We start from the raw sequence: 72089 nt of genomic DNA, 5'->3' as shown, positions 1-72089 counted from the left end.
CCAGATCCCTCCCCACCTCGCCTCCCACCTCGGCTCCCCTCCCGTCGGCCCCCTGCCTCCCGCCGGTGGCCCCCCTGCCGCCTCTCTCCCTGCTCACCCGAGCCCCATCTTGCCGGTCTCCTTTTTCCTCGTACTCCCAGGAACCGAGGCCCCCCCTGGCCACCCCACTTCGACCGACCTCCCCATCTCCGAGGGGCCCATCTCCTGCGGCCCTCACCTCTCCGGTGGCCGCCCCTCCCCGCCGGCGCATCGGCCGGGATCCCCACCGACCGCGGCGGCCCCGTCATCGGGCCCCTCCCGCCAGTTCTTCTCTGATCCACCGCGACCCCGCGCCGGCCGGAGCCCCCGTCGGCGGCTCCATCCCGGGGCCCTCCTCACCGGGGCCCCTCTCGGCGAACCTCCGGCCGGCTCCTCCTCGCCGGCACGCCCGTCTTCACCGGAACCGTGTCACCGTCGTCACCTTCACCTTCGTGCGAACTCCGGCTTCATCGGGCCGTCTCGTCACCGTCGGTGAGCCCCTCCTCGGGCTCCTCCCACCATGTCGTTCTCCTCGCCGCCCCGGTTCCGTTCCGGCAAACGAGGCCTCGATCCGTCGACGGTAGACTCCGGTAGGAAGGATTGAACTTTTGGTTCTTCTAGGTGGAGTTAGCAAAGAACCTCTCTGTTTATTTGTTAACAGAGAGAGGGAGATGAGAGTTTTGAGAGAAAATTAATAAAAAGAAATGTTGTATTCCGTATGTATGTATGTATGTATGTATGTATTTGATACCCGTATTTATGTATGTATTGCGTATATAGATATTGGAGGAATACGATATTTGCATGTTTATATCTATGGAAAAAAAATCGAGTATATGGCCTATGTCACTTACCGGTGGGGCCATACCTCCACACCCACTTACAAGGAGGCCCCACACTCGCTTTGAAGAAAATGGTGTTGGAATTATGCCCTAGAGGCAATAATAAATGTATAGTTATTATTATAATTCCTGTATCAAGATAATAGTTTATTATCCATGCTATAATTGTATTGAATGAAGACTCATTTACATGTGTGGATACATAGACAAAACACCGTCCCTAGCATGCCTCTAGTTGGCTAGCCAGTTGATCGATGATAATCAGTGTCTTCTGATTATGAACAAGGTGTTGTTGCTTGATAACTGTGTCACGTCATTAGGAGAATCACGTGATGGACTAGACCCAAACTAATAGACGTAGCATGTTGATCGTGTCATTTTGTTGCTACTGTTTTCTGCGTGTCAAGTATTTATTCCTATGACCATGAGATCATATAACTCACTGACACCGGAGGAATGCTTTGTGTGTATCAAACGTCGCAACGTAACTGGGTGACTATAAAGATGCTCTACAGGTATCTCCGAAGGTGTTAGTTGAGTTAGTATGGATCAAGACTGGGATTTGTCACTCCGTGTGACGGAGAGGTATCTCGGGGCCCACTCGGTAATACAACATCACACACAAGCCTTGCAAGCAATGTAACTTAGTGTAAGTTACGGGATCTTGTATTACGGAACGAGTAAAGAGACTTGCCGGTAAACGAGATTGAAATAGGTATGCGGATACTGACGATCGAATCTCGGGCAAGTAACATATCGAAGGACAAAGGGAATGACATACGGGATTATACGAATCCTTGGCACTGAGGTTCAAACGATAAGATCTTCGTAGAATATGTAGGATCCAATATGGGCATCCAGGTCCCGCTATTGGATATTGACCGAGGAGTCTCTCGGGTCATGTCTGCATAATTCTCGAACCCGCAGGGTCTGCACACTTAAGGTTCGACGTTGTTTTATGCGTATTTGAGTTATATGGTTGGTTACCGAATGTTTTTCGGAGTCCCGGATGAGATCACGGACGTCACGAGGGTTTCCGGAATGGTCCGGAAACGAAGATTGATATATAGGATGACCTCATTTAATTACCGGAAGGTTTTCGGAGTTACCGGGAATGTACCGGGAATGACGAATGGGTTCCGGGAGTTCACCGGAGGGGGGCAACCCACTCCGGGGAAGCCCATAGGCATTTGGGGGGGTCACACCAGCCCTTAGTGGGCTGGTGGGACAGCCCACCAATCCCCTATGCGCCAAGAAAGTAAAAATCAAAGGAAAAAAAAGGGAGAAGTGGGAAGGGGGAAGGACTCCCTCCCACCAAACCAAGTAGGACTCGGTTTGGGGGGGGGGAGAGTCCTCCCCCCTGGCTCGGCCGACCCCTTGGGGATCCCTTGGACCCCAAGGCAAGGTCCCCCTCCCTCCTCCTATATATATGGGGCTTTTAGGGCAGATTTGAGACGACTTTCTCACGGCTGCCCGACCACATACCTCCATAGTTTTTCCTCTAGATCGTGTTTCTGCGGAGCTCGGGCGGAGCCCTGCTGAGACGAGATCATCACCAACCTCCGGAGCGCCGTCACGCTGCCGGAGAACTCTTCTACCTCTCCGTCTCTCTTGCTGGATCAAGAAGGCCGAGATCATCGTCGAGCTGTACGTGTGCTGAACGCGGAGGTGCCGTCCGTTCGGTACTAGATCGTGGGACTGATCGCGGGATTGTTCGCGGGGCGGATAGAGGGACGTGAGGACGTTCCACTACATCAACCGCGTTCTCTAACGCTTCTGCTGTACGATCTACAAGGGTACGTAGATCACTCATCCCCTCTCGTAGATGGACATCACCATGATAGGTGTTCGTGCGCGTAGGAAAATTTTTGTTTCCCATGCGACGTTCCCCAACAGTGGCATCATGAGCGAGGTTCATGCGTAGATGTCTTCTCGAGTAGAACACAAAAGGTTTTGTGGGTGGTGATGTGCGTTTTGCTGCCCTCCTTAGTCTTTTCTTGATTCCGCGGTATTGTTGGATTGAAGCGGCTTGGACCGACATTACTCGTACGCTTACGAGAGACTGGTTTCATCGTTACGAGTAACCCCCTTTGCTCAAAGATGACTGGCAAGTGACGGTTTCTCCAACTTTAGTTGAATCGGATTTGACCGAGGAGGTCCTTGGATGAGGTTAAATAGCAACTCATATATCTCCGTTGTGGTGTTTGCGTAAGTAAGATGCGATCCTACTAGATACCCTTGGTCACCACGTAAAACATGCAACAACAAAATTAGAGGACGTCTAACTTGTTTTTGCAGGGTATGATTGTGATGTGATATGGCCAATGATGTGATGTGATATATTGGATGTATGAGATGATCATGTTGTAATAGAAATATCGACTTGCACGTCGATGGTACGGCAACCGGCAGGAGCCATAGGGTTGTCTTTATACTAACATATGTGCTTGCAGATGCGTTTACTATTTTGCTAGGATGTAGCTTTAGTAGTAATAGCATAAGTAGCACGACAACCCCGATGGCAACACGTTGATGGATGATCATGGTGTGGCGTCGGTGACAAGAAGATCGTGCCGGTGCTTTGGTGATGGAGATCAAGAAGCACGTGATGATGGCCATATCATGTCACTTATGAATTGCATGTGATGTTAATCCTTTTATGCACCTTATTTTGCTTAGAACGACGGTAGCATTATGAGGTGATCTCTCACTAAAATTTCAAGACGAAATTGTGTTCTCCCCGACTGTGCACCGTTGCTACAGTTCGTCGTTTCGAGACACCACGTGATGATCGGGTGTGATAGACTCAACGTTCACATACAACGGGTGCAAAACAGTTGCGCACGCGGAACACTCGGGTTAAGCTTGACGAGCCTAGCATGTGCAGACATGGCCTCGGAACACATGAGACCGAAAGGTCGATCATGAATCATATAGATGATATGATTAGCATAGGGATGCTTACCACTGAAACTACTCCCGACTCACGTGATGATCGGACTCGGGATAGTGTAGGTGGATCATGAACCACTCAAATGACTAGAGAGATGTACTTTTTGAGTGGGAGTTTAGCATGTAATTTGATTAAGTTGAACTCTAATTATCTTGAACATAGTCTAAGTCCACTTTGAATATTTTTGTGTTGTAGATCATGGCTCACGCAAGTGTCATCCTCAATTTTAATACGTTCCTAGAGAAAGCTAAGTTGAAAGATGATGGAAGCAACTTTGTAGACTGGGCTCGTAATCTTAAGCTAATCTTACAAGATGGAAAGAAGGATTATGTCCTTAATGCTGCGCTAGGAGATGAACCACCCGCTACGGCTGATCAGGATGTTAAGAACGCTTGGTTAGCACGTAAGGAGGACTACTCAATAGTTCAATGTGCAGTCTTGTATGGCTTAGAACCGGGACTTCAACGTCGCTTTGAGCGTCATGGAGCATTTGAGATGTTCCAGGAGTTGAAGTTCATCTTTCAGAAGAACGCCCGGATCGAGAGGTATGAGACCTCTGATAAATTCTATGCTTGCAAGATGGAGGAAAACTCGTCTGTCAGTGAACATGTGCTCAAAATGTCTGGGTACTCAAACCGTCTAGCTGAACTGGGGATTGAACTCCCGCAAGAAGCTATCACTGACAGAATCCTTCAATCACTGCCGCCAAGCTATAAAGGCTTTGTGTTGAACTACAACATGCAAGGGATGAACAAGTCTCCCGGCGAGTTGTTTGCGATGCTGAAAGTCGCAGAGTCTGAACTCCGTAAAGAACATCAAGTGTTGATGGTGAGCAAGACCACTAGTTTCAAGAGAAACGGCAAAGGCAAGAAGGGCAATTCGAAGAAGAGCGGCAAGCCTGTTGCCAATCCGCCGAAGAAACCCAAGACTGGACCTAAGCCTGAAACAGAGTGCTTCTATTGCAAGGGTATGGGTCACTGGAAGCGCAATTGCCCCAAGTATCTGGCAGATAAGAAGGCGGGCAAAGAAAAATCAGGTATATTTGATATACATGTTATTGATGTGTACTTAACCAGCTCTCGTAGTAGTGCCTGGGTATTCGATACCGGTTCTGTTGCTCACATTTGCAACTCGAAGCAGGAACTGCGGAATAGACGAAGGCTGGCGAAAGACGAAGTGACGATGCGCGTAGGAAACGGTTCCAAGGTTGATGCAATCGCCGTCGGCACAGTGTCACTTCAACTACCATCGGGATTAGTGATGAACTTAAATCATTGTTATTTAGTGCCTGCGTTGAGCATGAACATTATATCTGGATCTTGTTTATTGCGAGACGGTTACTCTTTTAAGTCTGATAATAATGGTTGTTCTATTTCTATGAGTAACATCTTTTATGGTCATGCACCGAATGTGAGAGGATTGTTCATGTTGAATCTTGATAGAGATACGCATATACATAACATTGAGACCAAAAGAGTTAGAGTAAACAATGATAGCGCCATATTTTCGTGGCACTGCCGCTTGGGTCATATTGGTGTAAAGCGCATGAAGAAACTCCATGCTGATGGACTTTTGGAGTCACTTGACTTTGATTCACTTGACACGTGCGAACCATGCCTCATGGGCAAGATGACTAAGACTCCGTTCTCCGGAACAATGGAGCGTGCAAGTGACTTGTTGGAAATCATACATACCGATGTGTGTGGTCCAATGAGCGTGGAGGCACGCGGCGGATATCGTTATTTTCTCACCTTCACTGACGATCTAAGTAGATATGGTTATGTCTACTTGATGAAGCACAAGTCTGAACCATTTGAAAAGTTCAAGCAATTTCAGAGTGAAGTGGAAAATCATCGTAACAAGAAGATCAAGTTCCTACGGTCTGATCGTGGGGGTGAGTATCTAAGTTTCGAGTTTGGTACTCACTTAAGACAATGTGGAATTGTTTCGCAGTTAACACCGCCTGGAACACCACAGCGTAATGGTGTGTCCGAACGTCGTAATCGTACTTTATTAGAAATGGTGCGATCTATGATGTCTCTTACTGATTTGCCGTTATCGTTTTGGGGTTATGCATTAGAAACAGCTGCATTCACTTTAAATAGGGCACCATCGAAATCCGTTGAGACGACACCATACGAACTGTGGTATGGCAAAAGGCCAAAGTTGTCGTTTCTTAAAGTTTGGGGATGTGATGCTTATGTCAAAAAGCTTCAGCCTGAAAAGCTGGAACCCAAAGCGGAAAAGTGCGTCTTCATAGGTTACCCAAAAGAGACAGTTGGGTACACCTTCTATCTCAAATCCAAGGGCAAAGTGTTTGTTGCTAAGAACGGAACTTTTCTCGAGAAGGAGTTTCTCTCGAGAGAATTGAGTGGGAGGAAGATAGAACTTGACGAGGTTGTCGAACCTCTCATCCCTCTGGATGGTGGCGCAGGGCAAGAGGAAACCTCTGTCATTGCGACGCCGGTTGAGGAGGAAGTTAATGATGATGATCATGAAACTCCAGTTCAAGTTTCTATTGAACCACGCAGGTCGACGAGATCACGCGCTGCTCCAGAGTGGTACGGTAATCCCGTCTTATCAATCATGTTGTTAGACAACAATGAACCTGCAAATTATGAAGAAGCAATGGTGGGCCCAGATTCCAACAAATGGCTAGAAGCCATGAAATCCGAGATAGGATCCATGTATGAGAACAAAGTGTGGACTTTGGAGATGCTGCCTGAGGGCCGCAAGGCTATTCAGAACAAATGGATCTTTAAGAAGAAGACGGACGCTGACGGTAATGTGACCGTTTATAAAGCTCGACTTGTGGCAAAGGGTTTTTCACAAGTTCCAGGAATTGACTACGATGAGACTTTCTCTCCCGTAGCGATGCTTAAGTCCGTCAGAATCATGTTAGCAATAGCTGCATTTTTCGATTATGAAATTTGGCAGATGGATGTCAAAACGGCGTTCCTTAACGGTTTCCTTAAGGAAGAGTTATATATGATGCAACCCGAAGGTTTTGTCGATCCTAAAAATGCTGACAAGGTGTGCAAGCTCCAGCGATCCATTTATGGACTGGTGCAAGCATCTCGGAGTTGGAACAAACGCTTTGATGAGGTGATCAAAGCATTTGGGTTTATACAAGTGGTTGGAGAATCTTGTATTTACAAGAAAGTGAGTGGGAGCTCTGTGGCGTTTCTAATATTATATGTGGATGACATATTACTGATTGGAAACAACGTAGAGCTTTTGGAGAGCATAAAAGGTTACTTGAATAAAAGTTTCTCTATGAAGGACCTGGGAGAAGCTGCTTACATTCTAGGCATTAAAATCTATAGGGATAGATCAAAACGCCTGATAGGACTTTCACAAAGCACATACCTTGATAAAGTTTTGAAGAGGTTCAAAATGGAACAGTCCAAGAAAGGGTTCTTGCCAGTGTTACAAGGTACGAGATTGAGTAAGACTCAGTGCCCAGCAATTGATGAAGATAGAGAGCATATGCGCTTCGTCCCCTATGCTTCAGCCATAGGCTCTATCATGTATGCAATGTTGTGCACTAGACCGGATGTTAGCCTGGCCATAAGTATGGCAGGTAGGTTCGAGAGTAATCCAGGAGTGGATCACTGGACGGCGGTCAAGAATATCCTGAAGTACCTGAAAAGGACTAAGGAGATGTTTCTCGTGTATGCAGGTGACGAAGAGCTCGCCATAAAAGGTTACGTCGATGCAAGCTTTGACACAGATCCGGACGACTCTAAGTCGCAAACCGGATACATATTTATTCTTAATGGGGGTGCAGTAAGCTGGTGCAGTTCCAAGCAAAGCGTCGTAGCAGATTCTACATGTGAAGCGGAGTACATGGCTGCCTCGGAGGCGGCTAAGGAGGGTGTCTGGATGAAGCAGTTCATGACGGATCTTGGAGTGGTGCCAAGTGCACTGGATCCAATAACCTTGTTCTGTGACAACACTGGTGCCATTGCCTTAGCAAAGGAACCAAGGTTTCACAAGAAGACCAGACACATCAAACGACGCTTCAACCTCATCCGCGACTACGTCGAGGAGGAGGACGTAAATATATGCAAAGTGCACACAGATCTAAATGTAGCAGACCCGCTGACTAAACCTCTTCCACGGCCAAAACATGATCGACACCAGAACTGTATGGGTGTTAGATTTATTACAATGTAATTCACATGGTGATGTGAGGGCTAGATTATTGACTCTAGTGCAAGTGGGAGACTGTTGGAATTATGCCCTAGAGGCAATAATAAATGTATAGTTATTATTATAATTCCTGTATCAAGATAATAGTTTATTATCCATGCAATAATTGTATTGAATGAAGACTCATTTACATGTGTGGATACATAGACAAAACACCGTCCCTAGCATGCCTCTAGTTGGCTAGCCAGTTGATCGATGATAATCAGTGTCTTCTGATTATGAACAAGGTATTGTTGCTTGATAACTGGGTCACGTCATTAGGAGAATCACGTGATGGACTAGACCCAAACTAATAGACGTAGCATGTTGATCGTGTCATTTTGTTGCTACTGTTTTCTGCGTGTCAAGTATTTATTCCTATGACCATGAGATCATATAACTCACTGACACCGGAGGAATGCTTTGTGTGTATCAAACGTCGCAACGTAACTGGGTGACTATAAAGATGCTCTACAGGTATCTCCGAAGGTGTTAGTTGAGTTAGTATGGATCAAGACTGGGATTTGTCACTCCGTGTGACGGAGAGGTATCTCGGGGCCCACTCGGTAATACAACATCACACACAAGCCTTGCAAGCAATGTAACTTAGTGTAAGTTACGGGATCTTGTATTACGGAACGAGTAAAGAGACTTGCCGGTAAACGAGATTGAAATAGGTATGCGGATACTGACGATCGAATCTCGGGCAAGTAACATATCGAAGGACAAAGGGAATGACATACGGGATTATACGAATCCTTGGCACTGAGGTTCAAACGATAAGATCTTCGTAGAATATGTAGGATCCAATATGGGCATCCAGGTCCCGCTATTGGATATTGACCGAGGAGTCTCTCGGGTCATGTCTGCATAGTTCTCGAACCCGCAGGGTCTGCACACTTAAGGTTCGACGTTGTTTTATGTGTATTTGAGTTATATGGTTGGTTACCGAATGTTGTTCGGAGTCCCGGATGAGATCACGGACGTCACGAGGGTTTCCGGAATGGTCCGGAAACGAAGATTGATATATAGGATGACCTCATTTGATTACCGGAAGGTTTTCGGAGTTACCGGGAATGTACCGGGAATGACGAATGGGTTCCGGGAGTTCACCGGAGGGGGGCAACCCACTCCGGGGAAGCCCATAGGCATTTGGGGGGGTCACACCAGCCCTTAGTGGGCTGGTGGGACAGCCCACCAATCCCCTATGCGCCAAGAAAGGAAAAATCAAAGGAAAAAAAAAGGGAGAAGTGGGAAGGGGGAAGGACTCCCTCCCACCAAACCAAGTAGGACTCGGTTTGGGGGGGGAGAGTCCTCCCCCCTGGCTCGGCCGACCCCTTGGGGATCCCTTGGACCCCAAGGCAAGGTCCCCCTCCCTCCTCCTATATATATGGGGCTTTTAGGGCAGATTTGAGACGACTTTCTCACGGCTGCCCGACCACATACCTCCATAGTTTTTCCTCTAGATCGTGTTTCTGCGGAGCTCGGGCGGAGCCCTGCTGAGACGAGATCATCACCAACCTCCGGAGCGCCGTCACGCTGCCGGAGAACTCTTCTACCTCTCCGTCTCTCTTGCTGGATCAAGAAGGCCGAGATCATCGTCGAGCTGTACGTGTGCTGAACGCGGAGGTGCCGTCCGTTCGGTACTAGATCGTGGGACTGATCGCGGGATTGTTCGCGGGGCGGATAGAGGGACGTGAGGACGTTCCACTACATCAACCGCGTTCTCTAACGCTTCTGCTGTACGATCTACAAGGGTACGTAGATCACTCATCCCCTCTCGTAGATGGACATCACCATGATAGGTCTTCGTGCGCGTAGGAAATTTTTTGTTTCCCATGCGACGTTCCCCAACAAATGGAAATTAAAATATAAAAAATAAAAATAATGTTTTTATTAAATAAATAAATAAATAGATATATTAGTTAAATTAATTAATTAGAATAATTAGAGTATGACACGTGGGTCCCCCACTAAATTAATCTGATTAATTAATAATTAATCTTAATAAAAACTTGTGCCTATGACGTTCGGGACCCACTGGTCAGTTGACCAGTCAAATGTTGATGTCAGCATGACATCGCGATGATGTCATAATGGGATTTTATTAAAATAGCTAAATCTGTTTTTAATTCCTAAATAATTAATAAAACTATGAAAATTAATATTAAATAATCCGTTAGTCAGATCAAAATAATTTCAACGTGAAAGTTGATCAGCAAAGCGAGACGAACCCGGATACACGGTCCGTTCGTCTGTCACGCGTCACTAGCATAGCAAACATTTCCTTCGCTTCCAGTATAACCGGTAGTAGCCCGAGACGCAGAAAATATCGTCAGATATTCTTCCGACCCGTCTATGACGGATGTTGCTGCGTTAGCTCATGTCTAGCCTGCATCTTTCCATGTCATGCTTTGTGTTGCATCGGTGCTATTATTTATTGTTTCTTCCCCCTCTTCTTACCGGTAGACCCCGAGACTGACGCTGCTGCCGGGTTCATCTACGACCCTGCCGATCAGTCCTTTGCCGCAGAGCAGCAAGGCAAGCAAACCTCCCTTGATCATTCCTATATCGCCTATGTCTTTCTTCCTACTGCTTGCATTAGTATTTTGCTACTGTTGTAGTTAGATCCTATATCTGATGCATAGCCTATTTTTGATGAACTGCTACTTTCAGTCCTGTACTTTAAATATGCTTAGTATAGGTGGAGCAGTCATCCCCTCTGACCCCGTAGTTCAGTTGCCCCGCTTGTTTTCTAATCTCGATCTCTGATCGACGAGCCAGACCCGACACAGCACATTCCCCCCCTTCGTTGTACGACGCTACAGAGATACTATCGGGTACCGAGGGTGACACCTCGCTAAGTACTCCTGATGATATCTCTGTAGGATAGCTAGTCGGTCATGGTTATCGAGGGTGATTCCTCTTTCACCATTCCCAATGACGTCTCTGTCGTGCCACCCCGCGAGTGTGGGACCCCCGAGGGTGATTCCTCTAAGCCCACCTTGACGGGTACATCGTTCGGAATCCAACGAGGGTGATACCTCGGATTCCCCTGATGTTACAACCACACAGTTACTCGACCATGTTACTGGGATCATTGGTGATTAGTTGTAAGACGGGTGGATTCCCGTGAGACTGTGTTGATGGCCTAATTAAAATGCTAATGGATTTGGGTATTTGATCTGGGTTGGTCGGAGACCTTTTCGCACTAACCGGCTACGCGGGAAGAATTATGGGTACTCGGCGTCGCGGTATCAGCCGAAGCTTTTCAGATGCCAGCAATGTAGCGGCGCGCGCCCGAGTGGTCCCGAGATGCATCGCGCTTGTGATTAAGGGATGCTAGGACTGACGTCGGCCGCCCACGCCACGTGCAGGAGCGTGAAGGGGAACTGGGCCCACGAACCATTTGTGCTTAGGATTTAGACCGGCGGGCTGGCCTCTCTGATTATTCTTAGGTGGGGCTGCGACGTGTCGATATTCTGAGGCCGGGCAGGACCCAGAAAAGTATGTCCGCCAGAGTGTTATCGAGCGTGACGGGACATGTGGTGCACCCCTGCAGGGATGAAAATTAACTATTCGGATAGCCGTGTCCACAGTTACAGGACGACTTGGAGTTGTGCCCCGATCTTTTACAACTACAATTGTTACTTAACTGGAATTAGTTTGCCTCGGGATTGCTTCCTCGCAGGGAGTCGAGGGAGGATCTTTAGGCGTGACCTCACTTTAATATTGCTGCAACAATATGACTATTAATGTGTTACCCCTGTTCTACTCTCGTCTATTGCTGCAAGACCCCTGAAGCTGCTAGTATTCGATAGGACTAGGTCTTCTCTCTCTATTCTCGCATTGCTGCAGTCAGTCCACATATACACCCCCCTTCTTTGATACTGATGCATAATTAGAATAGTTCTGATGTAAGACTTGCGAGTACTTTGGATGAGTACTCACCGCTGCTTTGCTCCCCCCTTGTCCCCTTGATCCGTTTGCTATGACCAGATGATGGAGCCCAGGAGATGGAGGTCCCCGCCGCCGATGACTGCTACCCCGACGGTGCCTACTACTACGTGGAGGCCGCTGATGATCAAGAGTAGTCAGGAGGTTCCCAGGCAGGAGGCCTCGCCTCGTTCGATCGTTGTATCTTTTGTGCTAGCCTTCTCTAAGGCACCCCATGTTTTATGTCTGTACTCAGATATTTGTTGCTTCTGCTGACTCGTGTGTTTATCGAGTTTTCGTATTCTAGCCCTCGAGGCCCCTGGCTTGTAATATGAAGCTGATGTTATTTTCATTTGTGTCTAGAGTTGTGTTGTGATATCTTCCCGTGAGTCCTTGGGTTTGGTCGTACGCATTTGCGTGTATGTTTAGCGTACGATTAAGCCGAGGGCGTCACAAGAACAGCTTATAAAAATCCTATGGGTATGTCTCCTTATAAAATGGTTTATGGGAAAGCATGTCATTTACTCTTTAGTTGGAACAAAAAGCTTATTGGGAAATTAAAGAACTCAACTATGATTTCAAACTTGCTGGTGAAAGAGGTTATTTGATATTAGCTCATTAGCTGGATGGAGAACCCAAGCTTATGAAAATGCCAAATTATTCAAAGAAAAAGTTAAAAGATGGCATGACAAAAGAATCCAAAAGCGATATTTCAAAGTTGGTGAATATGTTCTATTGTACAATTCTCGTCTTATATTTTTTACAATAAAACTTCTCTCCAAATGGGAAGGACCATATATCATCGAAGAAGTTTATCGGTCTGGAGCTATTAAGATCAACAACCTCGAAGGCACTAATTCGAAGGTGATCAATGGACAAAGAATAAAGCACTATATTTCAGGTACGCCAATTAATGTTGAAACAAATATTATCCAAACCATGACACCAGAGTAACACATTAAGGACACCTTCTAGAACACTCCAGAACCCTTAAAACAAAGAGGTATGTGATACGGCAAGTAAACGGACTCAGAAAAATCTGCAAAAATATTTTTCGGTGGTTTTGGAATATTAGAAAAAAAATAGGAAATTGAGAGACACACGGGAAGGCAACTCAGGTGCCCACTAGACATGAGGGCGTGTCAGACCCCCTAGCGCCCCGTGATGTCTAGTGGGCCCCTCACGCACCTTCCTGGCTCTGTTTTCTTGTGGGACATGTATTTCCTTGTAAACAAATTCTATATATCTCTCTCGATGATTTTAGCCCCGTACCACGGAGAAATCCTCTATTCTTGTTTCATGCTGTTTTTCTCACAAATTTAGATCACCATGGCCTCATCAAGCTCCTCCAAGGACAAGTTCTTCGAGAGGGTCATCAACCCCTAGTTGCCGGAGGTGATGAAGGACCCTGAAACCATCGAGATGCGTGATGGGGTGCTTCACATCCGAGATGTTCAAGGTCCCAAGAAGATGGGGACCGTGGAAGCTAGGCTTGAGGTTGTGGAACAGGAGATCTTCATGTGCCAAGGCATGGTGGAGCGTGGACTTTGTGCCAACCACTCCATGATCACAGAATTCACCCGTGATCTAAAGGTGGATGGGAGGCCCTTGGAGGATATCGTCTTCACACTCAACTAGCAAATCAATTTTCTGCAAGGCCAAACCTTCGATCTTAAAAACAAAATCTTTGAGTATGAATCAAGGTTTAAAGGTATGTGCTTAGCTACTAGTTGTAGGACTCTAGAGACTCGTGCCTCTTCTTATAATGGTGAGCCACTACCATGGAAGCCGTAGGATAAGTTTGCTGCTACCTCATCATGTACACCACTACCTCCATCTTCACCAGCCAAGAAGGACACTTGAGTACACGGGTATGAGCACTCCCCTTGACTTGTGCCAAGCTTGGGGGAGGTGCCCCAGTATCGTATCACCATCACTCTTGTTTTCTTTACCCATCTTAGTTTGACCTTTAGTTATTTCGTGATCTAGTCAAATAAAATGTTAGTTCAATCCTTTTTAGTGCTAGTTTCGTGATCTATCTATCTATGTAATCGAATGAGAGTTATATAATAAAGTTTAGTTTGAGTTTTGCTTCTTTACTTTCTTGCTGCAATCAAAATAAAGGAAAATTATGAAAAAGATCACATGCTAATCTTATAGTAAGTAGTTACATCACATAAGGAAGAGTATAAGTGGTCAAATTTGTCAAAGGTTGACAAACATAACATTGGTCGGGGATGCAACACATGAAAGAGTTAATAAGGGAAGGGAGGATTTTCTTGCAAATACACAATCATTGACATATTTTATGATTGTGGGCCCCCATTAATTATAATATGCCATAACTGTTTACATTGGACAAGGAAGAAAACGTAATGATTTGTGCGTGTTCACATTCACATAGAAGTTATATTGTTATAGATCCTCTAACATGTGGTCCTTGCCCAATATCTTTGATAACCAAAACTTCACACTACGTAGAGATAATACTTGTGCATCCAAAATCTTAAACCCAAATCCATGTTTCAAGAGTCTAACATACCTACCTATGGATAGAGTAAGATCCTCCAAGTAAGTCGTCATCGGTGCACAAAGCAATAAAAATTGTTCTTAAACATGTTTGATCATTTAGTGTAAGGGAAATTAAGTGTTGTACAAACTTGTGATGGCAATAATAAAAGCAACGGTTTGCATAACAAAGGTTTCCATCATAAGGGGCAATATAACGTAACGTTCCTTTGCATTAAGAGATTTGGCATACAACCAAAAAGCATATGACAACCTCTGCTTCCCTCTACGAAGGGCCTATCTTTTACCTTTATGTATTTACTTTTATGAAAGAGTCAAAGTATTCTCCTCTACTCCCCTTTATCTTCTCTTCAGCAAGCATCATGTGGTGGGGAAATATCTAGATAAATATATCCAGCTCAATGTGGGTGGTCATGAGTTATTATTTTTGACATCACCCTTGAGGTGAATATGTTGGGAGGGAACACTATAAGCCCCTATCTTTCTATATATGCGGTGAGTGTTAGCAATCATAGAAGACTAAATTATGGTTGAGTATGTAGACTTGCTTAAAAGATCTGCTATGTGACCATTCCTGAAAGTATGATGAATTGTGTTGCAAAATTGACTGAAAACATAGTTTGTTAGTTTTCAATAAAGTTTATGCTTCATACTACGATGCTGTGATGAATTGCTACTTTTTTTATAAGAAGCCTTTATGATAAAAATGTTGTGATGAAGTATTTTATAAAGTTCTATTTGTTGTTATAATAATGAGATTGATGCTGCTATGTCCGTATTTTGTTTTTATCGACACCTCTCTCTCAAAGCATGTGGTCATGATTTTTGTTATCGGCTTTCGCTTGAGGACAAGTGAGGTCTAAGCTTGGGGAGTTGATACGTCCATTTTGCATGATGTTTTGTTACTGTTATTTATATTATTTTTATGCATTTTTCCACTTGGTGGAGTAATTCTAATGCCTTTTCTCTCATAATATGCAAGGTTTACATCAAGAGGGAGAATGTCGGCAGATGGAATTCTAGACCTAAAAAAGCTAGGTCAGAGATACCTATTCTGCACATCTCCAAATGGGTTGAAACTTTACAGAGATTTGTTTTGGAATAAATAAAAATACTGGAGCAAAGAAGTACCAAAGGGGGTACCAGGCGCCCACTAGACACCAGGTCGCGCCAGACCCCCCTCACGCGGCCTGATGTCTAGTGGCCCCCTGGCCTACCTCTCGTGACCATCTTCTAGTATAAATTCCCTTTTAACCTAAATTTTTTTAAGAGGACTTTCAGGACGAAGCGCCACCATCTCTAGGCCGAACCTAAGCAGGAGCAGTTTTGCCCTTCGACACAATGATTCCGCGAGAGGAACTTCCCTCCCAGAGGGCAAAATCAAGGCCATCGTCATGACCAACAACCCTCTCATCTTGGGAAGGCCAATCTTCATCAACATCTTCATCACCACCATTTCATATCAAAACCCTAGTTCATCTCTTGTGCTCAGTCTTGTACCGGAACCTCGGATTGGTACCTGGGGTCTGACTAGTAGTGTTGATTACATCTTGTTTTTGATGCTTTATGGTTTATTGGGTGGAAGATCATATGTTCAGAGCCAATATTCTATTTAATACCTCTCTGATCATGAGCATGTTTATCACTTGTGAGTAGTTACTTTTGTTCTTGAGTCCACGGGAGAAGTCATTTTGCAAGTAGTCATGTGAAGTTGATATTCGTTCGATATTTCGATGATGTGAATGTTGTGATTCCCTTAGTGGTGTTAGGTGAACGTCGCCTACATAACACTTCACCATATTTGGGCCAAAGAGAATGAATTTTGGAGTAGTAATTAGATGGTGGGTTGCGAGAGTGACGGAAACTGAAACCCCAGTTTATGCGCTACTCCATAAGGGGCTGATTTGGATCCCTATGTTTAATGTTATGGCTAGAATTTATTCTTAATACTTTTCTCGTAGTTGCGGATGCTTGCGGGAGGGTTAATAATAAGTGGGAGGCTTGTTCAAGTAAGATAAACACCCAAGCACCGATCCACCCACATATCAAATTATCAAAGTACCGAACACGAATTAACCCAACATGATGAAAGTGACTAGATGAAATTCCCGTGTGCCCTCAGGGACACTTTACCTATTATAAGAGATTGTTCCAGCCTGTCCTTTACCACAAAAGGATTGGACTACCTTGATGCACCTATTGTTACTATTGCTACTTTAGTGCTTGCAGAAATTACGTTCCTGAAAACCGCTTGTCATTTCCTTCTGCTCCTTGTTGAGTTCGACAGTCTTAACTATCGAAAGAACTATGATTGATCCCTTATACTTATGGGTCATCATAGAGTGTCGTAATAGAGCTCTGGATGGGATCACCATGGAACAGAGACTTGCGGTGGTGTAATAATTGTGTGTGGACATATTTAGGGTTTCTTAATATTATTGAATTTATAAGGCATAGAACGAGGCAAGACGAGCCATAGGGAGTCGACTAGGCATCACGGCACCCCGACCCCCTGGTCGGGCCCTGTTTCCTCGTGGGATCCGCGCGTGGCTCCACGTCTCCTCCCAAAGCTTCCAGGTCAATTGGACTTCGTTTGGTACTGAAAACCTGAAAAACCAAAAACACGTAGAAAACAACAAATAGCACTAGGCACTGGGTTAATTGGCTGGTGCTAAAAAATAACATAAACTGGTATGTTATTACCCAAAAAGTATCTTAGGATGATAATATAACAGCAAGGAACAATAAAAATTATTCCTAGAAAACAATAAAAATTTGTTGTAGAAAACAACAAATAGCACTAGGCACTGGGTTAATTGGCTGGTGCTAAAAAATAACATAAACTGGTATGTTATTACCCAAAAAGTATCTTAGGATGATAATATAACAGCAAGGAACAATAAAAATTATATATGTTGGAGGCGTATCACACCGACTAGGGCAAAATGTGGCAACTTTAGGCTTTTCGGTGAGACCGATATATGAATCTCGGAGGGTCCGATTTTGGCTGTCCTAGGCACTTATCAAACATGATGGCACCTAGTTGCAAAACTTAAAAAATTCTGATTTTAGCAAATGTCTATCCACGGAGTTTGTCATTGTTTTTCAGTCAGACTGAAACCAAACTTGGTGTTACCGAGAGGGTGGGATTTGGCATAGGATATGTCTTGGGTAAAACTCAATATGGCCAATTTGGAAATACTAGCACAAATGCCCATGCGTTGCAACGGGGGACATTGTAACCCATCCCATGCATCCACGTATTGTCCTATCGTTCTTCTTCTCTCCCCGGAATCCCCATTAACATTAATTCATATTTAAATTTTTCCTACTTTGAAATATAATGTCCAGAAAGTAAAAAGTTTACCATGTCTGGCGCTCTTTTGTTGACACGTTGTTGCCGCCAGCAGTAGGAGCACACATCCCACGCCACACATGGCCACTTTTCTAGACATCATTATTGGGCCTCGTTGGGATCATGATTACGACACAGAGAGCAATGGGAGAGATGGTAAAATGGAGCCCCCCAACTGGCGTGCGGGACGAAATAGGACGCGAGCAAGATGCACCGTTGTTACATTCTCTCTACTCTTCATCCCTCCTTTTCTTCTCCATGTCTCACCAACAACGTCGGCTACATCTTGAGTTAAGGATATCTTAATTGTCAGCAAGTCCAGGTGAGCTCCAAATATCTTCTTCCCTAAGAAATAACTATTCTAATATTTCACTCATTTTTAATTATTGCATTTGATGACGTAGTAGACATGAACATTAAACCATTACAGTAATAACAAATGACATCAAATAATTATATGGGTGCTCATTTAGATTTTTCTTTTGAGGATATGTTAATTATCAGTAAGTCCCGATGAGCTCAACTTTTTTTGAGAGTATGTTATTTATGCGACAAGTAATTTCGAAAGGTAGTATTTATTTTCTATATTTCACTTATTTTAGTTATTATATGTGATGATATAGTAGGCATGAATATTAAACTACGACTGTAACAACAAACAACAACATGTAATTATATCGGTGCTCATTTATAATATTTGTTTGCAATCGGTGCTAGGCTGCTAGCAGCTAGTAACACGCATAACAACATCTAGCAGTTTCTTTTTTCTAAAAAAAATCCAGCAGCTTCTCGTTGATTAATTCACTAAAAGAAAGCAACCCACAGCAAAAAGAATCCCCACCAAGAACTTCCCACTGCGTGTTCCTTATCCAATCCTCCCAGCAGCGCTGCTCTTTTTCCTCTCTACCATCCATCCGGCCATCCACGAGCTCCTTCCATGAAACTGCACGAGCGCCCGAGCCGCCTGCATCGAGCGAGCAGCAACAGCAAGCCGCGACGCCCCTGCCCTATGCTCCCTTCTCCTTCTTCTCCCTCCTTCCTATTTCTTCTCTCTCTCCTTAACTCCTCTCTTCTCGTTGACACAGGACCTCAAGCTGCCATGGATGTTGTACCAAGCTCAAGTCCAACAGTGAACCCCTAGGAGCGCCGCCCTCCTCAACCCCGTCTAGATCCAGGCCGTCCCTATAGGATCCACATCGCCCCGCCACAACTTATCTGCTCTTTGCGCAAGCCACCTCTGGCCACCGGAGCGAGCGTGTGTGGCCGGCGAAACGACCTCCCCAACGTCGCCCTGCCTAATTGTGGCCCCACGCCCGACCGCTGTGACATCCTCGACTTTTGCTACAGTAATGATTGTAATTAAGCGACACTGATCCCGCGCTAATGATGCCACGTCATCGGAAGTGATATCAATGATCTCGTGTTGGTTGAAACCGAATCAAATTCGAAGCTTTAAGAATAAAGTCAGACGAGAGAAGATTTTCGTGTTGTTGAAATGAAAACGTCGGGGAGTTATCAAAAAATTCCCTAACGGATTATAATATTGAATCGGGCACTTTAGGGATTATCGGTAAACACTATATATTTAAATGTGGATATTGAATAAGATGAATAAAGGAAATATAGTAAATGAAAATAATTAAATAAAAGAAAGAATTAAAAGTATGTGTAATAAATTGTAAAAGAAAGTATAAAAAAAGCTATTTGAAAAGAAAAATAAAATAGTAAAATAAATAATAAAAAAAGAAATACTAAAACAAAAAAAAAGAAAAAGAAAAAGGGACCCCCACCCCCTGGCCCAGCTGGGCCAAGAGGCCCAACCGGCCAGGCCCCCGCGCCCCCTCCCTCAAACCCTAGTGCCCCTGGCGAGGGAGCCCTGCCTCGCTCCCTCCCCTCCCACCGAGCGCCGCCAGCCTCCCCCTCGTGGGGGGGGGGGGGGGGGCGGGGCACCCCCACCGACACACCCCGCCACCAACCGCCCCTCGTGGGGGCCCCTCCCCACCTCTCGTGCCCACTCCCTCCCGTAGACCCCATCTCCCTCCCCCACGACTCTCCTCCCGTCGCCCCTCCCCCTCAGATCCACCCCTCCCTGGCCGGCGAGCCGCTCCCCCACCAGCCGCTCCCCCACCAGCCCTCCTCCTTCCCGCCGGCGAGTCCCCCCCCCCCCCACGGCCTCATCCTCCCGCCGGCGAGCCCCCCCTCGGCCTCCACCCCGCCGGCAGGGGCCCCGGCCACCTCGGCCCTCCACCTCGCCGGCCTACAACCCCGCCCCCGTCGACCTTCCTCCCGCTCGGTCCAGGAGGGACCGGGCAGGGAGACTTCTTCGCCTCGCCGGATCCGGCCGGCTCCCCCTTGTCGGCACGACCTCTCCGGTGACCGGCATCATCCTCACCGCCTCCGGGAACGCCTCCATGCCGTCTCCTCCGCCCCTTCCCGCGAACTCCGGCTTCATCGACCCCTCCCGTCAACGTCGGTGAGCCCCTCCTCGGGCTCCTCCCACCATGTCGTTCTCCTCGCCGTCCCGGTTCCGTTCCGGCAAACGAGGCTTCGATCCGTCGATGGTAGACTCCGGTAGGAAGGATTGAACATTTGGTTCTTCTATGTTGAGTTAGCAGAGAGTTGTTTCTCTGTTGTCTGTTGACAGAGAGGGAGATGAGAGTTTTGAGAGAAAACAAAAAAAAACAAATGTTGTATTCCGTATGTATGTATGTATGTATTTGATACACGTATTTACGTATGTATTTGCGTATATAGGCATGTGGAGAAATACGACATTTGTATGGTTATGTATTTGTGATTAAAAATGTGTTTTTGGCCTAGGGTCACTTACCGGTGGGGCCAACGCACCCGCTGTCTATGACAGGGAGGCCCCACGCGATAGTTAATATAAAAATAAAAATAATGTTTTTATTAAATAAATAAATAAATAGATATAATAGTTAATTTAATTAATTAGAATAATTAGAGTATGACACGTGGGTCCCCCACTAAATTAATTTGATAAATCAATATTTAATCGATATTAAAACTTGTGCCTATGACGTTCGGGACCCGCTGGTCAGTTGACGAGTCAAATGTTGATGTCAGCATGACATCGCGATGATGTCATAATGGGATTTTATTAAAATAGCTAAATCTGTTTTTAATTCCTAAATAATTAATAAAACTTTGAAAAATAATATAAAATAATCCGTAAGTCAGATAGAATTATTTTCGACATGAAAGTTGATCAGTAGAACGAGACGAACCCGGATACACGGTCCATTCGTCTGTCACGCGCCCCTAGCATAGCAAACATGGAACTGTTCCATCGTTTCCAGTATAACCGGTAGTAGCCCGAGACTCGGAAAATATCGTCAGATATTCTTCCGACCCGTCTATGACGGATGTTGCTGCGTTAGCTCATGTCTAGCCTGCATCTTGCCATGTCATGCTTTGTGTTGCATCGGTGCTATTATTTATTGTTTCTTCCCCCTCTTCTTACCGGTAGACCCCGAGACTGACGCTGCCGCTCGGTACATCTACGACCCTGCCGATCAGTCCTTTGCCGCAGAGCAGCAAGGCAAGCAAATTCCCCTTGATCATTCCTATATCGCCTATGTCTTTCTTTCTACTGCTTGCATTAGTATTTTGCTACTGTTGTAGTTAGCTCCTATATCTGATGCATAGCCTGTTTTTGATGAACTGCTACTTTCAGTCCTGTACCTTTAATCTGCTTAGTATAGGTGGAGCAGTCATCCCCTCTGACCCCGTAGATCAGTTGCCCCGCTTGTTTTCAAATCTCGATCTCTGATCGACGAGCCAGACCCGACACAGCACATTCACCCCCCTTCGTTGTACGGCGCTACATAGATACTATCGGGTACCGAGGGTGACACCTCGCTAAGTACTCCTGATGATATCTCTGTAGTATAGCTAGTCGGTCGTGGTTATCGAGGGTGATTCCTCTTTCACCATTCCCGATGACGTCTCTGTCGTGCCACCCTGCGAGTGTGGGACCCCCGAGGGTGATTCCTCTAAGCCCACCTTGACGGGTACATCGTTCGGAATCCAACGAGGGTGATACCTCGGGTTCCCCCTGATGTTACAACCACACAGTTACTCGACCATGTTACTGGGATCATTGGTGATTAGTTGTAAGACGGGTGGATTCCCGTGAGACTGTGTTGATGGCCTAATTAAAATGCTAATGGATTTGGGTATTTGATCTGGGTTGGTCGGAGACCTTTTCGCACTAACCGGCTACGCGGGAAGAATTATGGGTACTCGGCGTCGCGGTATCAGCCGAAGCTTTTCAGATGCCAGCAATGTAGCGGCGCGCGCCCGAGTGGTCCCGAGATGCATCGCGCTTGTGATTAAGGGATGTTAGGACTGACGTCGGCCGCCCACGCCACGTGCAGGAGCGTGAAGGGGAACTGGGCCCACGAACCATTTGTGCTTAGGATTTAGACCGGCGGCCTGGCCTCTCTGATTAGTCTTAGGTGGGGCTGCGACGTGTCGATATTCCGAGGCCGGGCAGGACCCAGAAAAGTATGTCTGGCCAGAGTGTTATCGAGCGTGACGGGACATGTGGTGCACCCCTGCAGGGATGAAAATTAACTATTCGGATAGCCGTGTCCACGGTTATAGGACGACTTGGAGTTGTGCCCCGATCTTTTACAACTACAATTATTACTTAACTGGAATTAGTTTGCCTCGGGATTGCTTCCTCGCAGGGAGTCGAGGGAGGATCTTTAGGCGTGACCTCACTTTAATATTGCTGCAACAATATGACTATTAATGTTACCCCCTGTTCTACTCTCGTCTATTGCTGCAAGACCATGAAGATGCTAGTCTTCGATAGGACTAGGCCTTCTCTCTATTCTCGCATTGCTGCAGTCAGTCCACATATAACCCCCTTCTTAGATACTGATGCATAATTAGAATAGTTCTGATGTAAGACTTGCGAGTACTTTGGATGAGTACTCACCGCTGCTTTGCTCCCCCCTTGTCCCCTTGATCCGTTTGCTGCGACCAGATGATGGAGCCCAGGAGATGGAGGTCCCCGCCGCCGACGACTGCTACCCCGACGGTGCCTACTACTACGTGGAGGCCGCTGATGATCAGGAGTAGTTAGGAGGTTCCCAGGCAGGAGGCCTCGCCTCGTTCGATCGTTGTATCTTTTGTGCTAGCCTTCTCTAAGGCACCCCATGTTGTTTTATGTCTGTACTCAGATATTTGTTGCTTCCGCTGACTCGTGTGTTTATCGAGCTTTCGTATTCTAGCCCTCGAGGCCCCTGGCTTGTAATATGAAGCTGATGTTTTTTTATTTGTGTCTAGAGTTGTGTTGTGATATCTTCCCATGAGTCCTTGGGTTTGATCGTATGCATTTGCGTGTATGATTAGCGTACGATTAAATCGAGGGCGTCACAACCGCCGCTGGAAGGATCTCCTCCGCCGCCAACTTCTCCGCTCTTCGCGCAACCCCCCCTCTGGCCACCGGAGCGAGCGTGTGTGGATAAGGCGCTGAGAGCAAAAAGGGATGCTTCTATAAAGTGAAACGTTATTTCTTTAAAAAAAGGACCGCGGGTTGATTTCCCCAAACCAGAAGGGTTTTTGTGTAAAACGGCCGCGACGGAAATTCCGACAGAATCAATAGTCTCTTTATTATTAGGTAAAGATTGGTGGCACGGAATTTGACTTTGTGGTTTAGACATAATATTTGTGCGAGAATTTCATGAGTAATTTTGGTGGCTAATCTCTAAGCACATGAGCAACCAGATCATTATAGACACGTCATCCCCTTTTAGTAGTATTGGCTTTCCTATGGAGCTAAATGTGATTTCTCGCAAAATGTAAATTTTAGAGTCTTGAAGCTTGTTGCCAATAAATGTTACTTGCATCTAGGGATTCTCCTCTAAATCCTTAGCCAATCCATCATTGAACATTTCCTGGAATGTACTAGATAGAATTATTAGTCAAATGACATATATGTTATTATTAATTACCAAAACCACCTAGGTAGAAGTTGTGCTTTCAATCTCCCCCTTTTTGGTAATTAATGACAACATATAGATCAAAGCTTCAGCATAAAGTATAATCAATGAATAGCATCGTCACTTTGAGAAGTGTGTGATAAGCAAGAGCTCTCCCTAAATTTGTGCATTATTTTAAGTTTGTGTTTGAATGCAAATGCAAAATCGAGCATACATCCAAAAGATATGAATGAATTATAGAGCACATAACACCAAAAAAATGAGTGAATGATCATCACATAGATATCTCAAAGATAGGAAATAGTAGCATCAAACATTGAGCGTATGATCAATCACAATACGGTTTAAGACATCCAAAAGATAAATCAAATGTTTTCAAAATGAAATAAGAAGAGCAACAAAAAGCAACACGCACACTCTCGAAGCCCTAATGATCTATACACTTCTACCCCTTTGGCAACAGGTTACCAAAAAGTTCAAAGATATAGAGCTAAGCGTCACTCTGGGCATGTTCTCCTCTGGTACCTGTTGAAGAAGTCGATAAGAGAGCATCGGCAAAGGCTTCAGCTGATGTCCTGTGAGGTGGTGGTGTAGACACCAGTAGTGTAGGAGCTAATGGAGCTCGTGTTGGAGCTCATGAAGAAGGTCTTATCTTTGGAACTAACATGGCAATAGATCTAGCTTGAGTTATGAACTGAGTGGAAGTCTTGAGAGGAAGGCCATCATCATCGTCACTACTAGATTTGGGAGCAGGCACTACATCAACCTCCTGCTTCAACTGGTTGACCATAGTAGTCACCTGAGTTACCTTGATATCCAGGTCATGAAATTTCTTCTGCACAATCCTCTCTAGGCTCTTATGATTCAGCAAAATGTCTTTGATGTTCTTCTACATCCCGTGGATGGTGCTGATAAGAAATGTCATTTGATCACCTTTGGATCTCATCGCTAGAGCATTAGTGGCTCTGGCTGCCTCAGCCTCAAACTCAGCTTGTGTAGTAGGTGAAGTGGGATGATTTGGATCCATCACCACAACATTATCTTCATGTTTTGGCTTGAGTGACAGGTGTGGACGATCAAGTACATACACGTTCTTCCCAACCTTGGAGTTGATCAACATATGAATATAGGGAGCGTATCCACAAGACCTCTTTTGGTCACCAGTTATCCTTCTGATTGTTTCAACAATCAAGTCCATCACCCTAATCCTGGTGTGAGTGTCTACATGATGCATCATGTTCATGGAGTACCCCCTATCATCTTGTTATCACCTGATTCGGGGATCAAGGTGTATCTCATACTTGTGTTAGTCGTGGATAGTCCTGCTTGCAAGAAGTAGACTGATCCTAGCTTGTGGGACTTCAAGTACTCCTTGGGTACTGGGTTATACATGTTGACCATGGAGTTGTGGTTCATCTTGGCCTTAGTATAAACATCCAGTTCTCCGTCCTGCACCTTTGGGGCTCCTAAGATGGTAGCCCACTCTTCAACTGTGGATTGATATCTGCTGCCTTCTGTCATCCATACAATTCTACCATCTAGATAGAAGTGAGTTGTAGAGTAGAATTGCATGATCATCTCATCGTTCCATGCTGTCATTTCTCTGCCAAAAAAGTTTTCAATGTATATGGCCCTGAAATTTTCTCCCACATGAGGGAATTAGTCTGTATGCTCCTTGATGTAGTTCCAATCTACATACCTCATGTCATTGACAACATGACTCTTGTCTAACAAGATAGTCTGATAGAAGTCTTGCTGCTCCTTTGTGTGGAAGCGATTATCAACTGCAGTTCTCCTCCTGATAGCATATGGATCAGCTGCTCTTCACTTCCTGAGCCATTGATCCTTCCTCTCCTTCATGTTTTTAGCTATAGGGTGTTCATCATTATGCTCTGGCAGATGTGGTCTCAGCTTCCTCAGCACAACACTTTCTTCATCCTTTGCAGCAACATCTCTTGAAGCAGAAGCCCTATTCTTCTCAGCTGCAGGTATATCTCTAGTAGTCCTCTTTGTCTTTGAGGCTACATGCTTCTTGGCCTTCGGAGCAGATGGCTTGGCCTTGGATGCTCGCTTCTTGGCATAGCATCCTTCATTAATTTCCTCTGCTTGGAAGGACGTGGGTTAGCAGGTCACTACTAGAAAAACGGTTTTTAACGACGGTATATGTGGTTGTTAAAGATCATATTGTGGTTCTTAAAGATCATTAACGACCACAATCTGTTGGTCGTTGTAGGCTCCGTCGTTAAAAGTATAACGACCACATATCTTATGTGGTCGTTATAGTTTTAACGACAGATTGATGTGTGGTCATCAATACCAATGTCATAACGACCATAATTATAGTATTAACGACTACTTTTGTCATTGCTAATAATATTATCATACTCGCCAAAGTATCATTACCGAACAATCTCTTCACATTTGGTATCCTTCATAATCATTTATATTTATTATAACTTTCCATTCCACGATCACTTCATGTAACATCCAACATTTCAATATTTACATCCACATTAATATAGAAACAAGAGAATCAAAATTAGAAGGATCATAGACTTTTACAATTTACCAATATCATTTCGGAAATCTGAGTCAAAAGCACTCGTCATATGACCAACATACTTGATCATATCTATCTACAAAAATACACAACTAAAAAAGGTAATATTTATTAATCTTCCATCGGTGGACACCATCGTTGCTTGAATGGATATTACTCTTCATCGACGATTACAATGCCTCCCGAGGCTTCTATATATTACGGTGGACAATCAATCCTACAAAATGTTGAGTAGTTTATAAAAGTCGGTCTCTGTAAACAAATTGGCACAAAGTACAATAGCATATAAATCAAGTGTTTGAGAACAACTTACTTGATAATGTTGGCTTTCTTCAGAACTATCACTTAGAGATCTACGAGACACAAGATGATTAATTTATGTCAACTTCTTGCACCACACAATTGAATTTTTCTTCAAGTACTTGTTTCGCTTGCTGAGAAGATTGAACTTTAGAAAGCAAATTTGGTCTTACTTAATGTTGGTCCGAGCAAATCTCTTGCACTAGTGCCACCACCAAAGCCAAGTACATAATCACGCTGCCTAGGTGAGTCACATTTCTGCATCGAAAGATCAGAAATGGTACACTTGTTGTTCATCATATAGAAATTATTACAGTTAAATTAAGTCTTACATAATTGTGAGAGGTTGTAGAATCAACAAAGGATGTACCCATTTTGTGTGTCTCAGAAAATAGTTTATCCATACTCAGTAGCTTGTTTTCCTTTCCTCCCTGTTTCAACATAGGTAAGTGGTTATTATTATTTGAAATAAAATGACAAGACAAAAATTCAGGTTACAATGTTAGAACTTTTAATAGAACTTACATTAACTGAGTCAAATATATGTTTCCGAGCTGTGTTAGTAATATTAAACAGTGCTTTTACCCTTCGTCGAGGTAATTCTTGGATTAAGGATAATTCTACCCAAATGATGTGCCGATCTTAGTGAAAGAGTTAACGAGTGCGCTGATCTCTGAGTTTTGAGGTCAGCGAAGAAAAGGAAAAGAAGAGTGGATCTTTAGTCCCTGTGCGTGCAATACGTACAACTAATATGACTATATGACATATTAAATTCAGTCAAAATGAGAACATATTAAATTGAAAGCAGGACATGAAAAAATATACCATACTATGGCTGCCACTGCATGTTTAATATTTTCTTCTACTTATCCGGCTACCTCAGGCTTAACAGAATTAAAATTCATCAATCGTAATGTACATTGCAATTCATGGTTTTTATGGTCACATGAAAACATGACAAAGCATCGAATTCATATATAATCTATGCATCAGACAATTGGTACATGTGTTTTACTGTTGGATTTGTCTTGGGAGTTTTTTTTTTCTTTTGAAGGGAAATTTGGCTTGAGTCGTGGTTGACTTACTTGGCTGAGACGCATCAGACGAGGATACCCTTTCATCAAACAATGAGGCACACCATTTTCTTCTTCTGAACACAAAAAATACAGACACACGTTTAGGTTCCAGACAAAGATCCTATCCATGCCGACCATGTACGAGCACAGACGGCCGCGGCCGCCACCATCGAGATGAGCAGCACCTGCCTAGCCTCAACCCCGATCTGGATCACAATGCCCACGGGAAGTGAGACCTAGAGTACATCGCCTCAACCTCGACCTGAATCCAACCTAGCAAACGGTGAAAGAAAGACGGCTAGACCTTGACGACTCTAAGAACCAAGTGAGTGGATCTCGATGGCCAAGCAGCAACTTCTGTGCCTCATGAAAGATAAGAGTCGTATGTCAGGTTGATAAAGAGAAAACACTGAAATAAGTGAAACAAACCTTCCATGGAACAAACCTTCTACCATAGTACATATCCATGTCTTCCGGTGCTACTCTTCCTCAAAGCCGAGATGAAGTCCACACTCTATGACCACCTTAGATCTATGGGATGGGTGTGGTTCTGCTTCTTCCTCGATGGACCTTGCTAATGGGATCTGAGTCTCGGCTAGGTTAAGAGACCTTGTTAGTATCCTTCGTTTTTTCTGTTAGTATCCTTCGTTTGCTAGTCTACTTATCCTTGTTTTCTCGATATAGAAGGTTTATAATGAATCTCTAACTGCTACTCCCGAAAATAATGCAACAAATCAACTACGACCACCAAGTAAGGCAATTTAACGATGGGAGACCCGTGGTCGTCGCGGAGGTCTCGCGGGCCAAAAATGCATACGTGGGATTGGTGGGTCGTACTAATAACAACCATGTATTTTTTATGACTGGTCGTGAATGTGCTAAATTGTAGTAGTGGGTTCCTCCTCTTCCTTCTCACTATCTGGATACTCATGTGTTGATGGTTGCACAACAGTTTTGACAGACCTGGTCCTTGATGTCTACTATGCAACTTTATTCTTGTAGGCGTTGTTGGGCCTCCAAGTGCAGAGTTTTGTAGGACAACAACAAATTTCCCTCAAGTGGATGACTTAAGGTTTATCAATCTGTGCGAATTGGAGTATGAAGATGGTCTTCCTTAAACAACCCTGCAATCAAATACAAGAAATATCTTGTGTCCCCAACACACCCAATACAATGGCAAATTGTATAGGTGCACTAGTTCGGCAAAGAGATGGTGGCACAGGTGTAGTATGGATAGTAGGCATAGGTTTTCGTAATATGAATAAATAAAAACAGCAGGGTAAAAATTAGTAAACAACAAGCAAAACTTTGTATAAATGCTTAGAAACAAGACCTAGGGTTCATACTTTCACTAGTGCAATCTCTCAACAATGCTAACATGGTAGAATCATATGATCATCCCTCAACATGCAATAGAGAATCACTCCAGAGTTCATGAGTAGGGGAGAACATAATAAAAAGTTGTTGTAGGCAGCGAACCACCTCAAAATTATCATTTCTAATCAATCTTATGGGTTGTTCCTATAGGTGTCACAAACAACCCTAGATTTCATACTAGAATAACAACCATGCTACATATCAATCAATCCTAATGTCACCTAGATACTCCAATGTCACCTCAAGTATCCGTGGGTAAATTATGTGACGTGCATCAAACAAATTCAGATGCATAATATTCAATCCAACATAAATAACTTCAAGGGGTACCCCAAGATTTCTATCGGAGAACACAGTATGAAAACATGCAATCAACCCATATGCATAGATCCCCAAGGTCATCAAAATCTGCAAGTTGATGCCATAAAATATATCAAGTGGCTCAATAGAGTACCCCAGTGTCACCAGGGTACTCGCATGCAAGACATACATCAAGTGTTCTCAAACCAAAATATTCAATCCAATATAACGAGATCTCAAAGACAAAGATATAATTCATCACAACAAGATATCAAGGGACAAATACCAGATGATCCAACTATATTAATGAATCCCATGATACATCAAGATCGTGCCATCTCAAGAACATGAGAGAGAGAAAGAGAGAGAGAGATTGAACACATAGCTAGTGGTACATACCCTCAGCCCCGAGGGTCAACTACTCCCTCCTCGTCATGGCCTCTGCCAGGATGATGGAGATGTCCATCGGAGATGATTTCCCTCTCCGACAAGATACTGGAAAGGCTACAATTGGTTTTTTCATCGATACAGAGAGTCGTGGTGGCGTATAGGAAGTTCTCTCCTAATTTTTGAGAATTTTGGTACATATAGGAATTTTGAGTGTTGGAATTACGCCGAACGGAGCCACGTGGGGCCCACAAGGCATCAGGGCGCATCTAGGGGGTGGGCGCGCCATGTTTCCTTGTGACCCACAAATGGCTCCCTCTTGTGGTTCTTCGCACCAATATTGCTCATATATTCCAGAAAAAATCGTTAAAAAGTTTCAAGCGATTCCGAGAACTTCCATTTTCTGCACAAAAACAACACCACGGTAATTCTGCTCAAAAAACATCAGTCCAGGTTAGTACTAAATAAATCATATAATGCGCATCCAAACCATATAAAATTATTGTAAACATAGGCCAACATGGCATGAATACTTCATAAATTGTTGATACGTTGTTGATGTATCAACACCCCCAAGCTTAATTCCTACTCGTCCTCGAGTAGGTTAACGATAAAAGAAATAATTTATGAAGTGTGAATGCTAGAATAGTATACAAGTTTGATCAATGATAATTCCAATCACTTTTTCTAGCATCATAACGAGCAACTTTTTCATAAAAATCATCATGGTCGAGCACCAATCAATTCACATGTCATGGTTCAAACAATGCATTCTCTTGAAACTTAACAACCCATGTTCTTAGTTACCAAACAACTTCAATGCATCATCAACTCTAAGTAAGAGGTACACATACTCAATTATCATGTAATCTTCTATGCGTGCTAATACTCAAGGCATATTTTTAGAACAAACAACATCCATCGAACACAAAGAAAGATAGGGGCTTAAAGTTTCGCCTTCCAACATACTTATCATAAAGATAATTGTCAAAAATAATGAATCATGTTCAAATATATTTGACTGGATATATATGTTGGGATCTTTCCCCACCACATGGTTATTGCCAACTAATATATTGATGGTAGAGTAAGAAGTTGACTCACCATGAAAAGTAAATAGATTGTCCCTTCGCAGAGGGAAACATGGATTTGCATAGGTGCGAGAGCTCGTTGTTTTGAAACAGAGATGGATATGTAATTTTGGGTGGTGTCCTTTCATGTCAACGACACAATAGAGTTTTCAATATCTTCCATGCTAATCACATTATTGGCGGTTCCCAAACATAATTGAAATTTTACTCCCCCTCAACCATTCAATCACATTCCATGGCTAGCTGTATCCACGGGTGCCCTCCAAACAATCAACTTTCTTGGGGGAGTTCTTGTTTATTTATTGTTGTATTATGCAGGACTGGGAATCCTTTTTAGCAGCCTCTCTCATGCAATTACAAGTGAATAAACACTCATATTTATAATAACTTGCTTAGAAAGGAAGATAATGACTGCACCATCGCTCCACGAGTGGTAAGAGCACACAAAATGGATATTTATTTGAACGTTTATATGTGGCACATGAAAATTTACTTGGAATGGCAGTGAAATACCATATGTAGGTAGGTATGTTGGACTCTCATGGAAAAAACTTGGCTCAAGGGTTTTGATGCACAAGTAATATTTCTACTTAGCACAAAGTTTTGGATAGGAAAAGGTTACAAACAAGCACATCACGTTGGAGGATCCATAACAATGTAACTTCTATGCAAATATACCCAAACTTAACCATTATGTTTTCCTCTTTGTCCAACTTCAACTATTTGATCAAGGTTGAAAATAATTAATGGGTATTCACAATCATAAAAGATGTCCAAGATAATACTCCCTCCGTTCCTAAATATAAGACCTTTTAGAGATTCCACTAGAAGACTACATACGGAGAAAAATGAGTGAATATACACTCTAAAATATGTCTATGTACATCCGTATGTAATTCATAGTGCAATCTCTAAAAGGTCTTATATTTAGGAACAGATGGAGTATATTTGTATGTGAAACTTATCTTCCTTATACTAATCATTCATGAATTGCTTGTATGAACGACATTATGATTGTCAAACTTCAATACATTTTACTTTCTAAACTAAATGTGAAACTACTACAAGGCATAAAGGATATTCATAATTTCAGATTTATTGTATTTCAATCATTCACAATTTACTCTTAGATATAAGTGAAGTACAAGAGTAAACATCAAACTACTCTCAAAAAAAGATATAAGTGAAGACCAATGAGTAGTTAAGCAATTAAGTGGCTATGTGAGGACTCACTTTTAATAAATATTTTCAGATCTGAGTATTTTATTCAAACATTAAACTAAACAAAAATGCACTCCAAGAATATCACATATCATGTGGACAAATAAAAATTTCGGCTCAACATAGGCTAACCCGCATTTGTTTGATGAAGAGAGGTGGGATCCGTACCATCCCCAATCTTAGATGCTTGAGACTTCTTGAAATATTTACTTGGGGTCCCTTGGTCATCCCCAAGCTTGAGATATTGTATCTTGTTCAGTCCTCTCATATCCCGCATTTGTCTCAAAAACTTCATCCACACAAAACTAAAAGAACTTGTGAGATAGGTTAGTGAATATAAGAATAAATCATGTTTTTATGTACTACCAAGTCAAGTTGTATAATAATTTTAAAACATTATCTACTGTTTACTATCATTCCCACAATTTATATCTACCAATATAGGCCTCACCTCCTCCGGTGCCCTCCTTTGGCCTATATTTAGTCCTCCGAGAGGAAACCCTTCCAGAACTTCCATAATCGCGAATTCCTCCATCGTTTCGCCGCCGCAGCGCTTCCGAGATCGGGAGCGTCAGGAGACCTCTTCCCGGCACCCTGCCGGAGGGAGGATTGACCTCTGGGAGCTTCTCCACCGCCATGGACGCTTCCCGTACGTGACATGAGAAGTCCTCCTTGGACCATGGGTCCATGACCAATAGCTATGTCATGTATTCTTTCCAATCTTGTGCTTCAATGGTTAGTCCTTGTGAGCCAACCTACATGACCAAGGCATCTATGTAATTCTCTTGCTATTGCTATACTCGGTTTGTTGGGATCCAATGGATTATGAGATTATGTTAAGATTGTTATGAGTTATATATTTGATTATCCTTTTATATTATGTTCCTTAGTGATTCATGCATGTTCTCCATTGTTATTTATTACTTTGGACGAGTAGTAGATTGCAACTCCAAGAGGGAGCATTATGCATGATTGTGGGTTCATGCCCCTCGATGTCTAGCTTGGGTGACAGAAACATGAGACTAGGGGATGTGTTGTTGCCACTAGGGAGAAAAAAATGGTGCTTGTGACCAGAGTTGCAAGGATTGTTTTCCTTACGCATAATTCATTAATGCAGTTGTCTGTTGCTTTGAGTTTACACTTTGGGTGGGGCTCGCAACTTAATACCGGCGAGATGTTCTGGATTCATATCTCAAGGTGGATGATTAGTAAGTAGATGCTGATGAATAAACGGTCTACTTGTCTTGGTGCACTGCCCATTACTATTGAACCTCTAACTATCAAGTAGCATAATTAGCATCGTGGTGCGTTCATAATTCTGTCAATTGCCCAAATGTAATTTGTTTACCCAAGCATAGTTTTTTATCGTCTTTTGGGAGAGAGACATCATTAGTGAACATCATGTGACTCCAGACCATATCACCATCATTGCTTACACCTCCATCATCTACGGCTTTCATTTACTTTTCCGTGCTATCACCATTACCATTCCTGATTGTGTTTTGATCCTTTGCAAACTACAAGGCCGGAGAGATTGACAAGTGCTACTTCTCAAACAACAGCGCCAGAAATTGACACGTTGACGGAGATTGGGCTTGCTTTGGTTATTTCCCTTGAAGAGGAAAGGGTGATGCAGCATAGGAGCGGTAAGTATTTCCCTCAGTTTGAGAACCAAGGTATCGATCCAGAAGGAGGGTCTCGTCAAGTCCGGAGTACCTGCGCAAACACAAACAAGCTTGCACCCAATGCACATGAAGATATAAGTGAAGCACATGAGCAAAAGTATCTAGCTCAAAAGATATAAGTGAAGCACAATGAGCATTCTAGCAAAATCACGATGAGTGCATGTCTCTCTCTCTCAAAAAGGTGTGCAGAAAGGATGATTGTGACACACAAAAAAAGACTCCTATGATACAAGACGCTCCAAGCAAAACACATATCATGTGGTGAATAAAAATATAGGTGCAAGTAATGTTACCGATGTATTGAAGACGAAAGAGGGGATGCCTTCCCGGGGCATCCCCAAGCTTAGGCTTTTTGGTGTCCTTTAATTTGGCTTGGGATGCCTTGGGCATCCCCAATCTTGAGCTCTTTGCACTCCTTATCTCATTGTCCATGAGAACATCACCCAAAACTTGAAAACTTCACAACACAAAACTTAAAAAAAAACTTGTGATAACATTAGTACAAGAAAACAAACTACCACTTCTTTTGGTACTGTAGCAAACTTGAATTCCATCTATATTGATAATAGTCTACTGTATTCTCACTTTTCGATGGCTAGTACCCCCCGATACTAACCATAGTTTCATCAAAACAAGCAACCAACTCAACAAAAACAGAATCTGTCAAAAACAGACCAGTCTGTAGAAATCTGTATACTTAGTATAGTTATGGTACCTCAAAAAATCTGAAACATTACGAAGGACTGGGAAAAAAGTATAACAATCAGAAGCAAAAAGAATCAACTCAAAAGCTATTTCTGAATAAAAATGAAAAATCATCTCGTGAGCGAAAAGTTTATGTCTTTTTCCAGCAGGATCAAAAAACCATTACCAAGACTAGTCATAAAGGCTTTGCTTGGCTCAAACACAAAAAGAAACACAAAAAACACAATCGCAACAGAATTATGAAAGTTTGGATGCAACAAAATAGAAAGAAAAATATAAATTCATTGGGTTGCCTCCCAACAAGCGCCATTGTTTAACGCCCTTAGCTAGGCATTGATAATTCAATGATGCTCACACAAAAGACAAGAATTGAAAGCACAACGAGAGCATCATAAAGCATGTTAAAATCACATCTAAGTCTAACATACTTCCTATGCATAGGCATTTTATAGGAAACAGATTGTCAAGACAACCAATAGTTGCCATATGCAAGGAAGAAGAAAGAGACAATATCAATCTCCACATAACGAGAGGTAATTTGGTAACATGAAAGTTTCTACCATAATATTTTCCTCTCTCATAGCAATTACATGTGGGATCATAATCAAAATCAACAAAATAGCTATCACAAAGGATATTCTTTTCATGATCCACATGCATGCAAAGTTGACGCTCTTCAAAAATAGTGGGATTATCATCAACTAAAGTCATGACTTCTCCAAACCCACTTTCAATATTATTGCAAATATCATTGCAACAAGTAGTGGACATAGCAAAACTAGCATCCCCAAGCTTAGGGTTTTGCATATTTTTAACATGATTGTCATTAATAGAATTTATAATGAAATCATTGCAATCATGCTTTTCATTCAAGGAGCCCTCGTGAATCACTTCATAAATTTCTTCCTCACAATTTTCAGATTCACGCATCTCAAGCAAAACTCCATATAGATAGTCAAGTGCACTCAACTCACTAGCAATTGGATCAACATAATTGGATCTCTTAAAGAGATTAGCAAGTGGATGAGGATCCATATCACTAGATTTTCAGCAAGCGAAGATGCAAGCATATTGAAGGCACATGGCACACAAGCGAACAAAGAGCAAGCGAGAAAAAGGGCGAACGAAAAGGAAAATGAAAAAGGCAAACAAAAAGGCAAACGAAAAAGGCAAATTGTCAAAGTGGGGGAGAGGAAAATGAGAGGCAACTGTCAAACAAAGTAAATGAAAGAGATGAGTTTGCGACACCTACTTGGATGAGTTCTTGACTTGATCTTCCTCCCCGGCAACGGCGCCAGAAATCCTTCTGCTACTTCTCAAACAACAGCGCTAGAAATTGACACGTTGACGGAGATTGGGCTTGCGTCGGGTTTTTCCCTTGAAGAGGAAAGGGTGATGCAACACAGGAGCAGTAAGCATTTCCGTTAGTTTGAGAACCAAGGTATCGAACCAGAAGGAGGGTCTCGTCAAGTCCAGAGTACCTGCGCAAACACAAACAAGCTTGCACCCAACGCTTCAAAGGGGTTGTCAATCCCTTCAAGATTGTTTGCAAAGTGAGATGTGAAGGCGGAAAGTGCAACGAAGTAAAAAGTGTAAGGCTAAAAATATGATCTGGAGTAGACCCTGGGGGCCATAGTCTTCACTAGAGGCTTCTCTCATAATAGCAAGTATTACGGTGGGTGAACAAACTACTGTCGAGCAATTGATAGAACCGTGCAAAGTCATGACGATATCTAAGGCAATGATCATACATATAGGCATCACGTCCGAGACAAGTAGACCGATACTTTCTGCATCTACTACTATTACTCCACACATCGACCGCTATCCATGAAATGCATCTAGTGTATTGAGTTCATGACGAACAGAGTAACGCTTTAAGCAAGATGGCATGATGTAGAGGGATAATCTCAAACAAATCATGAAAACCCCATCTTTTTTACCCTTGATGGCAACAACACGATACGTGACCCGCTACCCCTTCTATCACTGGGTGAGGTCACCGCACGGTATGAACCCAAAACCAAGCACTTCTCCCATTGCAAGAATCATAGATCTAGTTGGCCAGACAAAACCCACAACTCGAAGAGAATTACAAGGATATGAAATCATGCATAAGAGAGATCAGAAGAAACTCAAATAAGATTCATAGATAATCTGATCACAAATCCACAATTCATCGGATCTCGACAAACACACCGCAAAAGAAGATTACATCGGATAGATCTCCATGAAGATCATGGAGAACTTTGTACTGAAGATACAAGAGAGAGAAGAAGCCATCTAGTTACTAGCTATGGACCCGTAGGTCTACGGTGAACTACTCACGCATCATCGGAGAGGTCATGGTGTTGATGGAGAAGCCTTCCGTGTCCAAATCCCCCCTCTGGCAGAGCACCAGGACGTGCCCCAGATGGGATCTTGCGGAGACAGAAGCTTGCGGCGGTGGAAAAGCGATTACGATGCTCCCCTGATTTTTTTGGGAATATTTGGGAATATATAGGCGCAAGATCTAGGTTAGGGGACCTCCAGGGGGCCCACAAGCCTGGATGGCGTGCCCCCTGGCCACGGGGTGGGGGCTTGTGGGGCCCCTTGGGGTCTTCTGGCTTGGCTCCCAAGTCCTCCAATCTTCTTACGTTCCAGAAAAAATCTTTTCGGGGATTTTCTCCCGTTTGGACTCCGTTTCAAAATCTCCTCTGAAAGGGGTCAAAAACATGGAAAAAACAGGAACTGGCACTTGGCACTGAATTAATAAGTTAGTCCCAAAAAATAAATAAAAGGCATGCAAAACATCCAAAGTTTGACAAGATAATAGCATGAAACCATCAAAAATTATAGATACGTTGGAGACGTATCAACAAGCTCTCTGTACTCGCTGGGAGCAAAGTTATTTGTTGTGTGTGCAGGTCCACGTCTTCTGCTAGCGCCAGGCTGGGAGACACCTACTTGTTGATCCTAGGAGTCCTCCTGGTTCGATAAACCTCACAGTCTCCGTGCGAGGGAAAGCTTGTTGATGACTACATCTCAACGTTCCACTTGGGGTAACCAACGATGTGCGAGAAGTATACATCATCTCTTCATCAGGCAAAGCTTTCTCGTGCCGTTGCCGAGGACTCTAGTCTCAAGATCTGGGAGTTGCACACTATCTTTTACCTTTGCTTTTTAGTCTTGTTAGTTTGCTTTTTAGTTTTTGGTTTAGAGTCTTGTACCAAAAACCACAAAAAAATAGTTCCTTTGTTCTTGCTTGTTGCCGCTGCTATGGGTTCCACTAAAAACACCAAGTTGTGTGACTTCACTAGTCACAACAACAATGACTTTATCTGCACTCCTATTGCTGCTCCCACCACTCGAGCCACGTCCTATGAGATTAAACCTGCTTTACTGAACCTAGTTATGATCAATTCTCTCGTTATGGAGATGATGCTGCCTTACACTTGAACAATTTTGTTGAGCTCTGCGATATGCAAAAATATAAAGAAGTAGATGGTGATATTGTTAAACTTAAGCTTTTTTCTTTCTCCTTGAGAGGAGGAGCTAAAGTGTGGCTTCAATCTTTGCCTAGGAATAGCATAGATTCTTGGGATAAGTGGAAATATGATTTTATTGGGAAGTATTACCCGCCTGCTAGGATTATCCAGTTGAGGAGTAACATTATGAATTTTAGGCAATTGGATAATGAACATGTTGCTCATGCTTGGGAACGTATGAAATCTCTTGTTAAGAATTGCCCTACACATGGTTTAACTACTTGGATGGTCATCCAAACTTTCTATGCAGGATTGAACTTTACCTTGCAGAATCTGTTAGACTCGGCCATGGGAGGAACCTTTATGTCAACTACACTTGGTGCAGCCACGAAACTATTGGATGATATGATGACAAATTATTCTTAATGGCACGCCGAGAGAGCTCCAACAGGTAGGAAGGTAAACTCTGTTGAGGATATTTCCTCCCTTAATGATAAGATTGACATGATCATGACTCTACTGACTAAGCAAGCTCCTATTGATCCTCATGATGTTCCTTTAAATTCTTTGGTTGCTCAAGAAAGGGAGAGAGTTGATGTTAATTTTATCTCTAAGAACAACTTTAATAACAATGCTTATAGGAGTAATTTTGGTAGCAATCCTAGACCGTTTCCATCCACCAACTATGGGAACAACAACAATTATCCTAGCACCAAAAACTCCACTTCTGAATTAGAGAGCATGCTTAAAGAGTTTATCACTTCTCAAAAACCTTCAACAAGAATGTAGAAGAGAACTTAGAAAAATTAGATAGTCTCTCTTTGAAGGTGGACAACATAGCTCATGATGTAGAGATGCTTAAAAGTAGAACTTCCCCACTTGAGGAAAGGAACAGTACACCCATGAATGCTATCCAAGTCCAAATTAATGAGAACATAATAATGCTAGGAGAACTTAAGGATAGATGGGCTAGAGAAAAGGAAGAGGGAGAGAGAAGTAAGAGCCTTCCTACACACACTACCATTGCTACTATACACGTTGTTGAGGATCTCAAAACTTTTAGCACCCATCGCACTCCTAGTCCCAATGGACCAATTAATGGTGATGCTAATACCTCAACTATAGGACAAGAAGGTTCTTTGAATTTACAGACTACTAAAATAATGAGCTTAGATGACATTGCTACCACTTTAATTAATGGTAGTAATCTTGATTTTGACAATTGTAGTCTTTCCGAAGTTATCACCTTTTTTTTGCAAAGAATGGCTAAAGACCCCCACACTAGTACACTTAATATTGCCTTCACCGAGCATATTACCAATGCTCTTATCAAAGCTAGGGAGGAGAGTCTCAATCTAGAGACTTCTATATATTCCTATAAAACTAGAAGATGGATGGGATCCTATGGTCAAAATTAAATTGAATAATATCTCTTGCTTTGCACTGTGTGATGTTGGAGCTAGTGTCTCCGTTATGCCCAAAAGAATGTATGATATGCTTGATTGGAAACCTTATGATCCATGTTCTTTTGGTGTTCGTCTTGTTGATTCTTCCATAAAGAAACCTTTAGGGAGAATTGATGATGTGCTTCTTATTGTCAATGATAATTATGTGCCCGTTGATTTTCTTATTATGGACACTGAATGTGATCCTTCATGTCCAATTATTTTGGGACGTCCTTTTCTCCATACTTTTGGTGATATCATTGACATGAAAGAGGGAATCATTAAATTCCAATTCCCCCTTAAAAAGGGAATGGAACACTTCCCTAGAAAGAAGGTTAAGTTACCTTATGAGTCCGTTACTCAGGCAAGTTATTCTTTTGGAGTTGATAACACTTGATCTTCTTGCATTATGCCTAGCTCAAAGGCTTAAAAGAAAGCGCTTGTTGGGAGGCAACCCAATTTGTTTTTACTTTTAGTTTTAGTGGTCTTGATGCTTGCTACTACTGTAGCAACATCATTGTATCTTTATTTTTAAGCTTTGTGCCAAGTTATAGCCTCCGATTGCAACGAAGTTCAAAAATTGTGACATGCTGTCCAGAAACAGATTATGTTTGCCTGACGGAAAAATTCTCCAAAAATCACCACATCATCTTTTTGATCTTAATTTTTTTGACAGCATGCTATATATAATTGTCTTTCTGACATCTGTTCTGAGTATTCAATTGTTGGCACTTCCACCATCCATATTTTTCTAGCCTCTTCGGTACCGTGCATTGCCCTTTCTCACATTGAGAGTTGGTGCAAACTCCGCCGGTGCATCCAAAGCCATGACATGATACGCTCTGTCATACATAAGCCTCATTATATCTTTCCTCAAAAAAGCCACCATACCTCCCTATTAAGGCATTTCCATAGCCTTTCCGAGATACATTTCCATGCAACATCCACCATCTCTTGACTTGATATTCATGTCATACATGCTTTTGCTTGATCGTAGATCCGCATGATAGTTGGGCCTTGCCCCAATTATTGTACATGATGCGCTTGTATCATTGCATATCCTGCTACACTGGCAGAGGCATACATTTTCGTACATCATGATAGTTTTCACTTGTCTTTATGTTGAGTACTTCTTATAAAGTGTGATGATTTTATTTTTATTCATGTGAAACATAGAGTGTTGCCCTTAAGTGAGGGAAAGATCCCAAAGAGGACAAAACATAAGATCCCAAAGAGGACAAATGATAGATAAAAAGGAAGAGCCAAAGAGGCCACACAAAAAAGAGAGAAGGGGGCAACACTACTATTCCTTTTGAAAAATCCACACTCGTACTCCATTGCTATACTTGTACTACATAGAGATTATCATTCATGCATAACTATGTGGGGACCCTTACACTATAGAACTTGGTTTGCATATTCCAATGACGAGCCTCCTCAAATGAGATCTAGGTATGCATGAGCAAACAAGTTGGATGCACCCCACTAGTTCTATTAGAGAGCTTACCTTACCTCATATGTGCATCCATTACATGGCAATCCCTACTCCTCACATCATATCTATCATTTGGCTTTCTCTCACCTATGGTTGTCCTCATTGATGTGATCCTTTCACCCCTTTTTGTCTACCTTCCCCATCATTATTATATTTGCCATCCTAAGTGCCAACATATCTTGCTTACGCTCATCCATTGCATGAGTGCTCAAAGTCGAAAGGGAGAGGATCATTTTTGACTTGTGCCTGACTAGTGGTTTGGGGATGAGTCAAAATAAGATTCCGAAGGAGACTAAGTGTGAGGTTTAGTAGATTGAGTTCTCAATTAAAGAATATTTTATGATCTCAACCCATCTCCCACTTCTTGCACGCAAACACCATTTGGAGACATTCGAGTCACGGACAGCGAGAGCTCTTGCACCTTTATGTTCTTACTTTGCTAAATTCAATACTAGATATAGACTCTTTCCTGTTATTGTCTTGACTTGAATTGCATATCTCACTTGCTTTACTTTGAACTTCTTATATGTGTGTTAGCATGTCACTACATAAATTATTGTGTTATCATTTATCTACTCGAGGACGAGCAAAAATTAAGCTTGGGATGTTGATATGTCCCAAACGTATCTATAAATTCTGCTTGTTCCATGATCTTTTGGGTGACATTGTTATATGTTTTGCTACACTTTTATATCATTTTACACAAAGTTGGACTAACCTACTAACTCAGTGCACCAAGTGCCAGTTTTGTTTGCTGATGTCTATTTTGCATGGGCTTTTACCCAATTTTCCGAAGCCCGAAAAATTCCAGGAAAACTATATAAAAAATCAGCGTAACTGAAGCTTCATATTACCGAAGATGGGCCAGAGGGGGTCCAGGGCCTCCTAGGCGACCTGCTGGCGCGTCCTACCCCCTGGTCGCACCAGGAGGCCGCCTTAGTGGGCCCCACCTCCTCCGGTGCCCTCCTTTGGTCTATATTTAGTCCTCCGAGAGGAAACCCTTCCACAACTTTCCAGAATCGTGAATTTATCCTTCATTCCTACGCCGCAGCGCTTCCGAGATCGGGAGCGTTAGGAGACCTCTTCCCGGCACCCCGCCGGAGGAGGATTGAGGTCCGGCAACTTCTCCACCACCATGAACGCTTCCCGGACGTGCCGTGAGTAGTCCTCCTTGGACCATGGGTCCATGACCAGTAGCTATGTGATGTCTTCTCTCCAATCTTGTGCTTCAATAGTTAGTCCTTGTGAGATGTCCTACATGATCAAGGCATCTATGTAATTCTCTTGCTATTGCTATGCTCGGTTTGTTGGGATCTGATGGATTATGAGATTATGTTCAGATTGTTATGAGTTATATATTTGATTATCCTTTTATATTATGTTCCTTAGTGATTCATACATGTTCTCCATTGCTTTTTATTGCTTTGGCCGAGCAGTAGATTGCAACTCCAAGAGGGAGCGTTATGTATGATTGTGGTTCATGCCCCTCAATGTCTATCTTGAGTGATAGAAACATGAGACTAGGGGATGTGTTGTTGCCACCAGGGAGAAAACAACGGTGCTTGTGACCACGGCTGCAAGGATTGTTTACCTTACGCATAATTCATTAATGCGGTTGTCCGTTGCTTTGAGTTTACACTTTGGGTGGGGCTCGCAACTTAATACCCGCGAGATGTTCTGGATTGATATCTCAAGGTGGATGATTAGTAAGTAGATGCTGATGAATAAACGGTCTACTTGTCTTGGCATACTACCCATTACAATTGAACCTCTAACTATCAAGTAGCATAATTAGCATTATGGTGCGTTCATAATTCTGTATATTGCCCAGCTGTAATTTTTTACCCAAGCATAGTTGTTTATTATCTTTTGGGAGAGAGACATCACTAGTGAACATCATGTGACTCCGGTCCATATCACCATCATTGCTTACACCTCCACCATTTACCGCTTTTATTTATTTTTCCGTTGCTATCACCATTATTGTTCCCGCTTGTGTTTTGATCCTTTGCAAACTACAAGGCTGGAGAGATTGACAACCTCTCTGTACTCGTTGTGAGCAAAGTTATTTGTTGTGTGTGCAGGTCCATGTCTTCTGCTAGCGCCAGGGTGGGAGACACCTACTTGTTGATCCTAGGAGTCCTCCTGGTTCGATAAATCTCACAGTATCCGTGTGAGGGAAAGCTTGCTGCTGACTACATCTGAAACTTCCACTTGGAGTAACCAACGAGGTGCGAGAAGTATACATCATATCGTCATGAAGAACATAATAAGAAGTTGTTGTAAGTAGGAAATCACCTCAAAGTTATCCTTTCTAATCAACCTTATGGGTTGTTCCTATAGGTGTCACAAACACCCCTAGAGTTCGTACTAGAATAACACCCATGATACATATCAATCAACCCAAATGTAAACTAGATACTCCAATGTCACCTCAAGTATCAGTGGGTAAATTATGCGACATGCATCAAACAAATTTAGATCGATCATATTCAATCCAACATAAAGAACTTCAAGAAGTACCCCCAAGATTTCAAATGGAGAACATAGTATCAAAAGTGCAATCAATCCCTATGCATAGATCCCCAAAGTCACCGTAATACGCAAGTTGATGCAATAACATATATCAAGTGAATCAATGGAAAACCCCGAATACCACTACGGATATCCGCATGCAAGAAATACATCAAGTGTTCTCAAACCAAGATATTCAATCCAACATAACGAGATCTCAAAGACAAAGATTCAATTCATCACAACGAGATAGCAAGGGACAAACACCATATGATCCAACTATATTAACAAAGCCCGTAATACTTCAAGATCATGCCATCTCAAGAACACGAGAGAGAGATTGAACACAGGGCTAATGGTACATACCCTGAGCCCCTAGGATGAACTACTCCCTCATCATCATGGCCTTCGCTGGGATGATGAAGATGGCCACTCGCGATGATTTCCCTCTCCAGCAGGGTACTTGAAAGGCTCCAGATGGGTTTTTTGTCGATACAGAGAGTTGCGGCTACAGAGCGGAAGTTATCTCCTAATTTCTAAGGGTTTTGGTATATATAGGAATTTCCAGCATTGGAATTACGCCGAACGGAGCCACGTGGAGCCCACTAGGAATTAGGGCGCGCCCAGGGGGTGGGCGCGCCATGTTTCCTTGTGGTTCCCCGCTGGTGGTTCTTCGCTCCAATATTTATCATATATTCTAGAAAAATCGTCAAAAGTTCTGGGCGATTCTGAGAACTTTCATTTTCTCCAGAAAAAACAACACCATGACAATTTTGTTGAAAACAGCGTATGTCCGGGTTAGTTCTAAATAAATCATATAATGTGCATCAAAGGCACATAAAAGTATTGTAAATGTATGCAAACATGGCATGGATACTTCATAACTTACGGATACATTGGAGACATATCACTTATCTGCCTCTTTTGTCCAAACTTCTTGGCCAAGACTTTTGTCCTTCTAACACCACTGGGTTGCTCTGAAGATAGAGACAACCCTCTCTTGGCTCCAACTGACTATAGAGTCTTCCTGGCAGTTTCCCTCTCTTTCTGCTTGTGAGAATTGCTCTCCTCAGTGACAAAATCTGCATCTTCCTCATCAGAGTTGAGTTTCTTTATTTCCCTAGTTGTTGCCTTGGGCAGGTCATGTGAGTTGGGGGTGCCTAGGTCTAACTGGCTTCTCTAAGGACTTGTGCCTAAATCAAACTCCACACTTTTCTCTCTGTCTGCATTCTGGATGTCCTCACGTACTCACATACTAACAAGCTAACCCTGTGAATAGATATAGAAGAGTTGGAAAGATAAGCGTCACAAAACACAACTAATTTTGCAAAATTTGAACTCAAAATCTTAGCTCATAATTCAGCTATATGGGTTTCTGTTCCACCTAGATTTAATTTTTGGAGCAACCGAGACTGACTTTCTCCTTATTAGAGACTTGGTCGTCATTTTCAAAGTCTCCGAAAAATATGACTCGGTCTAACCAAGATATTTCTCAGAGCCCAAAAACCAGAATCGGTGATACCGATTCTTTTGCACTCGGTGCTACCAAGACACAAACAGCGGAACCCTAAACCTAATTTTTTTGATTCTCCTAATCTATTGGATCTTTCTTGTGGATAGAAGCTTTGCAAACCGTGGTATGAATATGGAAAAATTCTATTGCGCAAGAATTAGAATGGGGAGTGCAAAAGGGGACGATTACTTGCCCTAATTTGGAGAAGAACTCGCTACGCCAACGATGGCAGGGCAGATTGTCATCGTCAGCAATGAACACAAGTGGTAGCACAAAGTTCACATAATCGGTGCCACCGAGTTTCTTAACTGCCAGGGGACAGTGAAACTCGTGAAGCCAAAATTTTGAAATTGGTGGTACCGAGGTGGAAAATCAGATCAACCCTAATGCTTCAGTGAAACCGAGTTTGTGAAGTTGGTTACATCGAGTTGCACATGGGAGGTTTTGGAAGTTAGCCTTGCCGAAGGAGAACTCCAAATGCTTCGCACACAGAGGGTCCGAAAAATGCTTGCTCAAATTTTGTGATGAAGCATGAATAGAATTTGAGATGAGAAAGCTTAGATAGCTAGAGGGGGAACTTAGGTATTCTTGTGCATCCAATTGGCCAAAGAAAATGAAAGAAAAATAACAGCAATTAGATGTCCTTGAATGGATGAAATTATGCATACCAATATGCTAACACAATAAGAAGTCAAACGAAACATGGCAAACATGCACAACCACTCTAGTATCTACCAAGCACTTTGGTGATGACGAAGTCATCTGTATATGAGTATATTGACTTAGGAGCCAAGTAAGAATACTTGATCATAAGTCATACTTATCGTTAAGCACAACTGGGGTTGCCGGTTTTACATAGAGCTTTCAATGTATTCATATCTTAAGAGATACTTTGACTCAAGTCTTAGGGACAAAATAACCATGGGTTTTGTCTATGTAGATCATCTTGAGTTGGGAGGTATCCATATTGTTTCATACTCTTCTCACCTACATGGGTTAGTTCCATACGAGGAACAAATACAAGGATATCTATGGACATGGAGTGAACACATATGAGATAATGTCCATTGATACATTATTTACTTTGTCCCTTGCTTACCTTTGAGGGAATGTGTAAGTCCTTTAGCTAATGCATGGGATTGGAGTTAATTGCAATTAGTTCTTGCCAAAACAAATGAGAGAGAATTTTTTTCGGCGGAGTCACCCCTCAAGAACTTCTCTAGTTCTTCTTCTAGGGGACTCACATCAACTTGATGGGGATCCTTGGAATTGAGTTGCAACTTGATTAAGTAGAACTAGTGGTGGCATTGGGAACCCACTTGACCATGGCTTGGGATTCTTCTCCAAATGAGTCAATATCCTCTTGAAGCTTGTCCTTCCCCTTGAGCTTGTGGTCTTGTGGTGGAAGGTCATCTCGAGAATTTGTTCCCTTGGGGAGAGTAGGATCATACTTCTCCTTTTGGGAAACAATCTTTGGATTGCGGTATTGACCTTCTTCCCATTCAACTCCATTGACATTGAAGTAGCCAGTTCCTTGTTTCTTACAGTGTCCTCTTTGCTTGTGTACAATCTTCTCGAATTTCTTACTTCCGGAAAGACTCTTGAAGACACCCTCTCTATAGTTACTTTCAATAAAAAAAATATTGCGCAAGTGTAACTTGGCCAAGAGAATCATTAGTGGAATCAATAGAGCTACTAGAAACAACATCATTTGATTTAGTAGTTGTGTTGGTGTTACTAGATTAAGAACCTTTCTTGCCTTTGTTACTAGTTTTCTTAGATTTAACTTGTGGAGAAAAATTAGACTAGAGTAATCGTTCGGCTAGATAAGAAGAACTCTTCTTTCGAAGATCACCATTGATCACTTTAAGAAACTCGCTCTCTTGCTCTAAATTGAGCTTCTCGAAGCGTAGCTTCTCATGAGTTCATACAAGCTCTCTATGATCTTCTAGAGTAGATTCATGGGCTAACTTAAGAGTATTTAATTATTTAGTTAGATGCTCAGGGGGTGTTTGTTTCCAGGGACTTTTGGTGTAGGGACTAAAAAAAGTCCCATGTGAAACAAACAGGAGGGACTTTTAGGGACTAAAAGGGGGTATTTGGGACTATTTGGAGAAGTCCCTATGGGAGGGTCTTTTTGGGACTTTTTGGCACTTTTTCCAACAATGCCCTTTACTTTTAGCATGTCATTTAATAACTACTACTACATTACTAAGGGTAACATGGTCTTTTTGCATGTCATTTAATGACCTCTAGTCCCTATTTAGTCCCTGGAAACAAACGGGTAGGGACTAGGGACTTTTAAGTTGGGACTAAAAAAAGTCTCGGGACTTCTGAAACAAACAGGGCCTCAATCTCCTTCTTTTCATTATCACATGACTTATCTTGACTAGCATTATTATCATCAAGTTCATTTTGACTAATATTACTAGTTCTATTAAAGAGCAAGTCATCATCTCCAAGTGAGTCGTCCCCATCACTATTAAAGTTAAAGTATTCAGGGTGTGATACCTTGGGGCCTTTAGCCATGAAACAATTTCCAAATCCTTCATTCGGTGAATCAAATATGTCGTAGGAATTGGAGGAAACGAGTGCTAGTCCGCAACACCTTCATCTTGACTATAATCAGAGTTGGAGTGGTAGCTTCTCTTGGATTGGTTGTCGCATTCGGATCCAGATACCCATTCACGAACATGACCTTGATGTCTTCTTGAGTTGCTCTTGGTTTACTTGTCCTTCTTCTCCGATTCCTTCCTTCTCTGGGAGCGTCTTTGTTCGTAACGATCTTCTCTACTCCTTCTCTCTCTTCGAGATCACTCATCTCTTGATCTTCGTCTTCTAGGTGACTCTTCTCTTCTTTTGTGGGGGGACATGCACTCATTGGAGTAGTGTATGGGCCGTCCACGATTGTAAAAATTCTGGCCACGACTAGATGAATGTTTCTCTTCATATCTTGAGTTGGAGCTTCTCTCTTTGCCTCTACTCTTGTAGAACTTGTTGAATTTCTTGACCATGAGGCTTATATCTTCATTGGTAACAAGGTTGTCATTAGAAGTAGCGGGAGTTTAACTTGAAGCTTTGTATGCACCGCTTGACTTGTTATGAAGCTCTTCTTTGTCTATGAGTGACATCTCATGAGCAGCAACCCTTCCAATGACCTCTGTTGCCTGTAGGCATCATTTGGATCAATGTGCACACGGTGTTGTACTTCCCATCCAAGGCTCTAAGGATCTTCTTGATGATGAATTTGGTAGTCATCTCTTTGCTACCTAAGCCACCAATCTAATTTGTTATGAGAGCAAGCCTAGAGTACATCTTGGTGACTCCTTCACCATCCTTCGTCTTGAACTTTTCAAGTTGACTCTCTAGCACATCCAACTTAGATTCCCTGACGGATTCGGTACCTTTGTGCATATCAACCAAAGTATCCCAAATTTCCTTTGCATTCTCAAGACGGCTAATCTTGTTGAACTCTTCGGGCGTAGGAATTTGAATAGAATGTCGCATGCATGAGCATTGTATTGCAACATCTACAATTATTCCGCGGCTTCACGATTCGGTTCCCTTCCATCACCAAAGAATTCACCTTGCAATCCAATGTGGACAATAGCTCAAACGTAAGGATTATGACCAAGAATATGCATTTTCATTTTAAGCTTCCAACTAGCAAAGTTTGTACCATCAAAATATGGACATCTATGGTGCTAATTCCCCTCGCTACACGACATACTCTCCTAGGTTGTGAAACCAATGCAATGCATACCAAAGCTTTGCTAGCACTTGTAGGATCTGAAGTATGTCTAGAGGGGTGAATAGACTAACTGATCAAATAAACACTTAGCCTTTTCCCAATTTTAGTTGTGGGCGAGTCTTAGCAATTGTAGCAAGTCAAGCACACCCTACACATGCTAGTGTAGGAGTATAGCAGCGGAAAGTAAAGACATGCACATATAAGTAGAGGATAGGGATAGGAAGATCAAATGCAAAGATTGACACGGAGATTTTTGGGGTGGTTCTGATACGTGGTGTTATCTGCATCCACGTTGACGGAGACTTCAACCCACGGAGGGTTATGGCCGCGAGATTCCACGGAGGGCTCAATCCATGAAGGGTCCATGGAGAAGCAGCCTTGTCTATTCCACCATGGCTTATGTCCAGGAAGGACTAGCCTCAATCGGGGTAGATCTTGATGAAGTAGATGATCTCCTTGCCCTTACAAACTTATAGGTTCAAGTACACATGAAGTCGGAGGCTCCAGAGCAACACCTAACCAATCTAGGAGACACCACTCTCCAAAAGGTAATAGGTGTGCTAGTATGATGAACTCCTTGCTCTTGTGCTTCCAAAGATAGTCTCCTCAACACTCAATCACTCTCTCAAAGATTTTGCATGGGTAGAAGAGATTGATTGGGTGGAAAGCAACTTGGGGAGGCTAGAAATCAAGATTCATATTGTAGGATTGGAATATCTTGATCTCAACACATGAGTAGGTGGCTCTCTCTCAGAAAAATGGATGGGGCAAGTGTTGGTTCATTATGAGTGCTTCCTCTATGAATGAGAGGCTGGTAGAGGGGTATATATAGGCATCTCCAAAAATCGAATCGTTACAACATTATTGCCCAACTCGATGAAACCGAAGTAAAAACTCGGTTGCACTGACTAGTTCAAAATGTGGTAAGTTTAGGATTTTCGGTGAGACTGATATATGAGTCTCGGAGGGTCCGGTTTTGGCTAGCCTAGGAAGTTATCAGACTCGGTGGCACTGATTTGCAAAACTCGGAAATTGCGATTTTAGAAAATGGCTATCTAGGGAGTTGGTCAGTGTTTTTCTATCAGACCGAAACCAAACTTGGTGGTACCGAGATGGTCGGGTTTGGCATAGGATATGTCTAGGGTAAAACTCGGCATGGTCGATTTGGAAATATTGGTGGCACCGAATTTGACTTTGCAGGTTGGACATAATATTTGTGGGAAAGATCCTTCAAATAAGTGGTCATTATTAACGAGTTTGGCTTTCACTTGAGGACAAGCAAGGTCTAAGCTTGAGAGAGTTGATATGTCCATTTTGCATCATGATTTGCCATTGATATTTATAATGTTTTCAAGCATTATTTCACTTTTTATGCAATCCTTATATCTTTTATCTCTTCTTTTACAAGGTTTACACAAAGAGGGAAATCACCCGAAACTGGAATTCCGGACTAGAAAGGCAATGGAAAAGGCTGGAAATTGATGGACGCCAAATTACCTAAAAATCCATGGAGATTTTTTGTGGAATATATAATGAATATTGGAGCAAAGATCACTGAGGGGTCCCACTAGTTCCCCACAAGGTACCAGGGTGCGCCTACCCCCTAGGGCGAGCCCTGATGCCTTGTGGGTCCCATAGGCCGTCTCCGGTACCCATCTCCTACTATATGAAGGGTTTTGACCTAAAAATAAGGAGGATACTTTCGTGATGAAGACCCATCATTTCGAGGCGGAAACCTGGGTAGGAGCACTTTTTCTCTCCAGCAAAGCGATTTTGCCGGGGAAACTTCCAACCGGGAGGGGGAAATCAAAGCCATCGTCATCACCAACACTTCCTCCATCATGAAAGGATCAATATTCATGACCATCTTCACCAGCACCATCACATATGAAAGCCTAGTTCATCTTTTGTTTTCAATCTTTGTCTCAAAACCTCAGATTGGTACTTGTGGGTTGCTAGTAGTGTTGATTACATCTTGTAGTTGATGCTAGTTGGTTTACTTGGTGGGATATAATATGTCGAGATCCTTAATAATATTCATTATACCTCTCATCTAGAACATGGTGATTATTTGTGAGTAGTTACTTTTGTTCTTGAGGACATGGGAGAAGTCTATTTATAAGTAATCATGTGAAATTGGTATTTGTTCGATATTCTGATGATATGTATGTTGTTGCTTCCTTTAGTGGAGTCATGTGAATGTCGACTACCTGAGACTTTACCATATTTTGGTCCTAAGGGATGGCGTTGTAGATTAACAAGTAGTTGATGGGTTGCTAGAGTGACAGAAGCTTAAACCCTAGTTTATGCATTATTTTGTAATGAGATGATTTGGATCCACGTGTTTCATGCTATGGTTAGATTTATCTTAATTATTCTTTCATAGTTGCGGATGCTTACGAGAGGGGGTAACCATAAGTGGGAACCTTGTTCAAATAAGAACAACACCCAAGCACCGTTCCACCCACATATCAAATTATCAATGTAACGAACATGAATCAACTGGACATGATGAACGTGACTAGATGACAATTCCCACGTGTCCACGAGAACACCTTGCTTTATATAAGAGAACTTTCCGGCTTGTGAGTTTCTATAAAAAAGATTGGGCCACCTAGATGCACCTTTGTTACTATTGTTACTTGTTACCTGTTATGATTATATATCTTGCTAAAGAACTATCTATCACCGCTACTTAGAACACTTGCCGAAAATACTTGTTGAAAACCACTTGCCATTTCCTTCTGCCGCTCGTTGGGTCCAACACTCTTACTTATAGAAAGGACTATGATTGATCCCCTATACTTGTGGGTCATCGGTCTTCAAGGTATTCTTCCAAACCTTCAAAAACTCGGTGACCCGGCGGTCCAGAATCACTCTTGGGTGCTTTAGACCATGATACCTAACCGTCTCGAAGATGCATAGTCTTCCAAGGTAACAAGTGTCGGTTCCACACAGGATAATCTCTTTAGTGATGCTCAATCACTTTGTGGCTTTTGGTGTTTGGTTTTTTTCCTCACATGTGATTTTCTGAAATTCATCATAGGAAGGGTTGCTCTAAATGACACTTTTTAATCTCTCTTGGAGCGGCACACCAACTACTAGTTGTAGGGGGGCTATTTATAGCTAGGGTGCAACCCCACATGATATGACATAAATGCCCGTAATGATTTGACCGTTGTAAGGCTAAGATCATTTGGACAGTTGGCTCTAAGCACAGTAACAGTCATTAATTTGAACTCTCAGATTCCGCAGGGCTATCAATTTCCTTAGGATAGGAAATTCGCACTGGCGAAATCCTAACTCCTCGGTTAGACCAATTTCCTCAGAGACCAGAAAAACTTTGTCTCCATCAATCAAGAATTTGACTGAACTATAAGCAATTTCCAAAGGCTTCACTTGAATGATTGGGTATGTGTAGGTTTTGAGATGAGCATCACTTGGAAATTTTCCTTAGTATTACCTCAACCCCATTTAATAGTACGGTATTTCCTATGAGTCAACAAGAAGAAATGAAATTATGAAAAAAAAATCTTCAAGCTTCAAAGTCCTCGCTTCAATATCTTCAAGGTCACACCAAATTCCTCACTTTCAAAGTCTTCATGAAGAGCGCCAAAGTCTTCAAATGAAGACATACATTTTTAGGGGTTGTCTTTCATTGGTTAAACCAAACTCTTTAGGGTCTATATTACCTGTGTACACTCACAAACATATTAGTCCATTAACCCATTTGTCTTCAATACTCCAAAACCACTAAGGGGGCCCTAGATGCACTTAGAGTCTCCCCCTTTTTGGTGATTGATGACAAATAGGTTAAGTTTTCAACGAGAATAAACATATGAACCGTAAGTTCAGAGTCTGAGGAATTTGATTACAAGATATAGAGGAACTTCCCCCGAAGATGTGCATATTTGAAGAATTTGCTTTGGACTACAAATGCACATGGCAGGATGAAATCGTCGAGATCTCCCCCTATATTTCGGAATCAATTGACGCATTTCACATATAATATTAAGAACTTGAATGCATGATGGAAAATGGTGTCTGACAAATTTTAGCATGCATGCATAGATAAACTTGAGGAATAACCATGCAGAAAAAGTCTCAAAAGAATGAGGCCAGCACCAGACTTAAGTTTACAACTCATAGCAACAAACACATCAGAAGAACAAGAGTTGTAACTTAAACAAAATGACAACCCATATAGACTCGCAAAGAATAACTCAAATTTCTCCCCTTGGTCAGCAAATGACCAAAAGGGACAAAAAATGAGGACTAACGCCCGTGAAGAATTTCATCTTGAAGGTGGTGGAGGAGCGCCAGTGTTGTTGTTGGAGTCGATGATCGAGGAAGGACCGGCAGGAGTGTCTTCAAGATCCTCAGCCTCACTAGTCGTGCAAAATGAAGAATATGAGCTAATGACGAGCGTAGGAACTTGAGATTTCTTGAATTTTTTCTTTGATGACCAGGACTAGTCAAAATTCTACCGGAACTCCATCTTTGCAAGTTCTTCACACGTCTCGAGATATGAGAGAATAGCCCATGTGTGGTAAAATGTCTCAAGGGCTCAGTAGTGATTCTTCATCATGAAGTTTTGTTTCACTGTCATATTGTGAAGAATTGATGCAAGTTGATGATTAACCCACTTGTAATTACGATCGACTCTCTCGTGAAGACTTATGAGTAATTCACTACTTGTCATCACACGAGCGGGAGAGCCTGGAGGGTTTTGAGTTGAGGTCTTTGTAACATTGTCTTGTGAGGCATATTTGTCATTGGTGGACCAAGAGGCACCTTGACAAAACTGACCATCCAATGGACGCTTGCCTTCATCAATAACATATTTACCTTTTTCTAGAAACTGGCAATATTGTCTTTAGAAGAACTTCAACTGGAGGCACATACCTGAAATGGTTCTGATAGTCAGCCTTGTAGAGAATTTAAGACCTTGTTCTCATGAATTTCATGAGCCATGGGGCATAAAGCTTCAAGTCAAAAGGTGACAACACAACTTTGGCCAAAGTTCTTAATAATAATTCATGAATGTTGATGGGAACAACATGTATAATATTGAACAACAGATTCTTCATGATGCCATCAAAGTCTTCTTCATCGGAGTTGTAGCCTTTGATAGGACTAGGGGATTCGGCGAGGATGCGATATACTATTCTTGGCACATACAACATATCCTTTACTAGGAAGGTGGTTCTTGTAGCTTGACCTTCAGCCAATGGTATCCTAAGAACTTGCATCACATGATCGCAAAGCTCAGGTTCTTCATATACTCATTTTGTGTCATCCTGAGGAGTATCAACAGGAGGAGCTGAAGGAAGTTCACTAACTCGGGCTTTGAAATGAGTTTCCTCGGCCAACCAGTAAAAGATCCATGAGTTGATGTCTTCAACATCACCCGATATATGCAAGGTGTCAAAGAACTGAAGAATTAGCTCCTCATTCCAATAACATATGTCACTGCAAAGTTTTAGTAGCCATGCCTCGTGAAGAACTGATAACACTAGTGTGAAACATGGGATGGAATCCATATCCACGTGAGGAATGTGACAATGCTGAAGGACTTTGTTCTTCTCGAATAGCACTTAGGAATAGAAGTTTCACTGATTTAAGTTCCATAAGCTCTTGTGCATAATCCTTGTTGAGTCATATGGTGATTCGCCAATGAAGAAATTCTTCTAAGTGAAGAAATCTGTGTTGTTGAACTTGTATCTCCGGGCAACCTTTATTCTGAATGGCAGCGATGGCTTTGATTGAAGATTTACTTTGTGTGGCCTCACATCAAGTATGGGCGGAGGAGAGTCAGTTGAGTCGCTCTTGTCTGTGATGGCATCAGAGTTGGCCATCTCTTCAGCAGTCACAGTTAGCACACTTTACGTGTCTATAGACTGAACAAACACTTCAGGCTGAGGAATTCGATCAGTTGATTTTTCAATAGTAGTCTGATTAGTCACTTCTTTAGCTGATGCAACTAGAATTTCTTCAGGAATTGATTGTAGGGGAGTCGGACGCTCTCCAGAGCTAGTTACCAATTCTTCAGTCTAAGTAGGGAACCGAGGGAATTGTGAGAGTGGAGTGGTGACGGGTGAATTTGGGTGCGCTATTTCCCATTATTAATCATTTACTAATTGAGTTGTGTAGCCATCAAGATCCACATCCTCTTTAATTTATTCAACACCAACATCTTCAACAGTCAACTGGGGCTGGGGCGATGATACCTGAAGAGGTGAAGCATGTGCTTCAGCCTCAATTTTTTCATCCACTTGCTCCGAGGAAGTAGCAAAGAGGGAATATTCATTTTATTCATTTGGGATGACATAGTCTTCAAAATGGAACCAGTTCATATGGAGGCACAACAGAGAGAGGGGGTGCATCAATTGGCTCAGTTGAAGAATTTGGTGTTGTCTTCAACTTCTTCATAGATGAGGCTTCAACAGAGTCTGATGCCTTTCTTTTCTTTGCACCCTCCTTTTGTTGCCTTAGTTTTCTTCACTTCTGATGTAGAAGGAAATGTGAATTTCTTCACCTTTGAGGATTTTGCAGCAGCGGTGGAAGATGAAGGTGGTGCAATTTCTTCAGGTACGACTGATGCACTCGCCCTGGGAGTTTCTTTAGGCGCAACCTGAGATGTTTCCTTGGTGGTTTTAGTTTCATGAGGTACAGCCGATTCACTAGCTTGCATTGTTGTTTCTTCAGGCGCAACATAGAGAGTTGCCCTGTTAATTTCTTCAGGCGTAGCTAAGTCTTCACTGCCCTGGAAGGTTCTTCACCTAGCGGTGTAGACGAGCTAGCCTAAGGAATTTGTGGTTGTGAACTTCCTGAAACCCTTGAGTTATGGTCATTATGACGACATTTGCCTTGTTGATGAATCTGACCTTGACACCTTTCCAGTTAGCATAGTAACAATCATAGTCATCACTGGGGCTTTTCATCTCAGCGTGCATAGCGATAAGTTGCTCCGGTGTCAAGCAAAGGATGTTGTTCTTCAAATAGTCCTTTTCTTGTACTGAGCCTTATTGATATTTCGAGCTTGATGAACTTTGTACTTCTCTTCCATGATGAAAGTCGTCAGTGCATGATCAGGACTAGGGGCAGTTTCAAGTCATCAAGTGGTGTGCTCGGATCTTTACGCCAGATATCAATGAAGCTGACAACAACCTTTGGGTTAAGAAGGATATGGATATGAGAGCCCTTTGCTTGAGCAACCTATTGTTGCTTGTTCCTGATGATTTCTTCAAGTTCCTCATCATCTGCTTCATCATCAGATTTTGTTGGAACATCTATAACCAGACTCTTCTTCTTGGGACCTGGTCTTGGACCTCAACTAGTAGTGGCCTTTACCTTCAGCAATGTCGCACTTGATGAGGACTGTGCTTGGGCTCATGAAGTTGCAACTTTTGAGGGCATTGTAATAGCCTTGAAAGGTTTTGGTGGTGGGGGTAGAACTGTTAACTTTGCAGTCAATGAAAAAGATGACCTTGAGGGCTTTGAAGCAGGAGACATCTTCTTCATAGTTGATTTCTTTGGCATGGCCTTTTTAGTGTCATTCTCACTAGCAGAGGCTTTAGTTCAGGCCTTTGAATCTTGGTTGATTTGCCAACAGTTTCAACGGCTTGTTTCTACAGTTTGGCTTGACGCATAGACCATTATTGAGGAAATTCCTTTCCATGCCTGATGCCTAGACTTCAGCCAAAGGAGGTCTGGGTATGGAGGATTTACAACGAATTTCTTCATGTATTTGTGTGTTACATAGCTATATTCCTTCCATTCCTTTGCCCATCTCCTCTCAATTTTCTCCATGCACGTCTTGCACTATCCTGTTTTTTCCTTACCATAAGTAGCTTCTTCAGGAGTGCAATATTCATCATAGATATCATCGGGGATTTCAAAAGCAGTGTGAACTTCCCGTTTATTTCCACCTTTCTGAGGCCTTTTGCTATCTATCATTTTCTGCACTTGAGGACTTTGAACTTTTGAAGATTCTGAAGAACTATGTTGTTTTTCTTCGAGCAACGCTGCAGATGAATTAAGTTGATGAGAACCTACAGATTCATTAGATGGCATGTGCACCTGTGAACATAGTATAGTTGCAAGGAATTTGGAGAGGTCATATGCGTTGTGAGAAGTTTTTCAAAACTACTTCAAGGTGAGGAATTTTACCATTTTCATCTTCAAAAACTTCACTAACTGTTCTTGACTTAGGTTCCAGAGTTGTGCGGATTTGAACAATTCACATAATTGAGGAAAACTGAAGAAAATCGTAACTTACAAAAATAAGTCAAGATTGGGTAGATTGAAAGTACTAATGAGATAGATTTATGAAGAATAAAAGGTTATTGAAGATTTTCTGGTAAGATGAAGATCAAACAGGGCAGTAAAAATTAGATTTTAATTACCCTGAATGAAGAACATGAAGAACCAGGCGGCGAAACAAGGGAAGCCGACAGTTTAGATCTCCCGCACCCTAACTTGGCGACGGAAGACACCTACGGCGGTGACAAAGTGAAGAAATCCATGCCCGACAAGAGTACGTCGATAAAGAAGTCGAGGCAACCGACAGCGATGATTTTTAGCGGTGGCTCTCGGTCTTGAGCTCGAGAGCGACAGGAGTGGGATTGAGGATGAGCGGAGTAAATGAGAGACAATGAAAGTGGAGGAGTATATATAGGGTAGTGAAGTTTTCGAGGGCGCTAGATATTTTGGACATCTATACCCATGCCTCTTGCTCTCTGCTTGACATGTGTCACGCACGTACTGAGTGGTGAAGATAGTGGAGATTGTGGTGAATATTATATTCCTGTAATGGAAGTGGGAAGGTTTGAGCAGCGACCGCCAAAAATTGATATGAATTTTTTTAAAGGTTTTTTGCAAATTCCTCAGTTGTCAAGGACACGGTGAAGACTTTGAAGAGGATTCAAATAGAATGCATATGAAGAATTTGTAAACACATTGGGTTGAGCGTAGCATAGAGGGGAAACGGGTCCGATCGCACTTAGATGAAAATCAACTTGAGGAATTAGCAATAAGTGAATGTGGTTGAGGACGTTGAACAACTCAAATAAGTGAACGTTGTCAATAAATATAAACCTCAAATGAAGAATTTGGAAATTTTGACACCATTTTGAAAAGTTTGACAAAATTGCAATGTTGAAGAATTTGAAAAGTTGAACAATTGGCAGATGACGAAAAACTTAAATTTGAAGAATTTCAACAATTGTTGGTGGCATAACCGAGCATATAAGAATTATGATGATTTCATACACCGTGTACAATTGTCGTAGGGTTCTGAGAATCAAATTCTTCACACTTACAAGTTTAGTCTTCATTGATTAAAGAAAAAATGTTACTACATGTGTTCCACATCTAAGTCATCAATTTTGCATAAGTGTTAGAATGTGTGTCCTTTCAAGGAACATTCGAATATTCTAAGATATTTAGCTCACATGGCAACTTAGAAAATCTCTTCGCGACCAACAGCTTTGTGAAGATATCAGTGAGCTGCTCTTCAGTCTTCACATGGTCGATGATGATGTATCCCTTCAACACATGATCACGAAGAAAATGATGATGAATGCGAATGTTCTTTGTCTTTGAGTGCTGAACAGGGTTGTGAGCAATCTTTATGGCACTCTCATTGTCGTAGTATAAGAGTATTTTCTTCAGATTGATGTAGTAGTCCTTGAGGGTTTGCTTCATTCACAGCAGTTGAGACCAACAAGAAGCAGCAGTAATGTACTTAGCTTCAGGAGTAGATGGTGACATAGAGGTATTCTTCTTGGCGGACCAACAGACCATGGATCGTCCGAGGGAATGGCATGTGCTTGATGGTCACTTGCAATCCATGCGATCTGCAACATAGTTAGAGTCGGAATATCCAATAAGACCAAATCCAAACCCTTGGTGTACCATAGTCCAAGCATTGGTGTGTGAGCTACATATCAAAGAATATGCTTCAGAGCCTTAGGATGTGATTCCTTCGGTGTTGCTTGGAATCAGGCAGACATGCAAACACTAAGCATACTATCTAGCCTAGATGCACATGGGTACAATAAAGAGCCAATCATAGAAAGACATACCTTCCGATCAAAATCTTAACCATTTTCACCACTATGGAGGTGGCCATTTGTCCGCATCGGAATTTTGACGCATTTGCAGTCTTGCATGCTGAATTTCTTCAGGACATGCTTGAGGTATTTCTCTTGATATATAAAGATGCCATTGCATTGTTGACGAATTTGAAGGCCTAGGAAGAATTTCATCTCCCCCATCATGGACATTTGATATTCTTCACTCATCATGTAGCTAAATTAATCACTGTAACGTTTGTCAGTACAACCAAAAATAATATCATCCACATATATTTGGCATACGAATAATTCATGATGATAAGATTTTTTGAAAATAGTTGGGTCAAGTGAACCGGTTTAGAAGCCTTCCTTCATGAGGAATTCCTTCAGAGTGTCATACCACGCGCGAGGGGCCTGCTTGAGCCAATAGAGGGCCTTGTTGAGTGTGAATACTTTGTTATGATGCTTTGGATCTTCAAATCCCGGGGGAGCAACATACACTTCTTCCTCAAGCTTACCATTGAGGAATGCACTTTTCACATGCATTTAATATAAGATGATACTGTGATGGTTATCATAAGCAAGTAATATGTGAATCTCTTGATGTCTAGCAATAGGTGAAAAAGTTTCATCAAAGTCAATCGCTTCAACCGGTGTGTAGCCCTGACCTACAACACGGGGCTTATTCCTTAACACTTAGGCATTTTTGTCTTTCTTGTTGTTGTAGATCCACTTGGTACCTATGGTGTTGTGCCCGAGGATCAGGTTGCTTGACAAGCTCCCACACATTATTGAGCTTGAATTTATGCAATTCCTCTTGCATAGCCTGGACCTACTCAGGATCCATAAATGCTTCATCAACTTTGGTAGGGTCTATGATAGAGAGAAAAGCAAAGTGCCCACAAAAATCAAAGAAATGTGAAGCTTTTGAGCAAGTGAGAGTACCTGGTGCATTTATGTCATCAGGGATTTTGTCAACCTGCACTTCATTTGCCACTCTAGGATGATCATGTTCGTGACTTTGTTGGGGGTGAGCATTTTCTTTAGCGCCATGTTCATCGGATGCACCATCATGAAAGTCTTCGTTATTTGGGATAACTTCTTTAGCTTGTAGAGATTATCTAGTGGGTATTATATCTTGAGTAGATTTGAACCTAATGGATTCATCATGAGACACTTCATCTAGCACACGAAGCACGTGCTCTCTTTGCGAGCCATTAGTTTCATCGAACCACACATGTTCAGTTTCAACAACCTTGTTGTGATAGGTGTTGAAGCCTCTATAAGTATGTGAGTCCTTTTTGTAACCAAGAATAAAACATTCATGTCCTTTCGGTACAAATTTGGAATTGTGATGAGGATCTCTAATCCAGCATTCAGCATCGAAGACTTTGAAATAATGCACATTGGGTTTCTTGTATGCGAGGAGTTCATATGAAGTCCTCTTGAGGAATTTGTGACAATATACCATGCTGATGATGTGGCATGCATTATCAACCGCCTTAGGCCAGAAGGAATGAGGTGTCTTGTATTCATCAAGCAAAGTGCAAGTCATCTCAACAAGAGTCCTGTTCTTGCGCTCCACGACACCACTCTACCGAGGAGTGTATGGGGTAGATAGCTCATGAGTGATCCCAATTTCATCAAGATGGTCATCAAGACCAGTGTTCTTGAGCTTAGTCCCACTGTCGCTCTGAATGTGCTTGATCTTGACGTCGAAGTTTGTCAAGGCCCTTGAAGAAAATCGTCTCAAGACATCCTACACTTCAGTTTTATACATGATAATATGCACCCACGTGTAAGGAGATAAGTCGTCAACTATGATGAAGCCATATAGATATGTTGCATTGGTTAGTGTATCATAAATGAGTAGGGCCAAATAGGTCCATGTGAAGCAATTCACAGGGATGAGAGGTAGTCATGATAGTCTTGGAGGCATGCTTGGATTTGGTCATCTTTCCAGACTCACAAGTCCCACATAGGTGATACTTGACGAATTTGACACCCTCTATGCCAATGACGTGCTTCTTCTTTGTGAGTGTGTGCAAGTTCATCATGCCAGCATGTCCAAGTCGCCGATGCCATAGCTAGTCTTCTGAAGCTTTTGCAAGTAGGCACGTAGCAGGCTGAGGACATGTAGAGAAATCAACAATATACAAATCTCCTATCCTAAAGCCTTCGAAGACTTTAATTTATTAGATTCCGTAAGCACAATGCAACAATATTTTCCAAAGATGAAAATCATGTAAAGATCACAAAGCATTGAGACTAACATGAGGTTGAATCCAAGGGATTCAACAAACATCATTTTATCCATGTGTCGATCCTTTGAGATTGCAACCCTACCTAGACACAATACTCGCATTTTTCCTTTGCCAGCTTATGTGATATGCTTCGGATGAGTGTGGAATTCATCAATAGGTTCTTGTTATGAGTCATGTGATTGGTGCATCCATTGTTGAGGACCCACTTAGTAGCTTTAGGTGGTTCTCCATGTAGACGAATTGGTGCAACTTATGAACTCATATACTTCAGAGTGAAAATCATGACTTACCAAATTCGCTAGCTAGTAGTGTATCAATGAAGCAATAGATGCGGTAAGATGAGGTTGATAGAAATGAGTAATTTATTTCTTTATGATTAGATTGCATGCTTTCAAGCCTTTATTCAGGTCTCCAGCGGATTCATCATATGTTCAAGTTCGTTTGGAGACCCCGACAACCATATTTGCATGGGTGATAAATAGTTCATCATTCTACGAGCTCCATACAAAAATTTGGGCAGTGAAGCTAATGCACTTAGTTTCATAGTAGGGAGGTTAGAGTACTCAAATGAATAAGCAGAGAAACTCTTCGAAGATTTGTGAACATAATGTTTGAGTAATAATGCACATATTCATGAGCCCTAACATTTTCATGCGAAATAAAAGCATTAGCACAAGCATGTGTCAATGTATGACCATATGAGGAATTTGATCTATGTGAAGAATTTGATTTGGGGTTCCTTTTATTCATAGGTGGTGTAATGATGACATTCACCTGAAGACTGTCTAAGCAGCTCTTGGGAACCCATATTTTCTTCATGGGATGACAATTCCTATAGTCAGTTCCAACATATCTAGGAAATACTTCACCATTCTGATTTTTGAACAGTTTATGGTTAGATTCAAGTGACTCATCAAAATAATATGAAGAATCATAGTTAAAACCAGATAAAGTGGATAGATCTAGAAGAGGTCCTTTCGCAGCAACCCATGTGGTTTCGGGATACTTCTTAGATTTCTAATAGGATCCATCAGCACTTAGTTTCCTTTCTAGTGTAATACCCTCTTTCGTGCGGTTCCTGTTTGGAATCTGCTTTTTGAGAACATCACAAAGGGTTTGATGCCCTTTGAGGGTTTTGTACATGCCTCTCACATACAATTCCTCCAACCCTACATTTTCTTCAATGACACTAGCGGTTTCCTCTGATGAGGAATTTGTGACTACAAAGATAGTTCAAGAAGTTGCAGAAATAGAAGCATTTGAAATTTAGGTGAAAAATTAGAAGTTTCATGTTTGATGCATTTCAAGCAAGGTGGGACAAATTCGTCCTAAGCGGATCTGATCTGTTGAGAAAGTAGAGAATCGTTTTCCCTTCGAAGATCGTCATGAGACGCCCTTAGATTCTCAAGACCTTGCTTTCTTTGAAGGAATTCTGTGACAGCCCGATGCCGACATTCCAGAAGATTCCCCTTCTATTCCGTTTTCATCGTGTGTCTATCTTATTTTGTCGCATCATCATCGCATCATGCGCATCATCAGTATTGCATCGGCATCTCCGTTGCCGCCAGTTTTCAAAACTTGCATCCGTTCTTAGTTACCGATTCTCGGCGTTGTCCGTTCTGAGCCCGACCACACACGGACGCGCCCGCGGCATCGTCAAGTCTTGTTTTCAAAAGTGTGCGTAAAACTTTCTCTGATCGGGGTGAAACTTGGCATGCGGTCGTGATTAGTTATAGCTAGGCCGCCTGTCGAATTTCGTCGCGATCGGAGTTCGTGTGGTACCCGAACGGTCAACCATAGCGGCACCGTATTCGGTCTACCGTCGGACGTGTGTCGGTGTTTTAAAATTCGTTGTTGCGCCGCCCGTTCTCCCTCTCGTCTCCAGATAACCACTCCACACGGCCTCGTAACCGTTCCCGCATTTGGAATCGTCCGAATCCGACCGCACGGTTGGATCCGGAACGAAATTCCGGTTAACCTAGCCCCTCTTTTCTCTATTAATACCCCCCCCCCCCGTGCATTTTAGACAACCTCCCTCTAATTCCTCCTTGTTTTCCGCACCCACCTACCCCTAACCCTAATTCTCCCACCTCTCACTCCTCCCCCAGTCGTCGGGCCCGCCCGAGCCCGTGCGCGGCCTGCCCGAAGCCCATCCGGCCGCCGCCCCCGTTCTCCCTGCCCGAGCTCCTCCCCGAGGCCTCCTCCCAGCCGCCTCCCGTGCCTCGCCGCTCCTCCCCACGACCAGCCTGCAACCGCCAGCCTCCTCCCGGTATCCAGCCCCACAGCCGGCCGGTGCCCCAGCCCAGCTGCACCGCCCCGTCCCCAGCTCCTCGCCAGAGCACAGCAGCTCTGCCCGGGAGCAGCTCAGCCGCCGCCGACTTGGATCCTGGCCCAGAGCAACCTCCCGCGCGTCGACCACAGCCATGCCGGCGGCCAGATCCGGTGGCTCCCGACCCGATCCCGCCGCTCCACGTCGGTGTTCGCCCTTGCCTCGCCTGTTGCCGGCGAGCTCTGTCGCCGCTGCGTCCCGTGCCGATCGGGAGCGCCGCCAGCCCCCGCGACAACCTGCTCCGCTCCTCGCTTACCCCGTGGGCCGGCCTGGCCAGCCGAGGCCCAGGGACCAGCTTCCCCTTCGGCCGCTCGACCAGGCCTACCTCGTGGCCCAGCGCCTCCACTCGGCCCAGATGGCCTCTGCTCCAGGTCCGGGCCTCAGCCCGAGGTAAGCACCTTATTCCCCGCCCGTGCATCTGTTAGCTAAGTCACGCATGCCCAGTTTAGGCCCATTAGTTCATTTTAGGTTTTCCCCAGGATTTAGATATTCCGTAGATAAATGCTAGTTTTAAAATGCCCGTATCTTTTATTCCGATAATCGGATCGCGATGATTTAGATATGGATTTCGTGTAGTTTCTCGCGTAGAATACACAACTTGCATATTTGTTTGACGACGTTTAGCGTGCCGTATGCATAGATTAACATGTTGTCCTAATATGTTGGTGTCCCGTATTTATTTTTCGCGCGTGTCTGGTTTGCCCGAATGCCTTAGATAAAATGTTCATGCTCTAGGGACCCATTTGCCATGTATTTTAGAGTAGCCGTTGGTATTTTTGCATGTAGGGATGTGTCGCTAGTTTATTTTCCGTGTTTAGGATATTATCGCGCATTTACGTGTGGTATTATTTTTTGTGTTGCAACCCCACTTGTTTTATATGTTTTCGGGGTAGAAAAATCTAAGGGATTTTTCTGTGCAATTAGTTTTAGCTTTTGAGCAAGTTAGTTCGTGCGATATTTTGCCATGTTGCCATCTTGTCTTTTTCGTAGGAATTATTCCGTGCTTTGTTTGAAGGAGTTGTCAACTAGAGAGTTGTTCTTGGGTGTTTACTCTAGCCCCTGGTATTTTTGGTTTCAATAGAAATGCATGTTTAGGTGTGGTTTACTTGCTCTCAAGTTGCTAGAAATAGTGCTGATTTGGAGGAACTGAAATATTTCTAAGTCTGGAATCTGTTATATTTTGTTGTTGTTTTGTTTTGCTTCTATCTTGTGATCTGTAGCTATTTTGAGGTTGGTCCAATGGAGTTAGTTGTAAAACTTGTGTTTCTCTAGCATGCCAGGAATTTTCATGCCATTTGGAGTCATGTAGCTATTGGTTTTTCTGCTGTCAATATGGATTCAGATCGAAAACTGCACTTTCATGAAGTGTAATTTTCACCAAGTCTGAAATAGTGTGTGGGATGCCATTTTGTGACTTCTTTTCATAGTGTTCCTTGCTGCCATGCTAGTTGTTGTTAGTTGTTTGTTGTAGTGCTTCTTGCCCTCTTTCGGGTCATGCCTTGGTTGAGTTTATCGGAGTTGTGTAACTCGTAGTTGTGCGGTGTAGAAAATGCTATGTGGCTGATTTTGGCAGGTTGTAGTGATATCTTGTTTTGCTCGTAGTTTTTGATCCGTAGCTCCGATTCGATCGTGTCCTACATGAAACTTGCTTAGAATCTTGTGTAGTTTCATTTTCTCTTGCTGGTTGTATGTTTTGAAGTGCTCGTGACCGTCGTTGCACACATATTGCATTCATGCCATCATATCTTGTGGTGCTTGTATCTTTTGAACCGTAGCTCCGTTGGAGATGATCTCTATGTGTAAATTGCTTGTAATGACGCGTAGAATCACGTGAACCTATTTGTTTTGCTGTTTAACAACTAATTAAAGGCATTAGTTCAGATCTGGACAGAATTGTAAATTAACATGTGAGGTCGTTTCGGAGGTGCTATATGTCATTTCCGACCTCATTTAAAATGCCTAGATAGGTAGTTTAATTACTCTTCACCTCTTGCCAAGTTTAACCACATTTAATATTGCCGTGTATCTAATCGGGATAGAACTAAATAATTAACGTGGAGTTTCGTCAATATGCAACTTGTTGCATATTGAACTTCACTTAATGTGTAGTGTTTGTTTGTGTGAATTGTCATGCCGTGACTTGCATGTATTCAGCTGCTCATGCATCATTTGTGTTGTGCATTGTGTGGTGAATTCCGTGTGTTGATTTGTGTTTCCGGTTTGCTTCGTCTCGATAGAGTTCCGCAAGCATGTCGGATTGTGAGGACCCGTTCGATTACATCGGTTCGTCTGCTTCACGGAGGCATTCTTCTTCCAAGCCGGATCTCAGGCAAGATGACCATTTCCCGAGATACCATTACTATCATTGCCATGCTAGTTTTTACTGTTTCTATCGATTATGTCTCGTTGCCTACCACATGTTAAATATCAGCCTCTCAACAATGCCATGAAACCTTCAACCTGTTCAACCTAGGAAACCACTGATTGGCTATGTTACCGCTTGCTTAACCCTGTGTAGCGTTGCTAGTTGCAGGTGCAGTTGCTTCCATGTGAAAACATGGGTTCCTTGTCATATCACCATTTTAATGCTTTTTAATTTAATGGACCTATATACTTGGTAAAAGCTGGAAGGCTCGGCCTTTCTAGCCTGGTGTTTTGTTCCACCTTTGCCCCCATAGTTTTTGGCTACTGGTGTTATGTTCCATAAATGAGCGCTCATAACACGATCGGGGTTTGTTATGGGGACCCCCTTGATAATTCGTTTTAGATTAAAGCTAGTCTGAGAAGGCCCAACTTTGGTACTACATTTGCCTAATAACTAATGAACTGCATAGGGAGTAATTAACCCGAGGATAATTTAATCAACCCCCGGGCCAGTGCTCCTCATGAGTGTTGGTCCAAATTGGCACACTACGGGGCCACCGCGGGGCAACCCGAGGTTTGGTATCTCCTAGTCTGACCCATCCGTCGTGTCCTGAGAATGAGGGACGCGACTCCTATCGGGATCGTCGACACGTCGGGCGGCCTTGCTGGATTAGTTTTACCTTTGACGAGATATCTTGTGCATCGGGATTCCGGTGATGCTTTGGGTAATCTCAGAGTTGAGGTTTTCCACTAGGGAATCCGACGAGATCGCGAGCTTCGTGATTGAGGATTTCAATGCGGCTTGTGGTAATTTGTGATGGACTAGTTGGAGCACCCCTGCAGGGTTAAATCTTTTCGGAAAGTCGTGCCCGTGGTTATGTGGCAATATGGAAGCTTTGTTTAACACTGGTTCCAGATAACTTGAAGTTAATTAATTAAAATATGCCAACTATGTGCGTAACCGTGACTATCTCTTTCGCGAGTTCCTTCTCTGATCGAGGACACGGTGGGGTTATGTCTGCCGTAGGTAGGTGTTCAGGATCATTCATTTGATCATCAGTAGATCACGTCCGCTATGTGTAGATCTTCCCCCCTCTTATTTTCTTGTACTCGTAAGTTAGCCACCAAATATATGCTTAGCCGATGCTGCAACCTCACCACTTAAACATGCCTCACCCAATAAGCTTTGCTAGTCTTGATACCTTTGGAAATGAGATTGCTCAGTCCCCTGTGGCTCACAGATTACTACAACACCAGTTGCAGGTACAGGTAAAGGTTACTCGACGCGAGCGCGTTGATTGGTCATTTGGAGTTGCTTCTTCTTCTTCTTCATCGATCTAGGATGGGTTCCAGGCCGGCAGCCTGGGATAGCAAGGATGGACGTCGTTCTTATTTTGTGGTTTGTTTCCGTCCGTAGTCGGACCCTGCTCTTACTCTTGATGAATATGTATTGTTCTGATGTGACTCTGATGTAGCTTGTGGCGAGTGTAAGCCAATTCTATTTATATATCTCTTCTTTTCAGTACATGTACTTGTAACAATATCCATTCTTGCGACACGACGAGATGCGCTTCTATCCCTGACGAGGCCTTCGTGCCAAATTGAGGATAGGGTCGCATCTTGGGCGTGACAAATTCGTAAGATAGCTTCTCATGATCAAGTAAGAGAGTTTCATGACGGCGTTGAAGGTCACCATGCTTAGACTCACGACTTTGAAAGTCATCAGTCAGAGTTTGAGTCCGGTCCATTTCCTCATTCAATAGGTCATCGCTTTTGTCTAGCAATTTCTGAATCATTTCCATAGAACTTTGTTGCTTAGTGGCCATATTAGCAAGTTTGGAATAGCTAGATTTTAGATTATCATCAGATTCACATTCACTTGATTCACAAGAGGAATGTTATTTGAGTACCTTGGCACCTTTTGCAATGAAGCAATAGGTGGGAGCAAACTCATTTTCACAGTCATTAGTGTCGTTGACAATGTCATTTTCTTCACTGCTGAAGATGGGCTTGCTCACGAATGCGCTGGAGAGAGTTAGGCTTGCCACATAGAGTCTGACTCCTCCTTAGATTCCTCTTATTCATCATTTTCTTCAGAATCCATTTCCTTGCCAATAAGTGCGTGAGCTTTTATCGAACTGCTCTACTTGTGCGATGATGACTTCGAAAACTTATTCTTATTCTTGTCATCAGAACTGGTCTTGTATTTCTTCTTCTTTCATTCCTTTGACCATAGAGGGCAATCAAAAATGTAGTGGTCATACTTCTTGCATTTGTGGCAAGTTATTTTCTTGTAGTCACATGATGAAGATTTTGATTTCTTCACGTCACTTGAAGATTTTCCAAACCGACCTCTTCTAGAGAACTTCTAGAATTTCCTCATGAGCATTGCTAGCTCCCAACTAAGTTCTTCACGATCACCAAGGCAACTATCAGAGTCTTCTTTAGATGAGGAAATTTCCTTTTCCTTCAATGCACGAGACCTTTCATAACTTGGCCCATAGAGATCTCTCTTCTTAGCTTGTTGGAATTCATGACTATTGAAACTCTCAAGAATACCAGCAGGATCAAGCGACTTGTAGTCTCCACGCTCTTGAATCATCAAAGCTAGCGTGTTAAATGAGGAATGAAGAGATCTCAGTAGTTTCTTCAACCCCTCATGGTTGGTGATGTCTTGAAGCTCGATGGAGACATCAGTGAGGCGATTGAAAGTCTGCTAACATTTTCATCGTCGAGTCTTTTGAAGTGGTTGATGAGATTGCAAAGAACATAACCTCGGGGGTCACATTGAGTTGAAACCCCTTCGTTGACTTTGGACGACATGTCCGAGATGAGCTTCGTTGTTTCCAAAGCAGTCACTCTGCCATACTTTCATTTTCTGACCACATATGATATTCTTCGCTTGAGAGTCGAGTTACTTGAATCTCTTTACATCTGGAGTGGTGACAGTGGGAGTGGCGTATGGAACACCGTTTTCTACAACATACGAGAAATCATTGTCAATTCCCTAAAGATGCATGCGCATCTTGTTCTTCCAGTAGGGGTTGACGGAGTCCAGGATTAGGGGGTCCTTGGGCCGTCTACATATTCTCATGGGTCGTAATCTCGGGCATGTTCAACAATCAGCGGAAGTATCAAATTCTAGATGGATTCTTTCGAAGACTTGGCGTGTAATCCAAGGCGACGTAGTATCGGCATATTCCTTCTCTATTGAATCTGACCTTGTGTAACCGCAGTACCCCTAGCATCTATATAAGCGAGGAGGCTCTAGTTCGTAGGAGACATTAAGCTCATTACGATTAGTGTTTAGACCACAACATCCGATTTTGTAGTAGATCAACTCTGTACTCTGTAATACCCCATCAATAATAACAAGAGCAGGATGTAGGGTTTACTTCCATCAACACAACCCGAACCTGGGTAAAACACCGTCTTCTTCGTCTCTTATTACCCATGGACCTAGATCCATAATTCGGACCCCCTACTCGAGATCAGCATGTTTTGACACCGACAATTGTGCTTTCGTTGGGAGATCCAATGTAGGGTCGCTAGAAGGATCGATGGCTTGCCTCATCGTTAACAACGACATCTGCATCGGGGACATCTTCGTCCCTGGACATATTATCACATTCGACAGCGTGGTATTACATGCCAATCCCACCGGTCGCTTAGACCGGGTTGGAAGTCTCACCCTATATCAAGAGATCAGGTTCAGGAACTTAGAGTTCGTCGCCGTTCCCCCAGGAGAACTTATTTTGACAACATCCCTCACTTACGATGCACGAGCATCACAAGGGGTGGATCCTGTCCTCGAGACAACTCCTGACCAAGCTCCGGTATCGAAGCAAGCTGCACTGCGTGAACCATCAACAGGTGAACACAGTTCAGGCACAATTCTAAGTAATCCAAAGGTGGCAACACCTTCAGATGATCCCGCAGACTTCGGGCTTACAAACGCCGAAAATATCAAGCAATAAGACGAGGTGCTTGGACGAATCCAGGGCATGGGACTATGCCATGACCAACTGTCGTTCTATGACTAGATCAGGATCAGACACGATGACAAGGAAATCTATGTCCCACCCATTACTCACCTAATCGCCACAATTGAAGAACCAACTGGGGGGCTCTCCCTCTCAACTACCGGAACATAGAACCATCTGCGTCCAGGTATCCCGCAACTCAGATTCTCCGGTGATCGAGCCATGCCTCAAACTCAATTCGCGCCTCGAGCAGTCATGTTCGGCCAGCCATACGAGCTCGGGACCCGATGCTCCGAACTCCCCAATGGTACCAAATCCAATCAATGATACCAGAGTTACATGTTTTTCTGAAACACTAAATTATTGCCCACCCACCTTCCACTCTAGGAATCATCTAAATATCACAGAAAGGCCTAGCATACTGGACCTCCACCATGTCTGACAGGCGCCAGGAGAATCATTCCAACACTTTTGGGCTAGATTCCTGCAAAACATAAATCCGATATCGGTTCACAACTGCGGGGATATTATAAACATTTTCTTACATAACTACCACGAGGAGGAAATATTAAGTGCCCTCATCCGTCGTCGCATCCACAACCTTACTGATCTTTCTGCATTGCTACATAAATACTGTGACATGGAAAGTACCTGCAAGTCTCAACAACTGCAGGTGGAACCAATCCACATCGGGAAACCTAGAGAAGCTCATAGGAAGTGCATACTCCAACTGCAACCAATTCAATACGGGCCTTTGAAAAAGAACAAGCCCCTCGATGGATCGCAAGCCATACTGGACAAGTTATAAATATCCCATGTCACATACACACCGAATTGCCTACACTGTCTCAACCCACATGATTCGAGCCCGTTGGGTCCTCAGGTAGGTGGCTAAAAGCGGAGAGGCTATTCTCGAGGCCCAACCACCACAGGGGAGTCCATCCAAACTGCCCCACAACAGTGTCGACATACTCACAATTTATGAGACTTTCTCCTCCAATAGTCAAAGGAAAATGGCTCTCTGAGAAAACTACCAAGTATTCATGGTGGCAGTGGTGCATCCATGGACGAACACAATTATTACATTTACGAAGGAAGACCACCCTGGAACATGTTCTAACCAAATGCCCGCTGCATTAGTCCTCAATCCCATTATATATGGTTTCAAACTATCCAAAGTAATAATGGACAAGGTAGTGGCTTAAACCTCATTTATGAGAACACCTCTTGGATAGAATGTAGTTCCATAGATCCCGCATTGAGCGCAGCAGCACAACGTTTTGAGGAATTATCCCCGGAAGAGAAGTGTGATGCACAGGTCGGGTCTCCCTCGATGTAGTATTCGGCACCTACGGAAATTACAGGTCCGAAGAGCTCACTTTCCACACCGTACCCTTCAAAAGCAATTATCGCGCTCTTTTTGGGCAAGAGGCTTTCACCAAATTCCAAGACGTACCCCACTATGGGTATATGAAACTTAAAATGCCTAGACCCAAAGGTGTCATTAGCCTCATAAATGATCCAGATAGGGTCATGTGGGCCAAAAATAAAACCGCAATGCTAGCCCTCGAGACAGTTTTAGAGGCCCTTATGGGTGAAGAACTCACAAAACTAATAGCAGAGGTCGACATAGATGATGTGACTCTTAGAAAGAGACCCAAATCTACATCCTTCAAACCCGCTAATGAAATAATCAAGTTCCAAGTGCACCCGACAGACCCTGCTAGAACAGTGTCCATTGGAGCACAGCTCGACCCCATAGTCGTCGAGGCATTGTGCACATTCTTGCGAGAAAACAGGGATATATTCATCACTCCATACAATGCCCTTTGGGTTAAAAAATGCAGGAGCCACGTATCAACTCATGATTCAAACATGCCTAGAAAACCAAATCGTCAAGACAGTCGAGGCATACATGGATGATGTGGTCATCAAGACCAAACACGTCAGCCAACTAGTAGACGACCTCCGACAAACCTTCTACAACCTCCGACAATATGACATACGACTCAATCCTAAGAGGTGTGTCTTTGGTGTCCCCATAGGTAAACTACTCAGTTTCATTGTATCCCATAGGGGAATAGAGGCTAATCTGGCAAAAATTCAAGATCTATCCCAGTTGGTAATCCCAAGAGAGCTCAAACAGGTTCAAAAGCTGGCAGGTTATATGGTGGCGTTAAGCCGTTTTATATCACGTTTCGGCAAAACGCATTACCACTCAATCGACTGCTCAACCAAACCAAAATTTTGTGTGAACCGAAGAAGCAATAGCAGCCCTAGAACAAACTAAAACATTGCTCGCTAGCAACCCAATATTAATAGTACCTACAATAGGGGAATTGTCGTGGGAATGACCATGACAATAGTACCTAGGGGTACGA

This window comes from Hordeum vulgare, chromosome 1H (genome assembly GCF_904849725.1).
Source record: "Hordeum vulgare subsp. vulgare chromosome 1H, MorexV3_pseudomolecules_assembly, whole genome shotgun sequence".
Lineage (NCBI taxonomy): Eukaryota > Viridiplantae > Streptophyta > Magnoliopsida > Poales > Poaceae > Hordeum > Hordeum vulgare.
Note: the sequence above shows the minus strand (reverse complement) of the source record.